Here is a 72,089-nt window from a genome sequence, read left to right as displayed (position 1 = left end):
TTTAGTAAAATCCACAAACAAAACATTCTCTAAATAAGATTTTTCAATTGGCAATTATTTTGAGATGTTACAAAAAATTTTCCGATAAGTTTTTTCATGTAAAAGAGCAAGAAAGTGAAGGTCATTTTTGATAATTAGTATGCCAAGGGAGGTCGGTGTCATTTATAAAATTAGAGAGAAGTTAGGTGAAATTCTCAAAATCATTACGGGAGGTTTCTAAAATTAACCCTTTTATTAACATCTGAATCCTTGACGATAATTATAGGGGTCCAACAGCACAGTGTTAACTAGCGTTCCAGATGGACTTTTATTTGAGTTCCCACGGGCCCTTCAATTTTCATATATTCGTAATTACCAAGTTCGTATTTTCTGTTATTTCAATTAAAATGTAAAATTTATATGACTAATAAAACAAATGTGTGTATGAAAAATATAATGAACTCCTTTCTGTATGTATAAATTCCCATTTAACATTTCTGGTTTTTTATGCCGTTTTAAGAATCCTCACGAACTTTTCATCTTCCCCAGTAGATGTATTCACCATTAAAAATTACTCTATAAATCCTCCAAGCATTAGTTTTTGTTTTTTGTTCTTGAAAATTTTTTTGTTAGTCATATTTTCTTTTCTCTAAAAATCCTTAAAAATTCAGGATTTATTTTTGGTGATTTTGAATATATTTTAGCATTCAGATTTGACTGATCGATTTTCAAGCCTTCATTTTCTATTTGTTAACCCTTTTTGTTTTTCTGGTAAATCATAAGGCTGGTTAGTTGGCTGGTCCAAGAAAAGTCACAAAGTTTTGCTGGATTGAATTCAACTGCATAGTATTTTGAAATTCAGACTATATGCATGAATCAATTCGGCCAAACTTATGAATTAAGAGCCAAAAGCATTGACCGGGTTAGATCAGTACTAAAAACTCGAGAATAAGAATGATGTCATTAATACACTATCATCATATATAAATTTATATACACAGGAAATTAAACTCATAAAATCATCACAGTCAACTGTGAACTAAAAAATAAAATTGATTTCATGGATGTTACTGGTTTCCAATTTAACTGGATTTTGGATCGATTTTGACGAATCATTTTGGTGGAGTTTTATTTTTAACCAGGATTGAAGGCCTGGGCCAGTTCCCGGTTGAATTCAGTGAGTACTATATCAAAGTATTTAAGTTTTATTATTTCTGGGTTCTCATATGCATTATTTCCACTGATGGAAATTAAACTAAACTATTTTATTCCCCAATTGTCTTAGTTTACTTTAAGTTTTAAAGTCGTTTGAAGTCTAGTACTATTTTTTTTTGGTCTAATGGCAACAATCTATATTATTTCTACACTATATGGGAGGAGAAGGCCAACTGAGCTTGTACGGGATTGGGGAATGAATTTCCAGACTCTATAAATGTGCTACTGCATTCTTCGAATTTTTCAAACAAACAAAGCACAATACTTCCTTCTAATGAACTAAGCAGGGTTTGAACCCCCGACCTAATATACAGAAAAGCTTTAAGAGGTTTAGTCGATGATTAGTATTAGTTTGAGTCCGAATCTAGTTTAATCGTTAGTTTCTATGTGTAATTGGTTTCCGTCCAAGTCAGTGGTATTGTTTCTTTTAGTCATTCAAGAGAGCATATATACTCAGAATGCCGCTATGTTATTACTTGAAGAGGGACAGCTGCGAGTTGAGAGTTGAGAGTTGTGAGTTGCTGTAAGTGAAAAATTACGACTTGTATTGTTATTATTAAATTTTTTGACTTAATAAAGATTTGAATATTTGTTGTGAGTTTATTTATTTCCCTCTTCCTATATATTTTTGTGTTCAAACAATTTCTGCCATGCGTATGTTTTTCATGCCAACAAGTGATATCAGAACTCTGGACTATAATCCTAGGACTTGTTCATGAAATCAGGACACAAGATTAGAAGATTTATTATTGAAAATTAGGACACAAAATTATTTCTAATTGAGTAGAGATTTTTAAAAAATTGAAATATTGGTACGTACTATTTACAAAATTGTGGTGTTTTTATCTTTGATGGTAAAAATGAATTTGAGGCTTGGACTATGATGAAATTTTTTTTTTAAAGCTATTGGAATTTGGGATATTATCCACATGTGGTTCATAGAAATTGCAGAAGGCACAGAATCATCAAGCAATGCAATTAAAGAATTTGAGAAAAATAAATAGTTAGATCGTAAGATAATTCATTATCTCTATTCCAAAGTCCAGTTGCATGCATTCAAAAAATTCATGTATGTAAAGACGGCAAGAGAGGCTAGGACAATTTTGGTGAATTCTAATCACTATTCACTTGAAGATGAAGAAACTTTTATTCAAAAAGAAATTTTGTAAGTGGATAAGAAAGAAAGCAAAATCGTTAATAAAATTAATGATGTGACTGAAGATTGTGGTGAGGTAGAAATTCTTGATTTTGTGAGAGCTGATGAATTATTTAAAGAGGAAAATCAATTACTAAAGTTGTTTGATATCAGCTGTGGGGTGGACAAATTACTTTGAATATCGTGACACTGCTAAAGTTGATGCAATCATCAATATGAAACAAGTAAAACTAAATTGCGGTGGTGTTGAATAATTTGATGGTGGAAACTATGACATGGAATCTAAAAAAAATCCACCAAAATTATAGGGGATAAATTTCATTAAAATCAATATATATTGGGAGACAATTTATACATAAAAAGGTATGCATGGGAGAAGCGGAATAGATTAATAATACAACATCAATAATACCATAAGAACATGCCTATCAAACTTTACTTGCCACTCTTCTCAACTAATAACAATAACACTCCCTACTTATGGACTAGATGACTTGGTAATTAAATCTTGATAACCACAATAAATTATCTAATACAATATCCACTTCTTAAACAATAGAATTACTATAATTTGACTCTAATAAAATTATTAAAAATTTGACTTGACTAAAATGATACTACTAAATAATAACATAGAAATTTTTATTTTTTAATCTTGATTTAATATACCAACATTGTCTCCCTAATCTTGATTCTACCAATATCATTTTGTACTAGTTCTTTATCTTCAAACATTTTTATTGTTGAATAATCCATGTACCTAGATAGACAATTTTTGTCGCACAATTTAATGTTAATTTATTGATAATTCACCACTTTGTAATTTTGATAATCATGATGGACAAGATTCTTCTCCAATATCATATGAACAATCAATCTAACAATTCTTCAAACTAATTTTATGGTCCAATCTTTATTGACTTGATACTCCAGGATCAAGTTTGTGGTCTACCTCGGTCAACTAATTTCTTCTACGCAAATCATGTGCCCCAACTCTCTGGTAGTAGAAATTTCCAAAACTAATTTTGTAGTTGTAAGGATTGAAGACAACCTAAGAGGGGGAGTGAATTAGGTGGTTTAAAAACTAGCCAAGATGTGAGTCACTTTTTCTAAAACTTGCCCTCTTTTTCTAAAGGACCTCACAATGGAACAATTAATGAATAAGCACAAGTGCTTGTGAGTAGAAGAAATAACCAGTTTATATTACAAGACGGTAAGTAAAAAGATAGAGTAGCAAACCAAGTTTCAAACTCGACTTGAGTTTGAATATCACTTTATATAGCAAGATTCTTCAAGTTGATCAACTTACAACGAATCTCTTGTGTACAAAGGAAGGATCACTTCCTCCTTGCCCCAAGCCTCACTTGATCAAGCAAGGAAGTTTTACAATCTCTCGGATAACCCTCACTAAACTACACTATTGAAGAAATTGAAACACACTTGAAAAGCTTATTGAAAATTACACAACTAAGAGTATAAATCTTCTTTTTGGAGTATTCTCACACTTCAATCACTCAAGATCTGATGTAGTCTCAATGTGCAAAAGTACTTTCGAAGTGGTTGACTTTTTCTATTTATAAGAGACCAAAAAGTACTCCAATTAATGTTGTCAACGGATAGAAGGCAACTGAAGAGTCAACTATCCGTTGGTGGTGTCGGACGTCCGATAGGCAGGTTTTCCCCGTCCGATCGCAGGTAGTGAGTTCAAAAAGTTTTCTTGAAATGTTTAGGACATCCGGTGCTTCAATACTTTGCTTCCGAAGTGTCGCAACGTTTGTCAGACGTCCGGTACTCAGGTATTGTTCGTCCGAACGAAGTCAGTGAATTTAGAGAACTTGGCTTATTATCTTCGAACGTCCGAGAGTGAGTTCCTTATGCGTCCGAAATTACTCGAAAGTTGTCGGACGGCCAATGCAGACTTTTTGTGCGTTCGACACATGTTTCAAATTTGTTAGCCTGTTTTGCTCCAAATCTGAAAACATCTATTTAGGGAATATTAGTGACATCCATTTGTTTTGTAATCATAAAAAATACGGACTGAGATGAATAATCTCCCCCTTTTTGATGATGACAAAACAATGGATGAAGCAAAAAATTTTAAGTATAGCTCCTCCTTACATAATGCATCTCCCTCTTAGCTTAAGAACAAAAGTTAAGTGCAACTTCCCTTCAGAAAAATGTTCGCCCATGTTTACTCAGAAAAGGATGACTCCCCCTCACATAGAGAGTTCATATCAACCATGGATGACTCCCCCTCACATAGAGAGTCCATTTCTCCCCCTTTTGTCATCATTAAATCAACCGTGGCCATATTACCAACAATATTGTTCAGCATTTATCCAACAAATTATGAGTTCAACAAATCATAGGAACAACAAATTCATTACAGACTAGCAGACATTCATCCAAAATATTGTCCAACAAATTCATATCTAGAATATTGTCTAACAAACAGTGTCAGACATTCATCCAAAAACATAGGAATAACAAATCACGAGTTCAAAGCACACAAAATATTCAAATATTCTTACAGACCAGTAGTGAAAGGGAAAGTAGAAGTCTTAATACAAAACACGTAAAGTTTGAAACGCAAAGGATGCCAAGAACCTATTATGGACTACCATGAGGTGCATGTGCCTAGGGGTGCCTAAAATGTGATCTTGGAGGATTCAGGCTTTATTCTAGTTAGATGAAACTGAGCAGGGTCTTCTTCCTCAGTGTCCTCATCCTCATCATCATCATCCTCTTCTTCAATTTCTTCTTCAATTGCCGGAGCTTTTCCCTTGCCCTGTGGTTGAGAACTGGAGGCACGGTACTTTGGGGTAGCCTCAGTGGTTGGCTCAGTTCTAGGCTCCTTTCGTTGTGCATTTTCATTTTCTGGAGGAATGGGAGGTACGAGCAGATTCCTTTTGGCAACGAAGATGGCTTGTTGATCAGAAGTCATGGTCATCATCAAGCCATCTTCAAGAAACAGGATATGTTGTTTGAGATCCTCAAGCAGAGTGATAGCCTCAAGGTTGGATGAAGGAAATTTAGAGGCTGATTTTCTAGGATGAATGGTGAAGGGTGTCACATACATGGACTGGTCACAAGGAGTTCTAGGAGTTTCATGAAGATTTTTCCTCCTAAACTCAGAGACAGTTTCTTTGTAGCACCAGTGACCCTAAAAAAATTTCAGATTTTTCCTCTCAAAGTAAGCCTTTGAAAACACAGTTAATGCACTTTCTTTTGGAGATTTGCCAGAAAAAGAAATTTCAAAATGATTGAAAATAGGAGTTAGAAATTTTTCATAGGACAGTTTCCTATGGCTGTCAGAACCTATCTTGAGTAGAAACATACACATGACAAAACCAAAATCAATTCGAATTTTTTTCAGAAAATAGTAGAACAAGTAAAGTTCCATTTTATTTGCATCAGTTCGGTGGCCATCAGTGGGCACCAACAAGTTTGAAATTATGGTGAAAATAATTAGATTCTGAGGGCTCAGATCCTCTAATCTAGTCTCAGCAGGAGTATTAAAGTGAGATTGAAAGTAGGTCATTAATTTTGCAACATGAAAGTGATGGTATGCAGAGAAAAATTCTTCGTATGAAAAGAAGTTTACAATTTTGCCTTTAAAACCACTTTCAATTTTGGTTTCCAAAACAGAGTTAACAATGTTAGAATTCAGTTCAATGTTAACAGAGTTGACACGAGAAATAAGATCAGTATGTGATCTGCCTTTCCTAAGATTAGCAAAAAACTGATAGACCATGTCAGGATAGTATGTGTTTGGAATGGTTAAAAGATGGGTTCATTTTTGGAATTCAAACAGGTTGAGAACAGATTCAAGATCAAGCTTACGGAATTCATAGGGGATAATGATTCTCTGGGTGATGAAACCCATCTGCGAGATCCATTCAAACCTGTCTCTGGCTTCATCATCGATGGATTTTGGTAGAGAAGTGGGTTCAGTAGCAGTTTAGGTCTCAGGCTGCTCAGGACGCTTTCTTTTTCCACTGCGTTGAGCAGATTTTGCCGCACTTTGGACACCAGACCTTGTCCTTGGTGATCTCCTGGTAGATGGCTCCTCAGTTTGCTATTCCTCAGCAGTTTTTTCTACATTCTGCTGATCCCCAGAAGGATCAACAGTTTGCTTTTCCTTGGGTTGAGCAATGCTCTTCCTTTTTGCAGTCCTTTTTCTCTTCTTGGGTGATTTAGTTATGTTATATCTGCATTGGTGGGCTGCACTGGTTCCTCTTCATTGTCACTCACTGGATGCTCTTCAGATTGCTATTCTTCTATCTGCTCAATAGATGGTTCAGCAGATGGCTCTCTAGTCTGCACATTCTGCTTTTTTCTTGCATATTATTTCGTTTTTCCACTCGATTTCCAGAGTTCTTCTTGGGTGATTTGCTAGAGGGTTCAATAACTTGAACATCTTCATCCTCTTCGTCACGCAATCTGTAAGAGCGTCCAGCACTTACGGATCCCTCTCTAATCCTTTTTGTGTTGTGTGATGTGGTGCAAATGAGTATCAAACGGTGAAAAATTCAGTATGAACTACAATGGATGCACAAATAGTCCATAGAGAGTGAGTTTTAGTGATTTAGGGTTTCGGGTAGAAATTGAGATTTATAGTGTAGTTGGCGGTTGGGGGAAGTTATAAAGTGTAATAAACTCGCAATAGGTGTGAGAAGTTGTCGGTCAGAGTGATTTCTTGGTACTTGTTCCAAGAAGAGACGAATTTGAATTTTGAACTTTGAGAGAATATGAAGAGTTGCGTCCGAGATGAATGGTAAGAATGAACTGAATGACGCAGAAAATTTCTTTATAAGACGCAATTTTTGGGTGTCGGACGTCCGAACCAAAATTTTTCTGAAAAAGGAATGAAGAACACTGTCCGACGTCCGTTCTAACCCATTGGACGTCCGATAGAGAATGACCAAAAAAAAAATTATTAGAATATTTTTTCTGAAACGCCCAGTTTTGTTCTCAGATACACAAATTGATCTAGTGGGAGGGATTTTGTGAGGATATCAGCAATTTGATCTTTAGAACAAACATATTGAACACAAATTGTACCCTTGTGGACAAGATCGCGAATGAAATGATGCTTATGGCTATGTGCTTAGTCCTAGAATGTTGAATGGGATTTTTTGTCAAATTGATGGCACTAGTGTTATCACAATACATAAGCACACAATCATACACCAAACCAAAATCATCAATATGTTTTTCATCCACAACAATTGAGCACAACAAGCACCAGCAGCAACATATTCAGCCTCTTGAAGAGTTCTATTTTTTCTTTCAACAATTCCATTTTGTTGGGGGACTCTTGCAATAGAAAATTCATGTGTAATACCATTGTTATCACAAAATTTTGAAAATCCACAGAAACGAAATTCTGAACCATTGTCACTCCTTATTTTGATGATTTTCAAACCAATCAGATTCTGAACTTTTGCAAATAGTGAAACAAAATTTTTGAAAGCATCATCTTTGTGTGCAAGAAACATCATCCAAGTGTATCTAGAATAATCATCAACAACAATAAGATAACATCTTTTACCACCTAGGCTTGTGGTTTGAGTAGGACCAAATAGATCAAGATGTAAAAGTTCTAGAGGCTTTAAAGTAGAAACACATTTCTTAGGTTTAAAAGATACCTTGACTTGTTTTCCAAATTGGTAAGCATCACAGATTCGGTCTTTTTCAAATTTGATTTTTGGAAGCCCTCTAACAAGTTCCTTTTTTGGAAATTTCTTTTAGCAAATCCATATTGAAATGACAGAACCTTCTATGCCATAGCCAGGGGTCCTCATTTGCTGCTTTGAGACAACTAATGTTAGAAGAATCAACTTTTTCAAGAATAACTACATAAATATCATTTACTCTTTTTTCTTTGAAAACAGTGTTGAATTTTGAGTCAAGAATAAGGCATTCATGCTTTTTAAATAACACAAACAGATTCCTATCACACAATTGACTAACACTCAGCAAATTGTAACTCAAATTGTCAACTAAAAGAATATTGTGAACAAAGGTTTGACCATTCTTACCAACATCACCAATTCCAACAGTTTTGGCTTTGTTGTCATCTCCAAAAGTTACTTTTTCGCTTACTTTTGGCTTGAGCTTGATGAACTGTGATGTATCATCAGTCATATGTCTTGAGCATCCACTATCTATGAACTACTTTGATTCCTTAACAGTGTTCACAAGGTTCACCTACACAGAGATCCATAAGATAATATTTGGTACCCTTTACTTTTTGGGTCCTTGAGAGTTGGCATTATGTCTAACCATCCACATACATCTCATGCCATTTCTCATATTTTTTCTTACATAATAATTGCTTTTTATGTGGCCAAATTGACAACAGAAGCTACATTTAGTTAAAGAACTATTCAAATGAACAGGTTTAATAAATCTGACTTGTCTTTTCCTATGGATAGCAAACTCATTTGCATTTTGATTCAGTCTTATCTGATGAGTACTAAAATGAAGTTTTGTGTCATTCCTTTGAAAATAGTTATGTTTCTTATGTTGAAGCATCTGACTAAGATCATCCATTCTTCTTTTCAAGTTACTTTGTTCATTTCTATGCATGTTACAGAAGTTTGTTTTTCTATCAAGTTCAGCATGCAAATCATTTTCAATCCTTTTCAGGTCCTCATTTTCATTTCTCAGACATTTGTTTTGTCGAAAAAGGCTTGCATTGTCTTGTATCAAAAAGCTAATTTTCTATTTTAGTTCCTTGTTTCTAACATAGGATTCTTTCAAACTGTTGTGCATTTTTTCCAAAAACGAATTAACATCATCATCAGATTTACTATCACTATCAGTTTGAGAGTTACCTGTGGTTACCTCTTCATCACCAATGGCCATGAAAGCCACTTAGGCAGATTCCTCTTTTTCTTCGACTTCACCTTTTGAATTGCAGTCATTCTAGGTGATCTGAAAGTTGTTGAACTTTGATTTTCGTTCAACCTTGCTCTCCTTCTTTTTCTTCATTGGACACTCATTTGCATAGTATCCAGGTTGGCCACATTTAAAGCACTTATCAGTTTACTTTTTGTTGAACTCTAGCTTCCCTTTGTTTCTCAGGTTGTTGAACTGATTCGGAAAGGAATTGCTAGGTCCACATTTTCTGAATCTTCTCTTGTTGAGTATTCTTTTGAAGTCTCGTGTGATAAGTGCAATATCACTGTCATCACCTTCCATGTCATCTCCATCCAGGGAGGCCGTATCATTTTCATCTTGTGAAACCTTCAGAGTAATATTCTTTCTCACTTTTGTGTCTTCTTCTTGCTGCACCTTGGACTTGAGTTTTAACTCATAAGAAGTCAGTGAATTAATAAAAGATTCAATAGATAAAGTATTTAGATCTTTGGCTTCCTCAATGGCAGTCACTTTACTCTCCCAATCCTTCGATAAGGCATTCAGAATTTTTTTGTTTTTCTCACCTAGAGAGTAATCCTTCTCAAACACTTCTAAATCCTTAATAAGGTTATTGAATCTGCAATACATCTTGTCAATATTTTCTTGAGGTTCCATCTTAAAATATTCATATTTAGTGACCAGAATGGACTTCTTCTGTTCTCTCATATTCTCATTTCCTTCATAAATTTCTCTAAGTTTATCCTAAATCTCTTTTACAGATTTGCAGCCCTTGACTCTAATAGACTCATTTGAATCTAAAGCATTATATAGTACATTCATCACCTTGGCATTTAGAGTGAGATGACTTCTATTTTCAGCAGTCACCTTACTTCTTATTTTTTATCTCGGCCTATTTATATCTTCATCAATAATAGAGGCATCATATGGACTTTCATTGACAATAAATCACAGCTCAATATCAATAGATTGTAAGAAAATAATCATCCTCTCCTTCCAACTCAGATAATTTGATCCATTGAACATTGGAGGTCTAGTGACTGATTGTCCCTCAAAGAACATGGCATTGTTGGTTGTCATTATTACTTCAAAGCCGATTGAGCTTAATCTCTAGGAAACCAAACTCTGATACCAATTGTAAGAATCGAAAATAACCTAAGAGGGGGGTGAATTAGGTAGTTTAAAAACTAGCTAAGATGTGAGTCACTTTTTTCTAAAACTTGCCCTCTTTTTCTAAAGGACCTCACAATGGAACAATTAATGAATAAGCACAAGTGCTTGTGAGTAGAAGAAATAACCAGTTTATATTGCAAGACGGTAAGTAAAAAGATAGAGTAGCAAACCAAGTTTCAAACTCGACTTGAGTTTGAATATCACTTTATATAGCAAGATTCTTCAAGTTGATCAACTTACAACCAATCTCTTGTGTACAAAGGAAGGATCACTTCTTCCTTACCCCAAGCCTCACTTGATCAAGCAAGGAAGTTTTACAATCTCTCAGATAACCCTCACTAAGCTACACTATTGAAAAAATTGAAACACACTTGAAAAGTTTATTGAAAATTACACAACTAAGAGTACAAATCTTCTTTTTGGAGTATTCTCACACTTGAATCACTCAAGATTTGATGTAGTCTCAATGTGTAAAAGTACTTCTGAAGTGGTTGACTTTTTCTATTTATAAGAGACCAAAAAGTACTCCAATTAATGTTGTCAACGGATAGAAGGCAACTGAAGAGTCAACTTGCCGTTGGTGGTGTCGAATGTCCGATAGGCAGGTTTTCCGCGTCCGATCGCAGGTAGTGAGTTCAAGAAATTTTTTTGAAATGTTTAGGACGTCCGGTGCTTCAATACTTTGAGTCCGAAGTGTCGCACCGTTTGTCGGACGTCCGGTACTCAGGTATTGTTCGTCCGAACGAAGTCAGTGAGTTTAGAGAACTTGGCTTATTATCTTCGGACGTTTGAGAGTGAGTTCCTTATGCGTCCGAAGTTACTCGAAGGCTGTCGGACGACCGATGCAGACTTTTTGTGCGTCCGACACATACTTCAACATTTGTTAGCCTGTTTTGCTCCAAATCTGAAAACATCTATTTAGGGAATATTAGTGACATCCATTTGTTTTGTAATCATCAAAAGATACGGACTGAGATGAACAGTAGTTGGGCTAATTCTTCAATGTTCATAAGCACTCTAGATCAATTTCTTGAATTTAAGGGGTTTGATACCAGATGTAGATGACGAGGTATAATCCTTCACTCAAAATTTATAAACCTAAATATCCCATTTTTTGCAAGTATACAGATCGTTTATTGAGTATAGGGGATATTAGGTGTTGATCCCACAAGAAAGATTGTCAACTACTAGTAGTTTTCAAACCCCTCTATTATTTAGACTACCACAAATAAAGCAAGTAAAACTAAACTACTATAATGCAATTAAAGTAGTAAAAATGACAACAAAGATATGCCTAGGGTTATGGAATTCCTATCTATTCATGCAAATGAAATAACTGGTTAAGTGAGTTCATTATCGTGACTAGTTATGACATAAATTTCAAATGTACAAGGTATACGCTTTTGCCAATATACCAACCATACCTATAACTATTCCACACCTACTAATGTCACATAAAACTAGCTATAGATTTATTAGATTCTATGAAATTATATGGAACAAACCACCAAAATCACAAAGGTAACCCTACATTAGTGAGTTAACTCCCAAGGTTTAACACTTCCATAAACTAGTATTGAATCACAATGATTATTGATGAAACAACTCCTTTAGATAATCCCAATTAATGAATCCAAATTAATCATGATTGTAGAAGCAAAAGTTGCAAGAGCCCGAAATTATTTGTGTAATTATTTATTTATTTATTTATTGAATGTGTAGAAATTTGCTTGTTAATTATCCAATGTACATATTTACTTGTTTCTTGTGATTAAACGATTCAGATGTACCCTAAATTAATGTAGGATCAAACCCTATAGGAATTAATGCAATCTAGAATAAGAAATTAGTAGGGGTATTAAACAATAACACAAAAGTGTGGGTTGTTGTTAGATTAAACTCTTGATCTATGCACGCTTGACAAACAGTGAAACGTTAGTGCCTAGCGTGAGATGTCTTGTTCAAGACGCAAAGACCCTTTTGGTCAAATTTTCTTTAGTCTTGCTTCTTGTCTCATTTTCAACTTGAGAGAGAGTTGAGAGCAATTCTCCTTGTCTTGTTCCATTTCTAACCGAGAGAAAGAGTTGAGAGATAGCTAGAGTGAAACCAGAGCTTCTTGTCTCCACTTCAGCTGAGAGAGACACCAGAGTTTCTTGCTCCATTTGCAGCCAAAAGAAACCAGAATTTCTTGCTCCATTTCTAGCTGAAGAGACAGTAGGAAGGTGAGCTGACTTCTAGCTTGAGTTTTGGTAGACAAATAAGGTAAAATGGCTAGAAACCACAACCTTTCTATATACTTTAGAGGGATTTTGATGCATGTATGGTTTGGGGTTGGATTGAAGTAGAACTAGGTAGTAGAAACTTGTTCCATTGCTGGAAATTTCCTGGCTTGAACCGATATAGAGTAAAGACTGTTTCTTTTCAGTTTTCTTGCTTAATCAAGGATAAATATACTTGAGCTCATGAAATATGTTTAGTATACTCATATTTGGTGTTGCATGTGAGTTTTATGGTGAAAATTTTGATTTTTATGGCTGGAATTTTGATTGGAAGTTGCATGACTGTTATACCATTTTCTAGCTTAGCCGATGGAAATTTCTTGGAGTTTGAATGGATATTTTGGTAGAAAATTGGCTAGAAAATGCTTGATTTGCACTTGGCTGTGTGTGTTGAATTGTTGGTGTGCGATTTGTGGCAGGAAATAAAATTTAAATTGGTTAAAATTGAAGGGAAAGGTTGCTGAAATTTTTGCAGAGAGAGAGAGAGCCGAGAGAGTGAGCCGTGAAAGTGCAGCTCTTATTTGCAAATTTTGGTTGAGGTATGTCTTATTTCTGCTTTTCATGATACATATTGTATGTTTACCTTTGAATCTAGTGGAAACTTGATAACTTGGTTGGAGAAAAACTTGAAGGATCTACTGGAAATCTACTTGACTGGCCAAGCGAGGAAGAAAGAAGAATTTTCCAGTTTTTCCACGAATTTTTGGCTGCAAAAATTTTAGATTGCAATTCAATATAACACATTAAACTTTGCATGCATGTTGAGTTTGAGTGATAAGTAAAGAGTTTTGCGAAGAGAAACTCGTTTGGCTTGCTGGAAATTTTTCAAGCCTTGAATCGTGGAGGAAATTTGAACTTCCAGCTTTTAGATACAAATTTTCTTGTTGAGTTTTACTAGAATTGCCATAATCACCTTCTTTTTTTTTTTTTTTTTCCAAAAAATAGCACTAAAATGTTGGCTACAAACTTGCACATATTGGTTTATTAAACTCCTAATGGTTTAATTAGGACATGCATGAATAAATTCATTGATTTTTTTTAGAAAATTTTGAAGTAATTTTGGTGACAAATTTCTAGCAAAAGAAGCCTCGAGTAAGGGTAAAGCTCCAACCTTATTTTTATGAATTTGGTTGCAAAACTTTATACTTTTAAGCTACATGTTTGATAACTTTTAAAACTAGAGTTTTATGTGTATTTCACTTGGTTTGACCAAGATAATTTAGAAGTTTGGAAAGAAAGTTGGTATTGTAGAAAAGTCTAGTAATTGTAGCTTAGGCTTGTTTCAGGAGTCGGTGGTGAACTAGAAGGAAACTTCGAAATCGAGACATGACTGTCCACTTGATTGGTAAGTGTTCCTTATATGTATTCATGATTAAATGTTAAAGTGTGATTATGATTTGTTACTTGGTGAACTGATAGATTGCTAAGTGTAATTGTTCAAGTTTTCAACTTAAGGCAAGTGTGTACTTTATCACACTCGACCTAATGACTATTGAAACTGTTACTTGTTCAACTATTTGTGACGCCCCCACTTCTCCCAAGGGCGAACCCAAGGGTATCCACGGGACGCTTGCCCAACTCTTGCCAGGACTCAAGACAAATCATTTCAAACTTATCGATACATAACAATTAATACGAGCCAAATAAAGAAAAGTCGCTTCCATAATCAACCATCGAAGGCTCACACCACGAGTTCAAAATACATCAGTTAACCAATCCTTACATCAAGTTCCCAAAACATACATCAGTTCCCCAAACTATACAACAATCACAAGTCCAGCCAAAACATTTGAAACCCTAATACCAAAATACATCAAAAGGGGTTCCTCCGAAGTTCACTTCCTCTATTCCTGTTAAGGAAAACAAACTAATGGGATGAGCCAATACTCAGTGAGACCAAGAAACACACATGCAAACACATAATCCAAGTAGTAACAACAATTACATTGTAAGTAAAGCTATCAAGTTCGAATAATTCACATTTTGAATAAAAAAATAAACAGAAACAATTCAAGGATACTGTAGCTCTCAGGAGCTAAATTCCATGTAGTCGAGTTAAAGTTTTGATCACAACTCATGTTGACACTCCGTCAACCACATAAGTATCAAATCTGTAGATACACCACTTTTCTTCGAATCCCATCACCGTTACACCCCCTTACTGGGCCCGCTCATCAAATTTTTGATAATACTCGAGTATATCATGGCAGTACTACGCGAGTATGCCGAGCAAGATCTCTCCAATAGATCATGCTTTACGAATATCTCATGATTTGCTAAGCTTATCGACCAAGCCCATGCTGACTCGATTCGCAAAGTTAACCAACGAGTTTGGGCGTCCCCCGAATACGAATACAAATACGAATATGAATATAAGTCGATGAACAACGCTCTAATCGACGATTCCAAAAAGGAATCACAAATACGAATCACATCCACATTACTATATACAAGTCGGATATGCATTCACATAACAAAATACGAATATAATTTCATTTGAAAGAGAACGAATGCGGTAAAGTACACACTCGTCATAAAATTTCAAATTCACATAACGGATAAGAAACAATTAACCACTTAGCAACAAATTCATGCACTTGACACTCACCAATCGAAACAAGGGAGTAAGTGCATAAACCAGCCTTTAGGTGTCCCCCTTGAGATCCTGTTGAAGGTCTCCTTGAGCACCTGAGTAAATAGTAATTGTCTATTACACACTATCGTTTAAAACCCCTAATTATCGAGGAAGATTGCACACTTGTACAATCTAAGAAAATTTCACGAAAATGAGCCTTAATTACTCGTAAATCGAGACTCAAAAATGGGGTTTTAAAACACAAGAGAAATTTGATTTTCATCTTTGAAATCAAGTGTAAAACGGTTTAGCAATATCGAAGGAAAATAGAGAGTTTGCAACCCTCAATTTCCTTTAAGTTCGGAAATTTCAGATTTGTCACCCATATTTTGAAAAATCGTATCTCATTCTCTATATGTCCAAAATTGGAAAATTTGGTGCCATTGGAAACTACTTCCAAAGTACTAAAAGTTCTTAGAAAATGCTTTTCCATGATTCCAATTGGAAAATATTCGAAATTTAGCCCAAAGTTGCTGTTTTAGAAAGTCAAGACAGATTTGGGTTGATTTTCAACAAAGTTTGAAAATTTGGCAAAATTCATAAAATTCGAACTAGCCTCTGAAATTTGGAACTCAATTAGAGTTACAATCAAAATTTTCAACACAAAAAGTAGAACGAGAATTGTAGTTTCGAGTACCAAGATATGGTGGCTGAAAATTGCTGAAAAATGAGACCGTTAGACCAAATTCCAGATTTAATTCACGAACGTTGGGACTTTGGTTAAACGTCGAAATGGAATCAGAATAGCACCAAGTTTGGTAGTATTATCCTACCATATAAGGGCTATTTCTATACCAAATTTTATAGGAAAATTCATTCGGAAAGTTGGTTAACAAAACCATCAAAATTTCTAAATTTTCAAGGCAAAGCTGTCATGCATCTCTACTTTTCTTTTTCTCAAACCTTTGGCCAATAAAATGCCTAAAACATGTCTCATTTATGATAACCAGGTCTAACAAGGATCCAAGATACATTTGGTAGGTGATTTACACCAAGAATTTTGAAAAGCAAGTCTCAAATCAAGATTGGTTACAAATCTGTCTAACATGAGGGTTTTCTCCCACAAAGTCAGTTTCAAAATCTTGTCATAAATCACTCAATTCAACTCAGAATTGAGCGTGGTTAGTGGCGTTGAAAACTAGATTCTTAAAATTACAATTTCTTAGAATAAACTTTTTCCAAAATCTATCCACGGCTAGCTCATATTTGGCCACTAATTCACTGCTCAAAACAGAGCTCCCAGTGTAAATGCGAAACAGGACAGTCATGTTCAAATGATTGGTATGGTCGACTCAAGTGGAACTAGGACGTACATTTTATACCGTTGGAAATTCGGGGATGTCTAGTTTCCATTTCTACAAACAGCACTCGATTTTGACATTGGAGCAAAAAGTAATAGCCAATATAAAAACACTGCCAGAGCAGTTAAGGGAAAAATTTCCAGTTTTACTGATTTCCGAAATCACAACATTTGGCCAACCAAATCACAAAGTTTTTTGATGAAACTTCATACACAACTTATATTACATATATACATCAGAAACAAGTTATTTGGACCACTGAAAAGTGCTCAAAAGCACACGAAAATGACAGGGGTAAATTCGGAATATTTTTGCTCTTCACCTCCTTTGAGTTTCCTTTTATCAATACAACTTATTTCCACTAATTTAAGTACTAAACCAACATTAATAACATCAAAACTCATGAAATCAGTCCTCAAGTCATTGTGGGAGTTCATAGAGCCCACACACCAAAATCCAACATAAATAAAGCTACCCACATGCATGCATGAGTTTATATGTGCACTACTACTTCCATAAATCAAGGTTTGAAGGTTTGATCGTCCATTACCTCCTTTGATGAACTAAGCAGAAATTTTCGGTCCTCCTTAGCACAAGAAAAACTGTGAAAGCAACCCTCTTTCCTAGCTTAAAGTGGTCTCCAAGTGATTAGCTAAGTGTGGTTAAATTTTGGTGTGATTTGGTGGAAAATTTGAGGTAGAAATAAAGAGTTTTCTTTCCTTTCTTTTCTTTCTTGTTTTGGCTGGCTCTTGAGGTGAGAAAATGAGAGTTTCAGCCGTGCACTTGAGGTGAGAAAAGAAGGGTTTTGATCTAGTGTGATGCTTCCATGACAAACTTAAGAATGTGTAGCCAAAATTGCTCCAAAAGTCAACTAAGGATAGTGCGCGTACGCGCGCGATTCGTGCTCGATTCCTCTCGAGTTTGTTTCACTTGTGCGCTAAACCTCTAATGCACTTGTATTCATATTAATATTATTCACTCTTAATTGTCCCAAAATAAGGGTCTAAAGTCCCTCAATTAATCGCGCGCGTAAAAACGCATACTTCCGATTTGTGCGCGATAAAGTGGAATTTTCAAGAATTTCTTATAACGATAGTATCACTAACTAATAATTGAATACTTAAATATAAAAATACCTATTTCAAGACTAATGTATAAGTCTCCAATTTTTCAAACTTATTGTATCCTCGAATCGATTATTATTTCCAATCGCGTATTCACTATTCTCATTTTACGAGCTTTCAAAAATTAAATTTTGAAACAAGTCACTTTAAAAATATAAAAATTTAATTAAGCTATAGACTCATGTAATTAGGTCTAAATAGGTTAGAAAATAATATTCGGAGTAAATGGGCAATTAAATATTTAAATAAGCTCGAAATAGAATTTAAAATAATAAATTTTTGCGAGTCCTCACATGAGTCGAGTTTTAACTCCTCAAATCTCAAATTAACTTTTCTTAATCTACTATTGATCATTATTACTTCTCCAAAATTAATACACTCTCGATTCAAATATAGTCTCGAAAAATGTGTACTCGTTGTTCCGAACTAAACGAGTTTTCGAAAAGTAAATTTTCTAACAAAACGCTTTAAAAACATAAGAGATGCGTTTTTCCATATAAATGGATTTTAGGTAGTCGAATTAAATAATTTGGAGAAAATGAGTGAATAACTATTTAAATAAACTAGTAATATATGACGAAAATAAGAAAATTTTTGGATCCTCACACTATTACTGTTAACTATGCATGACTCTTTTGGGCCCAAACCCCATCGACGGTCGGCCTATTCGAGCCAGTAATGGGCTCGGTCGAGTAGGTCGATAGTCCTTGAGTACCGTTTATTGGTATACTCGAGTATGATCCACTAAGGTGATCACCAAACACTAGAAGAAAGAAGAATGTTGGTTACTATTTAACTGGAGAAATGACACTAAATTACTGAATGGAACTAAGTGCTATGTCTGAAAACAGACAGGAGCCACCTCTAGAGTCCGTATTAGTACCATATCCTTTCATATTAAATGTGTTGCTTGTTTTAGAATATTAATTATTGTAACATGTTTATTGTTGGGTTGTAAACTTTGTGATCCTGTTGGACTACTAGATGTACTTGGAACCTCACTGAACTCTAACTCAACCCCTTAGTTTTGTTTTCCTTACAAGAGTTAAGGTTGGAAGAAATGTCAAGTAGAGATAGATGGTTTTGGGAGGTCCAATGTTGTATCTCGATGTTAAAAACTTGTATTTTGTTTCTTTTAATGGACAAATTTATGTTTCAATCTAGTTGGTGATGTACTTAAGAATGAATATTCAGATGTTTAATGGGAAATGTTATCTCTGAAGTTAATGTGAATGAGTGAGTCCTGATGAGAGTTAGGCAGGCGATCTGCTAAACCCTGGGATCCGCCCTAGGGGGAGGTGGGATCATCACAAAAGTGCTAAATAACATGCTCAAGAAATAAGTTCAAATGACCATAAAAACTTCACTTAATAATCATAGAAGTTCATCCATTTTCTAGGTATAAAAACTAGTAAGACATAAAGAAAATACAAACAAGAACCAAACTTGTATATTCACTAACCATGAGAATCAATAAAAGAAATAAAGTGATAGAAGAGATTTCACCCATGTCACTTGAGCTCCAATTTGTCCATCATTATCTTCAACTTCATCTCTCTCTAGTACATACAAGAATGGGATGAAAACTATACTAATCCTATACTAAATTAATGAACTAAGAAGTTCTAGTGAAATACTACATTTTGTATAATTTCTCTAGACTCCGAAGTTATGCAAATAACCCCTCTAGGACCTCTATTTATAGATAAATTTAAGCTCCAAATAAGTTGTTAAAATTGATACAAGTTGTGTCTTGAAATCACCAAAAGTTGATTCTACAAGTTTTCATGATTTTTTGGACAGTTCCCATTGAAATCCCATTGAAATTTGATAGTGAGATAATTGTGTGTTTTATTCGTTGATGTTTGATCTTGATTTTGGCCACTTATTGTCCAAGAGTAATGGGTTTCTGCTCATAACTGGTATATGCGTCTGTTGCAAGTGATTGGTGTCAAAAGTGGCAAAAAGAGGCAAATTTCCAGAAGACCAGTCATTCCAAAGCATGCCCATGCCAGAAACCGCAGAGTTGCATTAAAAAGACGGACCGCATGATCTATTCCTGGATGCTGCCTCTACTCTTGGGAGATGTATTTTGAAGCTGCGTGGAATTAGGCAATATCTTCAGAGTCCCTTTTGGCAACAACTAAAGAAGAGAAATAAAGAAAGGGAATCCTTATAGGAACAAGCACCTCGATTAGCGAATTTGGCAGCGGCGAAGACACTATAAATAGGACAAGCGATAGATGAGTATCTTATCTAGTAATTGGTGTCTTTATTTGGTTCTTTTCCTCCTTAACGCAAGTTAGGAAACTAGCAGCCGCGTCCTTTTTACTTCTTTGTTTTCAATCAACTAAACTCCATGAAAGCTTTCAATTGCATCATCGTTATAAGGCAAGGCTAGTCGCCTTTATCTAGTTGAGAAATAATCAAGACCCGGTGCACGGACAATTGTGAGATCATTTAATTGTTTTGCTCTATTCGAAATTCCGCGTTCGAGGGTATTTAATTATTCTTTGTTTTAACAGCCTATTATTGTTTGGATTTATTGGATCAATATGGCCAGTTGTTCAATTGTCTGAATAGTATACCGCCAATTTGGACAATGGTGCGTATCACTTGATTGTCTTAAATTAGTGGCAAACAGCACAATTTCATTGCCTCGCAAGCAGTCTAATCTGGGTCATTGGAATAGTTAATTTAGTTTAAATGAACCCGCATGTGTGTTTGTTAACTAGAATTGGGTCTCTCTAATTCCTAAATCTGTGAATAGATTAAATCTTTCAGGCGTATCTAGGGTTATATGTTTTACAAGGGAGTAATTTAAGAGCGTCTCTGGACTACCGTAAAATTAAGGAGAGATTGGTAGTTTGGCGGTTGCTAAATTGCTAGAACCAATTTATTTGCAAGCGTGTGAATTATTCTTGGTATCAATGATCAATTACGTGAACCAGTGCTGAAATTATTTTCTTGACTAGGTTGTGTCAATTAATTGTTTATTATATTCTTTAGTTACTGCATTTTCTAGCGATTGGAAATTCAGTACTCTTACATATTTAATTTGTTCTATTTGTCTTCCTTTCTAAAACCCCTCAAATTCTGTGTGTAATAAATCTACCAGTTTCTTAAGGAAACGACCCTGCTCACCACTATACTAGTTCAATTTCGGGAATAAGTCTTGATATAAATTTTATTTTTGGTAGTTTGACAGCCATCAAATTTTGGCGCCGTTGCCGGGGAGCTGGTGCTTGAAATGATTTATCGCACGGGCTTGTTTAGCCTTTGTTTTATGTCTCGATCTTCCCGCACAAAAAGACTCGAATATGATCGCGAGATCGAGAAAATCGCATGGAGGTTGACGAAGGAGACGAAGTTGCAAAAGCAACAAGCTTCAGCGGCACAACTATCTGGACTTGAACAAAATCCGGACTTAAGTGATTCGTTATTTGACCTGGAAGCAAACTTGCCTAGATCCAACGAGACAATGGCAACCCAAAGGACCTTGAGGGAGCTTGCAACTCCAAATGTTAACCAACAACCTCTGTGCATTACGTATCCTGACACTGAGGAGGCTTTTGAATTAAAATTTGGGCTAATTCACTTATTACCTACTTTTCGTGGGGTTGCAAGTGAGAACCCACACAAGTACTTGAAGGAATTCCATGTAGCGTGTTCAACCATGAGACCTCAGGGAGTTACTGGGGAACAAATCAAGTAGCGTGTGTTTCCGTTTTCCTTAGTAGACAAGGCTAAGGACTGGTTGTTCTACTTGCCATAGGGGTCCATCACCACGTGAGAAGGATTAAAACGACAAATTCCTTGAGAAGTTCTTCCCACTTCTAAGGCCGCCAACATTAGGAAGGAAATATGTGGGGTTAGGCAGGCAAATGGAGAAACTCTCTATGAATACTGGGAGCGGTTCAAACAAATGTGTGCCAGTTGCCCGCACTATCAAATTCCTGATCAACTGTTGATCCAATATTTTTACGAGGGACTACTACCCATGGATAGAAGCATGGTCGATGCAGCTAGTGGCGGAACTTTAGTTAATAAGACAACAGATGAAGGCAAACTACTGATCTCAAACATGACTGAGAATTCTCAACAATTTGGAGTCAGATCTGAGGGTGTGACTAGGAGGGTCAATGAGGTAAATCATTCTGATCTGGCGAATAAATTAACTGAACTAACGGCTCTGGTTCGTCAGATGGCAGTAGGGCAAGTACAGGCAGTTAAAGCCTTTGGGATATGTGCTGCCCCCGAACATGCGACCGACATGTGTCCGACCCTTCAAGAAGACCCTTACAAGCAAGGCAGCGCCATGGAAGGTCTGCCTGGACCACCACAAAGGCGAAATGACCCATATGCACTCACATACAATCCAGGATGGCCGAACCACCCCAATTTTAGCTATACTCAGAAACTTTTGGGTTTCCAACAACCATTCTAGCAAAGACAACCAGTACAGCAACCATCCACGTCTAATTCAGGTATGTCCCTAGAAGACATGGTTAAATCACTAGCTGACAGCACTTGTCAAATGCTGCAGGACCAGCAGAGATTTTAACAAGAGACACGCTCAAGCATTAGGAATTTAGAGGCGCAAATGACACAACTGGCGTCTTCAATGAGCAACTTTGAGAATAGTAAAGGGAAGCTACCATTTCAAGTAATCCCCAATCCAAAGAAGAATACAAGTACAATGCTTCTATGAAATGGAAAGGAGGTGCAGTCCTCAAAATCGGAGGCAACAGGAGTGGAAGATGAACGAATGTGTGGGGAGCTTGAGAAGAAAAAGGTAAGCACCCCGCCAAATATTCCTAAGACCCTTGATATTAACCCACCTTTTCCTAGCAGGTTGACTAAAGCAAAAAAAGAGGAATCAGAGAAGGAGATTTTGGATACCTTTCAGAAAGTGGAAATCAACATTCCTTTACTTGAGGCGATTAGGCAGTTGCCAAAATATGCAAGATTTTTGAAGGGGTTGTGCACTAACCGGAACAAACTTAATCTCCAAGACAAAGTAAGGGTAGGTGAGAATGTGTCAGCAGTCCTTCAAATAAAGTTACCACAGAAATGCAAGGATCCAAGTATGTTTACGATACCATGCATCATAGGCCAGAAAAGGATAAAAAAAGGTATGCTTGATTTAGGAGCATCTATTAACGTTATGCCTCTATCAATATTCAAGGCCTTAAACCTAGGACCTCTAAAAGATACAAATGTAGTAATTCAACTAGCTGATAGGTCAAATGTTTATCCTGAGGGTGTAGTTGAAGATGTTCTAGTGAAAGTTAATGAGTTTATCTTTCCTGCTGATTTTTACATTGTTGACATGAATGACGATAACTCAGTTAACTCAGTTGTACTCCTTCTGGGTAGACCGTTCATGAGTACAGCCAGGACCAAGATAGATGTGCATGAAGGTACCTTGTCTGTAGAGTTTGACGGGGAGACAATTACTTTTAACATTTTTTATGAGATGAAATACCCGAAGGATACTGAGTCTGTTAACTATGTTGCAGTCTCTAATTCCATTGTCCAAGAGCACCTTGAGCAGAATCTTATGGAGGACAAGCTAGAATTTGTGCTACAACAGAGTAAGATGAATGCAGACGTGGAAAGCGAGGACGAAGAGGATACTATAGAAGCAATTATGTCACTACACTCACTTCCTGCACTTTCCGACAGGTCAGTAGACTCATTTTTACCATTGCCTACTTCTAATGAGAGAATTTTATCTTCTGTGGAACAGGCACCCGATTTGGAATTGAAAGAATTGCCAAAGCACTTGAAGTATGTTTACCTTGGAGATCGTAACACTCTGCCGGTTATCATTGCAAATGATTTGACCGTGGTACAAGAAAAAAAAAACTCCTACGAGTTTTGCTGGAGTATAAACCAGCAATTGGATGGATGTTCAAAGGTATAAATCCATCCATTTGCATGCACCATATTCTACTTGAGTCAGAAGTAAACCCGTGAGGAAACGTCAGAGGAAACTCAACTCAGCCATAAAAGAGGTGGTAATGAAGGAGATTCTCAAACTATTGGAGTTAGGAATTATTTTTCCTATCTCCGATAGTGAGTGGGTGAATCCAGTGCATGTCATCCCTAAAAAGACCGGCATTACCCTTGTGTGGAATGAGAAGAATGAGTTGGTGCAATGAGATTCCAAAATGGATGGAAAATGTGTATCGACTTCAGGAAATTGAATGCGACCACAAGGAAAGATCATTTCCCATTACCATTCATCGATGAGATGCTCGAGCAATTAGCAGGTAAGTGTTTCTTTTGCTTTCTTGATAGCTACTCTGGGTATTATCAAATCACTGTTATCCAAGAGGACCAGCACAAAAACCACTTTCACTTGCTCGTTTGGCACTTTTGCTTACCGCTGTATGCCTTTTGGGTTATGTAATGCTCGAGGAACATTTCAAAAAATGCATGATGAGTATTTTTTCTGATATGATTGAAAACTGCATTGAAATATTCATGGATGATTTCACAATTTATGGTGGTTCATTTGATCAATGCCTGCATCACTTAACAAAAGTTATACAACGGTGCATTGAAATAAATTTGATCCTTAACTATGAAAAATGTCATTTTATGGTGAAAGAGGGTATTGTTTTGGGCCATGTTATTTCAACTTGGGGTATCGAAGTCGATAAAGCAAAGGTTGATTTGACTACTAGCTCGCCTTACCCCACTAATGTCAAGGAGATTCATAGTTTTCTTGGTCATGCAAGCTTTTATAGGCGATTCATTAAGGACTTCTCACGAATTGCACAACCATTGTCCCAACTATTTCAAAAGGAAGCAACATTTGATTTTGAGAAGGCGTGTAAAGTGTCCTTCGATACATTGAAGAGCATGTTGACCATAGCACCAATCATTCAACCTCCAGATTGGAGCCTGCCGTTCGAACTTATGTGTGATGCCAGTCAGTATGCAGTGGGGGTTGTACTTGGTCAGAGAAGTGGGAAGTGTAGCCATGTCATTTATTATGCTTCAAAAACGTTGTCACCGGCTCAATATAACTACACCACCACCGATAAGGAGCTTTTAGCGATCATTTTTGCTTTTGAGAAATTTCGATCGTATTTATTAGGATCGAAAGTAATAGTTTTCTCTGATTATGCAACCCTAAAATACCTGTTCGCAAAGAAGGAGTCCAAACCAAGACTCATTCGTTGGATACTCCTGCTGCAAGAATATGACTGGGAGATCAAAGATTGAAAAGGGGGCACAATTCCGTGGTAGACCATCTAAGCCGACTGATTCGAGAGGAAGAGGGAGTGCCTATATCTGAGGTATTTTCAGATGAACACTTGTTCCAGCTTAGAGGTGAGGAACCCTGGTATGCTGATATTATTAACTTTTTGGTTAGTCACGAATTTTCAAGTGGTATGAGTAAGAATAAGAAGCATAAAATAATTCTGGACTCTCGATTTTACATTTGGGATGAGCCCTATTTGTGAAAAATAAGTTCTGACCAGATCATCCGTCGATGTGTTTAAAATGAAGAAAATCCCTTCTATACTTACTCATTATCATAGTTATGCTTGTGGTGGTCACTTTGGTCCTAAAAGAACTGCTCAAAAAATACTTGACTGTGGCTTTTATTGGCAAACTTTGTTTCGTGATGCTTATTTGTTCTGTAAAAGATGTGACAAATGCCAAAACTTTGGGAGTTTATCTCACCGGGATGAAATGCCCCAGGTTCCTATGCTATTTTGTGAAATCTTTAATGTCTAGGGTATGGATTTCATGGGACCGTTTTCTAGTTCTTTTTGCTGTCTTTATATTCTTTTAGCTGTAGATTATGTGTCGAAATAGATAGAAGCCAAGGCTACCCGGACTAACGATTCACGAGTTGTTGCAGGATTTCTTAAGTCCCACATTTTTAGTAGGTTTGGTGTGCCAAGAGCAATCATCAGTGACCAAGGTACTCATTTCTGTAATCACACCATTGAAGCACTGATGCATAAGTATGGAGTTCACCATAGAGTGGGTATTACCTACCACCCGCAGACTAACAAGCAAGCTGAGGTCTCTAATCACGAGATCAAGAGTATTGTGGAGAAAACGGTCAACCCAAATCACAAGAATTGGAGCACTTGATTGGATGATGCACTATGGGCATATCGCACGGCGTACAAAACACCAATCGGAATGTCTCCATACAGGTTGGTTTATGGTAAGATGTGTAATTTACCTGTAGTGATTGAGTATCGTGCGTTTTGGGCAGTTAAGCAGTGCAATTTGAACGCGGATAGAGATGGCAAGAAAAGGAAGATCCAACTTCAAAAATTGGAAGAAATTCGCTTGGAGGCTTACGACAATGCCCAACTTTACAAATAATGCACAAAGTCCATCCATGATAGACTATTGCGTAATAAGCAATTTTCTAAAGGGTAAAAGGTATTTCTGTTCAACTCACGGTTCAAATTCATGCCAGGTAAGTTGCGATCCCGATAGATTGGACCATATATTGTTATCAACATTTTTTCCAATGGTGCGATTGAAATTAGAAGTTTAGAGACTGACAAAAGTTTTAAGCTCAATGGTCATCGTCTCAAGCCGTTTATAGATGTTTCAAAAATTGGCACAGTGGAGGAGGTCCATTTGCTCGACCCCATTTCCAATTAACTTATTAAACTACTTATGGTCTGGCCACAGACGTTAAATAGAGGCGCTTCTTAGAAGGCAATTCAAGAATTTTAATTTTTTGTTATTTTTGTGTTTTATTTCATAATTGTGCGTTCTAAATCAGGTTGTTTGGGTTTCTATTGACAGACAATCTTTATTGTAGGTCATGGGTGTGTTCGGTGCAGTTTTATTTTGGGTTGGGAGCACAAATTCGTGGGCAGGAGACTTTACGTTACAAGGCATGCCCATACCTTGTATTACCCGCCAATGGACGCTTTTAAAAATTATTGGACAGAGAACTTACGCTTCCAAGGCGTACCCACACTCTACAGGGATGCGTCAGATGACCATGTCCAAGAAATTGGCGACCGCATGACTTTCGGCTCCAAGGCGTGCCCACGCTGCACAACAAATCAAGGTGGTCCTGGTACAAGGTGTTGGACAGACGACTCTTGCTTACAGGGCGTGCCCACGCCGTCCTATGCATACCAAACAAATACTAACTCTGGTCCCAACTTCTTTTTACTTTTTTCCTTTTTCACTTTTTATATTATTTTCTTTCCTTTTCCTTTTCCCATGTCGTCTTTCCTGGTCTTCGCCCCTTTGTCACTATTATCGTAGACAGACACGGCGCCGCCCCTGGACTTCGCCCCCTTGCATCCCTCTCCCCCCCGCGACCTGTGGCTGTTCGCCGTTCCCCACCATCGCGGCTACTGCTCCGCTTCTTCCTCGACGAGCGCCGCCACCCAAGGCGCCATCGACGCAACCCATACCCAGATCGTCAACGCCCGCACGCCAGCTGCCACACACAGTCGACAGTCCACCGCGACCTTCGACAGCTCGCCACGAGTCACCACTGCCTCCGCCCGCACGGCCTCCGCTCGCCGCGGCCGTCCACCACGACATTGCACTATGATACCCCTAATTCCCTTCTTTCTGCCACCTAGTGCTTCGAATTTGGAATTTTGTTGACGCTTGTAATTCTAAGTGGGCTCGAAATATTGTGGGTACCTTGGTTGTAGTGGATCTGAAATTTGACACCTGTGGCTGGGTGACTCATTCGTTGGTTGGGTATAGTTGACTGTTGATTCCATTTTGGGGTATCTTATTTGCCTTTCTTCACTTTTATTTGCTAAAGTTACGCCAGTGGGCATCCTTGTGTCTGCCCTGTACATTGTTGTTGACTGTTGACTATGGGTAGTGTATTTGTGGTCCCTTGTCTCCAATTGGTGTTTTCTTGTCAACTCTGTGCTTTTGTAATTGACATTTTTGCCCCTATATTGCTCCAAAAAAGGCCACTACGTCTGAGGCATCGGATTTCAACTCTCGCAAGAGGCGGGCCCCAATCCAACCCCCTACTAGGTCCCGGTTGAATTTGTCTAGGAGTACTTTGTCTCATGGGGTGTGGGGGGAATCTCTTAAGGACCTCACACCTGAGCAGAAGGAGCGGTTGAGCTCCTTGGTGGTGCGGCCGTTCGCTCCATGCAAATGCTTCCATCCCCCAACTCTCGATCAGTTAAACATTGTTAGGGAGGTCGAGCAATTGTTGTCTGACATTGGGTGAGGCCGGTTTCTGGTTATTGACTACCCTGCATACGAGGAGCTCTGTTATGAATTCTACGCCACCTTCTAGTTTGACAAATCTGACACCATGGCTTTAGACATACTGGGGGTGATCAAGTATAGGTTGCGGGGTACCCCACAAAAGCACTCCATTAATAAGTTTAATGTGATCTTGGGGTTTGTGAGCGAGAACACTCTCTCCTCCGGCACGCATATCAATAGTGCTTGCGACTACACCCAACCCTTCGGAAGCAACTATATCGAGATATGGAGGGAGGTGTCCACGGATACTTAACTCTACGACCCGAGTCAGTCTAAGGTCTCATTTATTAAGGATCCAGTGTTGAAGGTCATTCATCGGTTTCTGCCCTATAACTTCTCGGGCCAGAAGGATTCCTCCAACACTCTTGCCAAGGCTGAATTCTATTTCCTCTGGTGTATGCGTAATAAGGTTCCGGTCAACTTTGGCTGTTGGGTAGCCTCTCAGTTGTAGTCCGTCCTCACCAAGCGCCACAAACCCTTGATTATGGGGTCCCTCATCACTCATTTGGCCGTCGGCCTGGAGGTTCTTGACCTTCATAAGAAGCATAAGCTGACCCTGGCTCGCGAGCTTGAGCTTTTGGACTTGCGCAGTTTAGAGCGGATAGGCGTCATTCGCAAGGTGGGGGAGGCCTATCAGTTCACCCCTCCTGGAGAGAGTGTGCCCCAGCCTCGGGTTCCTCCCACGGTGCCCATCTCGGAGGCTGGTCAGGCGGGCCCTTCCTCTTACACTGCTCCATCTTCTTGGGACACCCAGTTCCGTACTCTGCAAGACTCAATTCAGGAGTTGGCGCGGCCGGGTTGAGCGTCTGGATGATCGCCTCGCAGCTTTGCAAGTCCATGCTACTATTCAGACTGAGAATCTGGCGGCCTTCTTTGCCTACATCGACTTTCAGCTACCTCATCCTCCTTCATAATAATGCTATCGTGCCCTTGTCGGTCCTCAGGGAAACTCCTGCTCCTTTCTTTTTACCTTTTATTTTTCTTTGCTCCATTGATGACAATATAGATTTCTGGTGTGGGGGGGCAGTAGTTCTAGCTCTTTAGGTTTGATAGGTTTGATAGATAGTTTTAGCTCTTTCGGTCTGTTAATAAAAAAAACAAAAAAATAAAAAAAATTGAAAAACTAGGAAAAGGGAATCTATATATATAGGTGATGAGATTGGTTGGGTTCAATTGAAAATATCTGGAACTTGATGCTATGATGATGATTGCAATTACTTTACAAGCATGAGCAGTGTTATTATGTGGTTAAATGTCTTGTCTTCTTGATAATGGAATTGAATGATGAATTTTGCAAGACTTGGCAATTAATATCCATTTTGTGAGCTATCGAGCCAATGAGCGTTGCATTGATAACTGCTCCATTTTCCTTCATTGAGTGATATCACACACGACTTGATTGTTCTAGAACTTGATTTGTTATGCATGTCAAGATCACATTCCTGAGTTTGATGCATTAAAATGACAAGGGCACTTAGGTTAACCTTTTTTGGCTTGCTAAAGACCAACCCTAATCAGAGCTCCCCTAGTTAACCATGGTTGAGCCTAGACCTTTTCTTTGTTTAATAACTTATTTTGTCACCCCCCAAACCTCTTGTGTTCGACCCTCTTTGTTTCTACCCCGTGTCAAAGGAATGCCTTGATTTCAGTGCATAATGACTTCAAATTGAGTTAAAAGGGGATAAGTGAAGTTAGCAAGTGTGTCTATATCCCCTGGTAGTTGGGCGTATTTGAAACAAAACAAAAGGAGAGAAAAAGAAAACAAAAAGACCAAAAAGAAAGAAAGGGGAGAAAGAGAAAAAGGAGCACACCAAGAAAAAAAGAAACACAGCAAAAAAAAAAGAAAGAAGAAAAGAAAGAGCTCTGAAGTACTGATGTCAATATGTGTTCTTTTGAGATAGTTGGGTGAAATCGTTGGTTGTGCTGGCACTTGCTAAATCTTTTTGGGGAATTTATGGGTATGTTTGAAAAGATCATTGGAATGAAAAAGAAAATTGGAAATCATGCAGAGGGTCAACAGTATTTTCTTTGACATAATGAGCCTAAATTATTTATTTGATCCTACCCGTGCCTAAACCCCATTACAACCCGCATCAAGACCCTTTGATTTTTACATTAAATTTGATTTCAATGATGACAATGTGAAATATTAGCAAGCATATGGTAATATTATTTTATTGTGTGGTGAGAGGGACCTCTTGTGTTTCATATCAGTATGGTGAGTAGTCATATACCATCCTATAAGAGAGTGTTAAGTTTTGTAATTTCTGAATTTAATGACTTTGTTAGGAGGATAGGGCACTTGCGCTTGCATGTTGGACTGCTACATGTGTGTAGCTGTAATTCTATCGCTGAGCTTTGAGATGTTTGAGGACAAGCATTGTCTTGGTGTGGGGGGATTTGATGGTGAGATAATTGTGCGTTTTATTCGTTGATGTTTGATTTTGATTTTGGCCATTTATTGTCCAAGAGTAATGGGTTTCTGTTCATAATTGGTATATGCGTCTGTTGCAGGCAATTGGTGTCAAAAGTGGCAAAAAGAGGGAAATTTCCAGAAGACTAGTCATTCCAGAGCGTGCCTACGACAAAGACCGCAGAATTGTGTAAAAAAGACGGACCGCGTGACCTATTCCTGGATGCTGCCGCTACTCTTGGGAGATGTATTTTGAAGCTGCGTGGAATTAGGAAATATCTTCAGAGTCCCTTTCGGCAACAACTAAAGAAGAGAAATAAAGAAAGGGAATCCTTATAGGAACAAGCACCTCGATTAGCGAATTTGGCAACGGCGAAGACATTATAAATAGGACAAGCGATAGATTAGTATCTTATATGGTAACTGGTGTCTTTATTTGGTTCTTTTCCTCCTTAACGCAAGTTAGAAAACTAGTGGCCGCGTCCTTTTTACTTCTTTGTTTTCAATCAACTAAACTCCATGAAAGCTTTCAATTACATCATCGTTATAAGGCAAGGCTAGCTGCCTTTATCTAGTTGAGGAATAATCAAGACCCGGTGCAGGGACAATTGGAAGGTCGTTTAATTGTTTTGCTCTATTCTAAATTCCGCGTTCAAGGGTATTTAATTATTCTTTGTTTTAACAGCCTATTATTGTTTGGATTTATTGGATAAATATGGCTAGTTGTTCAATTGTTTGAATAGTATACCATCAATTAGGACAAGGGTGCGTATCACTTGATTGTCTTAAATTAGTGGCAAACGGCACAATTTCATTGCCTCGCAAGCAGTCTAATCTGGATCGTAAGAATAGTTAATCTAGTTTAAATGAATCCGCATGTATGTTTGTTAACTAGAATTGGGTCTTTCTAATTCCTAAAGATGTGAATAAATTAAATCTTTCGAGCGTCTCTCGGGTTATCTATTTTACAAGGGAGTAGTTTAAGAGCGTCTGTGGACTACCGTAAAATTAAGGAGAGATTGGTAGTTTGGCGGTTGCTAAATTGTTAGAACCAATTTATTTGCGAGCGTGTGAATTATTCTTGGTATCTATGATCAATTGCGTGAATCGGTGCCGAAATTATTTCCTTGACTAGGTTGTGTCAATTAATTGTTATTATATTCTTTAGCTACTGCACTTTCTTGCGATTGGAAATTCAGTACTCTTACATATTTAATTTTTTCTATTTGTCTTCCTTTCTAAAACCCCCCAAATTCTCTGTGTGTGATAAATCTACCAGTTCTCTGAGGAGACGACCCTACTCACCACTATACTCGTTCAGTTTCGAGAGTAGGTCTTGATATAAATTTTATTTTTGGTAGTTTGACAGCCACCAAAATTCGATCAGAGAAATGGTCCAAAAGTTGGTGTGAACATGCTACAAGTTGTAGAGTAAGTTGCAAAGTCAAAATCAGAGATCCATGAGGCAATCCGCGAGCTTTACATCGCGGATCTATTTGCAGTTCTCCTCCTTTTGCAGGTTTGCAGTTTTTGCTCATTCTTCAATATTGCTCTGTTTTTTCATCAAATTAAACTGCAATTTTCTCAATCATGAAAGTCGAATTAGCTCTTGTACAAAACATAAAATTGTAACCACTACACTTAGCTTTCCAATGCATCAAGGATCATCTCATTAGAATGTCTGTAAATTGAGAAATAATCAAAATATTCTTGGCTGGTCAATCCTCTATTTTAGCTTTTGACAGCAAAATTGCACGACTGTATTTAGACTTTTTGATTAGGAAAATGCATGAACTGAATTTTAATATCTTCACAAGAATTGTAGATCTATGTTTTAGATTCAACTTGGTTCAAGAATTACCTTAATTCAATGCTTTAACTCAAGATATAATCAAAATACCAAAATATGTCAAAGTTATCAAACTTTCTTTCTTTAGAACTTGATTGCATTTCATCTTTTGAATATTTTGCACTTCATATTCACTTCGAATCATCCATAATCATCAAAATATATTCTCAATTCATTCTATTTGATGATTAAATCATTAAATCATACAAAAATGGAAGTTTTCACCGCTTTAATCCATAGAAATTCAATTTTTCACACTTAATCCACAACATATATAATTCACTAGAAACCTAGTTAAGTAGCTATAAAAATAACTAAATATCACTACTAATCATAAATTTTAGAGATTTGGGATCAGGACACCACAATCTATACCCTTTCACCCCACAAGTATACCCAAGAAAAATCCATTTTTTAGCTCGAGAATCCAATTTTTAATCATTTACATGCATTTATATTGGACATCCAAAAACTTTTAAATCAAAGTAATCAGCAATAGTACCTAACAAAATTTTCTTAGGAGTTTTAAAATTAAGAGCTACAGTAAGAGAACGGTTGACAATGTTACAAGCCATAGAGATCACCTCTACCCAAAAGTCCTTTGTCAACCCTGCATTAAAAATCATACACCTTACTCTCTCCAAAAGTACTCTATTCTTATGTTTGACTACACCATTTTATTGAGATGTCATCTTGACAGTGTGATGCCAAACAATTCCTTCATTCTTGTAAAATTTATCAAATTTGCCTTCATAAAATTCCATGCCATTATCTATTCTAAGCTATTCAATCTATTTACTTGTCTGTCTCTCAATCAAAACTTTCCATTGTTTGAAAATTAGGTAAATATCATTCTTATGTTTAAGAAAATAAGTCCAAACTTTTCTTGAATAACCATCAATGAAAGTCAACATATACCTAGCACCACCCATAGACGGAACATAAGTTGGACCCTATATATTTGAATAAATATAATTAAGAGTACTTTTCATCTAATGAATTGTTGGTGAACTAAAGTTGACTCTTTTCTACTTCCCAAAAATATAGTGTTCATAGAATTTCAATGGCTCAGTACTCTGCCTACAAAGAAGTCCCCTCTTGCTTTGTATACCTAAACCTTCTCGCTTAAGTGCCCCAAACAAATATGCCATAATTTGGTGATATTAGAATCAAATGAAGATGATGACGAGACTACAATTGAACCTGTAATAGTAGCTCCCTACAAAACATACAAATTACCATACTTGCAAGCTTTCATAATAACAAGAGCACTTTTAGAAACCTTCATAATGTTATTTTCAACTGTGTATTTGCACCCAAGTGCTTTCAGGGTGTCCAAACAAATGAGATTCTTTTCCAAATTAGGAACATGTTTAATATTAGTGAGCGTCCTCACAATACTATCCTACATTTTAATTCGGACTGTACCCTTATCAACAATATCACAAATAGCATTATTGTCCATTAAAATAATTTCACAATTACAAGGTTCATAAGTGGAAAATAAATCCCAATTGGGACATACGTGATAAGAACACTCTGAATCTAAAATTCATTCATTTTTAGATCTTGTCCTATCATCAATCACAAACAAAATATTTCCATCGCTCTCACCGGCTGCAACATGAGATTCAACAGTCTTAGTATTTGTCTCACTAGATTTCACTTTTTGCTTTAATTTATTTTTTAATTTGAAGGAATTAGCCTTAATGTATCTCATTTTGTGACAATAATTGTACCCCAAATTTCGATATCTAGATTTTAGATCTAGATTTATACTTACTATTGTTAGATTCTCTTTTATGAGTTCTACCCCTAGCTGTTGATCTTAGTCCCTACCTTTTGATGTTTACAAAACAAATGGATGATACTAATATCTGTTCAAGATATACTTTCAGTTATGAAGCAAATCATATTCAAAGATCAAGTGCAATTGAAAGAAACAAAAGTTGCTGAAAGCTGCCGGACGCTTGTGAAGACAGGATCGGACGTCCGATAATCAATGCGCAACTTCGAACGCATGAAGAACTCCATCACCGGACGTCCGAAGGAAATAAGTCATTCCCCCTAGTTCACTGATCTCGATCGGACGCAAACATCGGACGTCTCATAGAATCCTTCAAACTCGACGAAAGCTATCGGACGCTCACAAAAATAATACCGGATATCCGATAGAATTGAAAAAAATTTCTCGAACTCACTGCTTGCTGTCGGACGCAAAAAACAGAAGTACCGGACGTCCGACACTCCCAACGGCTAGTTAACTCTTCATCTACTTTCTATCTGTTGGAAGCATTAATGAAACACTTTCTTGGTTTCCTATAAATAGAGCATGGTCAGAAACTCCAAATAACTTTTGCACACTCAAGATACAAAAAATTTAGAGTAGTTTTAGTGAGAAAACACTCACCAAAGAAGATTTGTAGTCTTGGTGGTGTGAAGTTCATTGATTGATTCATTGTGTGATCACTTAAGAAAAGAGGGTAAATTTCATATTGAGCAATAAGTATCCATAACTTGATTAGTTTTATAATCAACCTAATTCACCCTTCTCTTAGGTTGTCTTCGATCCTTACAATTGGTATCAGAGCTTGGTCTCTTAGAGATTAAACTCAAGCGGCTTAGCAGTAAAGATGACAACCAACAATGCCATGTTTTTGGAAGGACAACCTGTGATTAGACCACCTATGTTTAATGGGTCGAATTATGTGAGTTGGAAAGAAAGAATGATTATCTTCTTGCAATCGATTAATATTGAATTGTGATTTATTGTTAATGAAGGTCCATATGATACCTCTATAGGAGATGATATTACTCATAGATCAAAACCAAAAATTAGAAATGAATTGACTGCAGTTGATAGAGCTCATTTCACCTTAAATGCAAAAGTCATGAATGTGTTATATAGTATTTTAAATTCAAATGAATCTATTAGAGTCAAAAGTTGTAAGTCAGCTAAAGAAATTTGGGACAAATTAAAAGAAATTCATGAAGGTAGTGAGAATGTTAGAGAACAAAAGAAATCCATCTTAGTTATTAAATATGAGTCGTTTAAGATGGAACCTCATGAAAATATTGATGAAATGTATTGTAAATTCAATGATCTTATTAAGGATTTAGAGATTTTGGAAAAGGAATATACCTTAGGAGAGAAAAGCAGAAAAATCTTGAATGCTTTGTCTAATGATTAGGAAAGTAAAGTGATTGCTGTTGAAGAGGCAAAAGATTTGAATTCTATACCTATTGAATCTATTATTAATTTTCTAATCTCTTATGAGCTGAAATTTAAGTCTAAGGTACAAGACGAAGAAGATGCAAAGGTAAGAAGGACCATTGTTCTAAAAGCATCTCAAGATGTAGATGATTCGGTTTCATTGGATGGAGAAGATTTGAATGTTGATGACAATGATCTTGCTCTCATCACACAAAGTTTCAAGAAAATTCTCAACAAAAGGAGATTCACAAGAGAAGGATCTAGCAATTCAAATTCTAATCAATTCAACATTGTAAGAAACAAAGGAAAGCATAAGGCCAACAAAAAATAAGGTGACAAATGCTATGAATGCGGCCAACTTGGACACTACATGAGTGAGTGTCCAATGAAGAAGAAGAAAGAAGGAAGAAAATCAAGATTCAACAACTTCCAATTAACATGGAATGAGTGCAACTCCGATGGTGAAATTGAAGAGAAAGAAGATCTGCTCAATCGACTTTTATGACTATTGAAGATAATGAGGTAACAACTTCCAACCCTCAATTTGAAAGTGATGATGAAACTGATGATGGTTTTGAATTTTTCATTAAAAAGTTGCATGATAATTTGAAAGAATCTTATGCTAAAAACAAGAAATCAAAACACAAAATCAGTTTTTTTCTTCAGGATAATACACGCATTTTTCAAGAAAACAAAAATCTGAAAACTGAAAATGATTTCTTGAAAAAGAATGAGATTGATTTACAAAATAAACTTGATAGAAAAATAAAACTTTGTCAAATGTTCAAAAAGGAACAACGTGATTTGAAAAGAAGAATGAATAATTTAAATAAATTGCTCCAAAATAAAAAATAAGACTGTTTTCAAAGGAATGAATCAAAGACTGATCTTGGCACTTATGAGAAGAAGATAAATTCTGGTGCAAATGATTTTGCTGTTTATAAGAAAAGACAAGTAAGATTTGTTAAACCTGTTTATGCAAATAATTCGTTGGTTATGTGTAATTTTTATTGTCAAAAAGATCATATGAAAAGTAATTGCTATGTGAGGAAGAACATGAGAAGACGCATGAAATGCATTTGGAAAATTAGACATGATACTAACTCTCAAGAATCTAAAAATTTTTGGATACCAAATATTAGTTCTTGAACTTTTGAGTAGGTGAATTTGGTGAACATTATTAAGGAATCAAAGTGGTTCATAGACAGTGAATGTTCAAGACACATGACCGGTGATCCATCACAATGTATCAAAACTCCAGTCAAAATCTTGTGGCAAGTGACATTAGGAGATGATATGAAAACTAAAACAATTGGAATAGGAGATATTGGTAAGATTGGTGAGATTCTTGTTCATAATGTTCTTTTGTAATTTTCTTTTGATGTTTCTGATGTTTTGAACTGAGTTTTCCTTGATATTTTTGGATATTATTGAATTTTTACGATGAAAAAAAGGGAAAGAAAAGAATAATGCTGATCTAATGATGATTTGTTTTTATAATTATTTTGATTGTTATTTCTCAGTTTGGTATCAATTTTCTAATTTTTGGCTGATAATTGCTGAATGTTAGTTTGTTGATAATTACTGAATTCTGGTATCGTTTTTCTGTTTTTGTTTGGAATATTGGATTCTCTGTTTTTGTTGCTGGATTATGATTTCTATTTTTTACTCTCATCTTATGAAGATAAAAAGGGGGAGAAATGGATACAATGAGTAAGGGGGAGCTTATGCTCAATCTTTTTTCTTTCTTCCATCCATTGTTTTGTCATCATCAAAAAGGGGTAGAATGTTGATCTTAGTCCTTAACTTTTGATGTTTACAAAACAAATGGATGATACTAATATCTCTTCAAGATATATTTTCAGTTATGAAGCAAATCAGATTCAAAAATCAAGTGCAATTGAAAGAAACAAAAGTTGCTGAAAGCTGTCGGATGCTTGTGAAGACAGGATCGGATATCCGATAATCATTGCGCAATTTCGGACGCATGAAGAACTCCATCACCGGACGTCCGAAGGAAATAAGACATTTCCCCTAGCTTACTGACCTCGATCGGATGCAAGCATCGGATGTCTGATAGAATCCTTCAAACTCTTTGTCTGCTATTGGACGGAAGTACCTGACGTCCAATAGGATCCTTCAAACTCGACGAAAGTTGTCGGACGCTCACAAAGACAATGCCGGACGTCCAATAGAATTGAATTTTTTTTTTCAAACTCACTGCCTGCTGTCGGACGCAAAAAACAAGAGTACAGACGTCTGACACTCCCAACGGCTAGTTGACTCTTCAGCTACTTTCTATCCGTTAGAAGCATTAATGAAGCACTTTCTTGGTTTCCTATAAATAGAGTATGGTCAGAAACTCCAAATAACTTTTGCACACTGAAGATACAAAAGATCTATAGTAGTTTTAGTGAGAAAACACTCACCAAAGAAGATTTGCAATCTTAGTGGTGTGAAATTCATTGTAAACTTTTCATTTGTGAGTGAATACTTCAATAGTGTAGCTCTGAGAGGGTTGTCCTGAGGGATAGTAAAACTTTCTAACTTGACCGAGTGAGATTTGGGGCAAAGAGGAAGTGAGCCTTCCTTTGTACACAAGATTGGTTGTATTTCATCAATTTGAAAAAACTTATTTGAATTGACCTACAAGCTCAAGAGGAGCTTGGTAGTCAATTTGTTTGTAATTCTTCCCTTCTTAGTTACTTATTGTTATCGTGTGATCTTTAAATTGCTTATATCTTCTACTTCTCTCAAGTGATATTGTTCCTTCATTGATTGATTCATTGTGTGATCACTTAAGAAAAGAGGGTAAATTTTATATTGAGCAAAAATTGCCTATAACTTGATTAGTTTTGTAATCAACCTAATTCATTCTCTTCTTAAGTTGTCTTCGATCCTTACACTAGCAACCAGGCCTTCGACCTGACCTCTATTAATTTCTTTGGTGATATCTTTATCTATCTGCTCTTTAAATTTTAATGCAGATTAATTTTTCAATACAAAATTATTATTTTTTTCATAAATTATAGTATCGTGAAAATATTTAAAGGAATTGGAAAGGGAACACAAAAGTAATAGGATCTAATCCTTACCATCAATTTTCGAATCTATATTTTCCAAATTCATTATAATGGAAACAAATTTTTCAAGATCTGAGAGTATAGATGTACTTTCAGTCATCTGAAACATATATGGACGTTACTTTAAATAAAACCGATTCTTAGCTGTCCTCTTCATATACAAATCCTTAAAATTGTCTCACATGGCCTTAGATGAAATTTCAATGGCTACCTCTCACAAAATCTCGTTAGAGAGATTTAAGATAATACTGGATCTAGCCTTCTTATCCATTTCAGCAAAGTTCGCATCTATCACATTTTTTGGACCTTTTCTCAACTCCCTATATTGCTGAATCATACTCCACCTTGAACCAAAATAGCCTCCATCTTGAGCTACCACATCTCGATCAAATTTATATAGTTCGATCAAATTGGCCTACGTTTGCTGGCAAAGGAGGACCAGAATTTCACTATGAAGAAAAGTGTACAAAAACCTTAGGAAAGAGTTCTAAATCCAAAAGCACCTAATTTTAAAACACAAGAGAGTCCGAAATAATTTTATTACCAAAAGGTTTAATAATCCAAATGCCCAAATAACTCATTAAAACTCTCTGGATTTGGTGATTTTTTTTAAATATAAATGTTTTTATTTATTTAATGCATCAAATAAAAGAGCCACAACTACAAAGTTTCCCCACCACGCCTTACTGGCACACTTGCCCCTCTTATCCTCCTAATCGATGACATGCCCAACCTGTCTAGACGAACCTCTCCCCTTGCCAACTTTGGGAACGTGTGAATATGTTCATAGATAACACAAGGCTGGTGCTGATGAGAGACACCCACATTGGCAAGAATATCTGCCACTCGGTTCGCTGCTCTGAAGCAATGAGAAATTCGAGCTACGTCTGCTACCAGTTCCCAGATTTGATCCACCTCGTTCCGGATCCGCCACGGGCATCTGAACCGACGCTGAAGTATTCCCACCAATACCTGGGAATCTGATTGAATCTCCACCCTGGTGAACCCCTTCTCCACACACAACTAAAGTCCAGTTAGCAAAGCAAGGGCCTCCGCGTGCAAACTCAACCTCTTACCAAAGAACGCAGAGAAAGCCACTATAGGCCTTCCTAAAGAATCTCGCAAGACCCCGCCGCTGCCACTCCATCCTGGGTTGCCCTTGGAACAGCCATCCGTGTTCAGCGTTAGGCAACCCGTCTCTTTTGCCCTCCACCTCACGATCTCCACTCTAATGCCGCCGCCTTGTTGCCCAGACCAGTCATATAGCTGAGGAAAAGAGACCCACCCCAACTTGATATTAAAGTGATTCTCCAAACCTAACGTGATATCTGAGATAACAGCTTGACAGATATTAGCCGGTTGCATCCCGGTACCTTCGAAAAATGCTCCGTTCCTCGCCCTCCAGATGTGCCAGCAAATGAAACTAGGCATTATTGTGAATAAAAGTCGCCTTTTCTCTGCCCTCGGTGGTGACAACCACCAAGCCACTACCCTAGTCCTCAGAGATGACCCTACTTGCGTAAGCCCACACATGCCAGCAAAGTAGTTCCATACCGCTGTAGCACACTGTCCCTCGGAAAAGACATGCTCCACCGTCTCTATTGCTCCATTGGGACAACACAAACATTTTGAAGGCATCTGAAACCCCATCCTGCCCAAGACGTCGGGGAATGGCAACCTCCGACATAGCAATCGCAGCATGAAGATGGATATTTTCGACGGGATTCTGTGGTGCCAAATTTGGGAATGTACGAACAAAGAGTTGTGGGCTTGGCGTACCTCCTCGAAAGCCGATGCAAGAGTGAATTTGCCAGACGACGTTAAAATCCATATGAACTCATTTGCACGCCCTCCTCGGGGGACCGAGTGGAGCAATACAGAAGGAAGTAAATCCAGGGGAGGACTTGTGATAACAGATGGATACTCCATTTCCCATTCTCAATGAAATCTTTGAACGAGAGGGCAGGGATCACCGTAGCTTTGAGGAACAGCGCACCATTCCCCAACCAATTATCGTACTAGAAATGACATGAGCCGCCATCCTGGACCTGCCAGATTAGAGAAAACTCCACTTGCCTGCTAATGTTTAGCATTCTCCTCCAAGTACCGGAGGCGCATCTACTCAGTTGAACCTGGCACGGGTGAAGGTCTCTACAATACTTAGCCTGCATAAATCTCGCCCAGAGTGATGACCCAGCCCGAAACTGCCACCATAGCTTGTAAGAGAAGGCCTCATAAATATCACGTAACCGTCTAAGGCCCACTCCGCCCTCCTCAACCGGATAGCATAACTGAGACCAGCCAATCCAATGATACTTCATTCCATCGTCTGAAGCACCGCATAGGAAGTTGGCACAAACCTTTTCCAGCAGTTTGAACACCGAGGCTGGTAATACCGCAGCCGATAGCAAGTGCACTGGAATCGACATCAACACATGGTGCACTGGAATCGACATCAACACATGCCATAGGATTTGGTGTATTTAATTTCATTTCAGACCTATTCTATTTATAGCCAACTAAGAGAAAGACTCGCTTGTACAAAAAATGACATGGGACAAAACCACACATAAACAAAAGAGGCCTTGGTCAAGAAGATCCCATTTTTTCATATTTATTCTTTGATTGTTGTGAAGGTGTTATCTATGGTTTTTAGACAATAGATTGAGCTTATGGGTTTTGATTTTCATATTAATTGTGCATCGGTGGGTATATTTGATCTTAATTTCATGCATGGTGATTTTACAGTTTTTATTTGAATTAAGTTGGTTGTCAGGCTTAATTCCCAATTTTTAGAAATGCATTGTTCTTTTCCTCGGGTAGATGAAGGGCATGCTAAACAATTAAGTGAGCTTATGGTATGGCAGTGGAGTTCTTCCTGTACGATATTTGGGGATTCCATTGATTACCACTAGATTGACTAAAGTGCTTATTAGCAAATTGCAAAGCAAAATTCTGGCATGGGCTGCTAATAGCTTACAAATGTTTGGAGTTAGCAGCATACATGTATTTTGGTCAAGTTTCTTTGTTCTACCTAGAGGCAATGTTTTTAAAATCGGACCAGATTGGGTGGGTCAACCGGTTGAATCGTGAATCGATCATGACACCGGTCTGATTCTATACTAAAGCCAAAAGTGACAAATAAACCGGTCAAAATCGGTCAAACTTGTCAAAACTAGTAAACCCGATCGAGCCAGTAATTCCGAATTTTCAATTTTCCCCTCAATTTTTTTTTAAGTTTTGCAAAATACTAAATTCTATGAGGTTGCCAAGAATCGAACTTGGGGCCTTTGTTATAGAAGTCCACATAGTAACCACTGCACCGTCACATCCGGTGAGTATCGTGTGATAACACATTTATATAAAACTTACTAACTAAGGCGAAAAAAGAAGAAGAAGCCTCTATACCCTAAAAACCATTAGCAGCTGCCCCTTCAAACCTCTAACTTTCTTTCCTCCGTTTTCCCTACAAAATCTCATCCTCTTATGACTTTTTTTCTTATCTTCAACTCTCTCTGTTCTCTTTTCTTTTGTCATCTCCTTTTTAATCCAACCTCTTTAATTTTAATTTATTGATGTTTTCTTCCATCTATTTCGTTTAATCTTTTGAAGTTTTCTTTTCTGCTTGTGTGTGTATGTTAAGCTTTTTTATTTTTTCTTTGGATGGATTGTAGTTTCTTTCTTGATTTGCAATTTTTTTTTGTTTGTTCGAGGGCTTCTTCTCATTTTGTCTTGTTTGAAGAGATTACATTCTGCTTCTCATTTTTTTTTGGTTTGTTCAAGGGCTTCTTCTCATTTTGTTAACTCTATCAAATCTAATCATTAATAGTATGTCTCGTAAATCATGCAGTCTGAAGATTTTTTTTGTCTATTAAATTGAAAAAAATTAAAAAAAGAATAGGTTATCTTTAACCCTAAAGACTAACTATTAGATGCCACAACCATTCACTTTCTTCTCATTTTTGCCTCTTATCAAGTTTGCATCTCTATTTTCGATTTTTCTGACATTCTCCAAACTCCAAACTTCTTTTTTTTTTTAAGCTGCCATCTCTAAATCCCAAAAACATGAATTAAAATTTAAGCTCACAATGGCTAATTCCCATAGACGTAAATTTTGTATAATTTCAAAATATTGTGGTATTTTTGGGTTGGATTTAAGATTATGTTTTTGGTAGATACAATTGAGATTGAGATAAAATTTATTTTTTTCAACTTATAATTTAAAATTTTTATTTTTGAAAATCAAAATTCTTTGAAAATGTTAAACTTTTCATCATATAAAGTCTTAAATTAGTCCATTGGATGTCTTATTTTGTGCATATATATTTATATAAATTATTTTTAAAAAAATTCATTGAACCAGGGTTGAACCGATTTGACTGGTTGAACTCTGACTCGAATGCCTCGCCGGTTTAATTAATAGTCCGATTCAATCAACGGTCTTTGGGCAGGAACGGACAAGGTACATTATGGTGCAAACGTGGCTTGGAAGGAAATTTGCAAGCCTATTATTAAGAAGTTTGACTGGGGTTACATATTGACTTGAAATTAGAAACACGTGCCTTATTTTGAAACATTTGTGGAATATATGCACTAAATGGATGCCCTTTAGGTTAAATGGGTACACGCAGTTCTGATCAAGGGCAGATACTTTTGGGATTTGAAAGTTCAAAATGCTTTCAGCTGAGTTTGGAGGAAGATAATGTACAAAAGATTTGTTGTTAGAATGTGCATTTAGGTTCAGGGTGGTAGGGGCACTTTATAATGGCCTCCCAGTTGTCCGTAATTGATGAAATATTCAGACGGATTGGATTGATACAAGCTTCTGGGAGTAGACCTGCTAAGGTGGAAACTTCATTGGGGATGGGGTTTGGAAGTGGCCTGTAGGCAGAAGATTTACAAATGAGGCTCAAAGACTTCATCAATGCACCTCTGTGACTTTTGTACCAAATGTTAAGATAGCAAGATAGAGTTGTATGGAAATTGAATCCATTTGGGCAGTAATAGTCAAATCTGCAATTAAAGAGTTGAAAAAGCATTTGCTTAGTGTGGTAGAAGAATGGCATGCCTTGTTTTGCATTTGATATGTGGTTACTATGCAAAGGGAAGCTGACAACTATAGATCGTTTGCGACAATGGGGAGTTCGTAGTCACTTGGTACTCCTGTTGAATCTGCGTTGTGCAATCATGCTGAAAAGTCAGCAAATCATATATCCTTCACTTGTCCCGTTTCATCATTGGTGTGACAAAAGGTTCAGAGCTTATGTCTCAATTTTATGAGTTGTTATACCTGCAATCAACAGCTAGAGTGGCATCTTACCCACGGGGTGCAGCAAACTTTTGCAGGACAGGTTACAAGATTGGCTCTAGCTGCTCTGTGTACCATGTTGGGCGAGATAGGAACAGTACAATTTATCAGCACATGTCAACGGCTCAGCTGCAATTTGTAAAGCTATTGTAATTTGTGAAGGATGTGAGATGGATTTCTGCTTCTTAGAAAGGCATCCGAAGTACTTATGAGAACTGGTCATTGACTTATAGAGTGGACCTTGCCATTTGATATCTTTGAGTAACTAGCAGTAGCAGTACATGTTTAGTTGGCAGTTGTTTCTATTTTTTTTCCGCTTTTTGGCTGGCTTAATGAAAAAAAGACATAGTTTTGAGTTGAAAAAAAAAACAAAGAGAAGTAATCACAAGCAAACGTTCTGCTCAAAATTCTCATCTACTTGAACTATCAACTATCTACTATACATCAGCCTATCTAATGATTTCAGAAAACAGAGGACTAGATTGCCTTGCAACTGATTATTCCATGTTGATAAAGGTGTTTGGGAGTCGCCTTCATCATTTTCTAGTTTCTCAACCAGGGATGTCTGGATGAATAATTGCAATTAACATCACGCACTAAGACTCTCTTGAAAACACTTTGTTGCGAAGTTACATGACAACAAAATTTGAGATGAGAGAACAATTTGGAACCCTTTCCATAAACAAGTTGGATAAATGGACTTTGAGAAGTAGAAAAAGGGATTCACCATATCAAGAATGGATCATTGCATATACAATGTAGCAGAAATTCGTAAGAAAACAATGTATTTAAGCTGTTAAGATTACATACATATTGACGGAGAAACCCTACAGCCGTTTTGATATGCTATCGAGCACTTCCTTAAATTTTTCGACATCACACAAAATTCTGAGCAATCCTTGTTGATTATAACCAAGTTCTTTTGCAGATTCATCAAGTAAACGAGCTAAAGAAGGATGATTGATGAGCTGTATTGGGACGATCAATCTCTCCAAGCCTTCATTATTTGTTCCCACCAGTACAGGAACTTGACCTTTACGAACAGAACCTTCTACCTCTGCCTCATTGGTGCTTCTCAATCTTCTATAAATAGGAGATGAGCTCTTATCTCTTCTTTTCATTTTGCTTCTTCTAATCTAAAGAGATGTACTGCAAAAATGTTCTTACTTACAGCATATACAAAGGTACGAGCCTATAGAACAGATCCTGTTCAAGTAAGGTGTGCTTATAGCATATATAAATCTCTTGATGTCTCAAATAACAGTACCAATTAACTAGACAAGTTAGGACATGTAGAATAGTTGGTCTAAATGACTTTTGGAAAAAAAATGTCATTAGAAATAGACTGGATGTGGGATATTTGTCAAATGTCGCTGTATTGAAGAGTCTTATTGCTTACTAAATTACTATTCCACAATCAGGGATATGGCAAAGGAGAATAAACTTCTTGATTATGGTTTGAAGTTATTGCCATCTCGATATGACAGCAAGGTTAAGCCAAGATGCAGATGCAAGTTCAATTTTTTCTCTCTTTGGATACCAAGAATATATACTTCAGTATCGTTCACACTTCAGTATCTTTCAATTCACCTTCAACGCCCACAATGTAGTTTTCTTTCACCTGCCACTTGTTGGCACTGCTTTTAAAGTTTTCACAAGTTTTTGTAACCTAATCCGTTCATTGACCAAGAAAAATTATTTGAATAGAGTATGTTTGGATAATCATTAGTCCTTTTTGTTTCTATCTTTTGAAGTTTAATGCAATTTTTAGCCATCTAGTCCTTTCTCCTTTTTTTTTTGTCACAGCGATAATATTTGTATACACTACTCTAGTCTAACCTAGTCATCCAGTCCTTTCGAATGTTGTCATTTCTGAATGCTAATGGGATTGCATGAGTACTTGGAAATTTCTAAAGGATAATGACATTCACATATCCGTTCAACTTCTTGTACACCCCTATTATTCTTTCTATGCACGCATATCATTTTGTCAAAACCATTTAAGTTCTGTTTGAACAGAAAGAAAGTCATATGGGAAAGTGAAGTGCAAGAAGTGAGATAAAGGAAAAGGAAAATTTTAGTGATTGTTACTACTGTTATTAAAGTTTTTGTGTCTAGCAACCATTTTTTTTTCCTCAAAATCCTGCAAGATACAAAATACAGAAAAGTAAAGGAAAGTGCAGGAAAGTTGTTTAATTTTCCTGTTAAACAAACCTGCACATTGGAAAACATAACTATTCCTCACTTTTCCATTATCTCAAGAAACGTGTAGAAAACAGATATGCATGTGCTTGACTTGGGCAGTCCCCTCCAGGTCTATCGGCCCAAATTTGACTATCTTGTCATCATTTTAGTTGATATTCCTTTAAAATAAAATCTACTAAAGTTCTAAAGTCTGAATTTTTCTCCTATAAAATATGTTATTACTTCACCATTAAAAGAAAAAAACAAGGACAAAACTTTATGGTTGAGTATTCAATTATTCATCTCACTGTTGGTGCAACACAGGAACAAATTTTAACTTTTTCCATAATGTAAATGTATGAGTTTTTAATAGTAATATTCCTCCAAAAAAAAAAAAAAAAAAAAAAAAATAGTACTTGCACAGGTTTAGATCATGTTTTCATGTTCTGATGCTAGAGACTAGCAAAAAATCGCGTGTTTTGAGAAATATTGAACGTTCTTCTTATCTATTTTTTCTTTTGGGAACATATGATCTTTATAAGTGATATCCCAAAAGTAAAGTCCTGCGTTCAATCTAATTTTGGACTACTTTGGTTTCTTTTAATTTGTATTTGTTTTCTTGATTTGATTTGGGAAAGTTACCTCCCATCATTTGACCAAAAAGCTTAATTCTGAGCTGCCATAGAACAGGGGTTAACTACAAAGTATGCAAGTTGTACGAATCACTTATTGGTTATTGCCAAGTAGTTACTTGATTATTAGCCCTCATTTTCTTGGAGTCAAAAGGGGGTCCACTTTCACAAGTTAAGTGTGCATCAAAACTATTTCTGAACACATCAACAACATTTGAGTCAACATCAACAACATAGACCATTCTGTTCCAGTGAGAAGATAAGGTATAATAGGAACTACGCTTGAGTAAATTACACCTGGAATGAAAATGATAGCATGTATACTGTTATTTTTTCATTGAAAGAATTATAAAGAAAACACTTTGCACACTTTGATTTTTCTTTCTCCACTAGTACACTTTGATTTTTCTTTTGATGCTTAAATGTATACTATTATTTTCTTATAAAAAATTTTAATCATCATAAGAGAGTAAATAATATATTTATTTGTATTAAAAATGATTTATGTAATACCTATTTTTAACAATTTATTCATTGTTAACATTTTTATTGGGAGTTTCTTTATAATAGGAAATTGTTAGTAAAAATAAGAGAATTACTTAATTATTTTTACAAAATACATACCTTTTAATTTGTTGTATTAATTTATGATAAGCAATACCTTTTTATAATAACTAAAATTTTGATTACGAGTGTGAAAGAAATTCTCTATCATTGTTGTCAAAATTCTTTAATTGGTAATTTACTAATTAGAAAATAATTTTTCTTTATAATTAGTAAATTATGAATCATTTATATTCCAATTTATTTCATCCAGTTTTCAATCTAAGAAATTAGTGGAAAATGTTTATTCTATATCCGAGTAATTAGACAATTCAAAATAAAATTATTCACTTTTATAATGACATTGACATGCTGATTATTTGGACATCTTTTTGTTCCTTTTTCTCTAATGGATTTTAAATTATTAGATAATTTTTGTAGCCATTTTTTAGAAAGTAATCAAATATTAATATGTTTTCTATTAAATCTACTTCTCTTCTTTGGTACTTTACTACTGTGAATTAAAGTGATCAAAATTTAATGTTGATTAAAGATTAATTGAGAAAAGAAAGAAGAATAAAGCAAAATAAAAACTTATCATAATAGAGGAGTAGTCATGTCTCTTAGAGTTAGGTGAGAATAAAAACACAATTTAGGGGACGAACCAATTTTAGCTGTACTTGAGATGTAGAAATATTAAACCAAGCAGCATTAATTAGTGTCCACGTGTGTTTCTTTAATTGGTTGACTAGATAGGTGCATGATTGTGTTTTGTAGTATGAAACGTAGGATTAATTCTTTTTTTTTTTTTGTTGGTGAAAGTAGGATTAATTTCTATGTTAGTAGCAGTTGGAGTCTCAAGTAGTTTGTCTTGGGTCTCTTGGATATAAAAGTAAGTAGCCTCCGTGGTTTTTTTTTTTTTTTTTTTTTAACATTGTAAGAAATGTAGCTGCAGCCTTGTTTGATTAATAGAAGAAAATTTCTTTTGTCTCATATATCAAATTCTTGTGATTGTTCCTGTAGGTTTATATTTGATTATTGTTTTGGATCTATCAGAGTGGTATTAGAGTTATGGTAGATTGAAGTATGGCAAATTCTAACCTCAATATTGTTTGTTACAAAAATTCAAAACAAAGACTGAGTTCAATTTTTAGTTATGGTAGATTGAAGTATGGCAAATTCTAACCTCAATATTGTTTGTTACAAAAATTCAAAACAAAGATGAAGTTCAATTTTTAGTAGGAACAGATGATAACCCATCTCAAGGCATGTAAATTATATCAATAAATTGAAACTCCACTTGCTCAGACACTAGTAAAAATGATAAAGCAAAAAATAGTTTGGCTTTGTTACAGATTCATCAGATAATTGACATGTTAGTTTTTTTTAAAAAAACAATGCTATGGATAATATGGCAAAAAAGGCTTGAAACATATTGGAAAAAACATACAAAGAGATTGATAGGGTCCAACAAAATAATTTGATAATGTTGAAGAGAAATCTAAACTTGTGACGATAGAGAAGTCGGAACCTATTGAATCATATTTTTTTTTCATTTGTTAGATATTAAAAACGAGATAGCATTTAATCAGTATGACCTTCTTATCAGAACATTTATTGAGAAAGTTCTCAACACCCTACCTTGAAGTTTAACCATGTCGTAGTTGTGATCCAAGAGACAAAAGATTTGAAAATTTTGAGCATTGAAGATTTTGAGGGGTCATTAATTCTGCATGAACAAAGAATTAATGAAAAGTTGGAGGATACCTCAAAGGATACAATAGAGAAAGAGTTACAAACACAGTTGAATTTGAGAGGCAATAATGAAGTCAAGAAGCAAGGTAAATCCAATTGGAAGAACACTAACTACAATAATAGAGGTGGCTATAATAACAGAGGTGACCATGGCAACAATAATAGAGGCAGAGGTAGTACATCAAATCCTGGACGTCGTAGAGGTAATACTTTTAATTTAAGAGGTGGTCCTGGTAGAGGCAGAGAAAATAATTCTAATCAAAATAATTTTGGACAAAGAGTTCAACATTATAATTGTAAAAAATTTGGCCATAGAATGTTTGAATGCAGATCCAGAGAAATTATAGATAGAAATTTTCAGGTTAATGTTGCTAACAATTAGGTTCAGGATAATATTAAAAAAAATGAAACATTATTGTTAGCTTGTAATGCTGTTGATGTGGTTGATAAAAATAAGTAGTACTTAGATATGGATTATAGTAATCACATGTCTGGTAAGAAAGAATTATTTGCTAAATTTGATAAATCTATCCGTGGTGAAGTTAAATTTGGGAATAACACTGTTTTACTAGTATTTGGAAAGGAAAAAATCGCTATCAACTTGAGAAATGGGTCTACTGATATTATTTTTGATGTTTTCTATGCTTCTAGGGCAGCATCATAATTTGTTGAGTATGGGTCAGTTGTCTGAGAAAAAAATATGATATTCGTATCAAGAATGGTACTTGTACCATTTTTGATAAAAATAGTTGAATGATTTTCAATGTGTCAATGATTTCAAATAGCTTATTTTCACTAAATTTGAGTACCAATTTTTCTTGTTTGAGTACAGCAATAAATGACAATAATTGGTTGTGGCATATGCGATTTGGTTGTTTAAATTTTGACAGTTGAGATTTTTGGCCAATAGAAGAATGGGTTGGGGGACTGTCTAGTATTAGAAATTTTGATAGAGTCTGTGATATACGTGTTTTGGGAAAGCAACATAGGGATATTTTTTAAACTGATAAATCATGAAGAGTTAGAAGACCATTAGAGATTATTCATTTGAATTTGTGCACTATGGAGGTTCTTTCAAATGGAGGTTGTATGTATTTCGTTACCTTTATTGATGATTTTAGTAGAAAAAGTTTGGGTGTATTTTTTGAAATAGAAATCTGATGTCTATGATACTTTTAAAATTTTTAAGACTTTTATTGAGAGGCAAAGTGGTTGACGGATTAAAATTTTAAGAATAGATGAGAGACAAAAATATTTGGTTTACAATGATTTTTTTGAGAAAAATGGAATATAGTATCAGTTGACTACGAGGTATACTCACAACAAAATGGAGTGGCAGAGAGGTAGAATAGGACAATAATGGATATTATGATAAGATGTATGTTAAAGTTAAAAAATATGCTAAAGTCTTTTTGGGCAGAGGCAGTTTCTTGTACAATTTATTTGTTGAATAAGTGTCCCACAAAAAATGTTATCAGAAAAACTCCTAAAGAAGTTTGCAGTAGTAGAAGACCATTTGTTAGCTATTTCAAAACTTTTGGATGTATTGCCTATTCCTATGTTCCTGATCAGTTGAGAAAGAAACTTGATGATATGGAGGAGAAGTGTGTATTTATTGGATACAATGAAATTTCTTGGGTTTACAAGCTGTATAATCCTGTGACAATGAAGATGATAGTGAGTTGTGAACTTTGATGAAAGAGATATTTGGGACTAGTGTGAGAACCCGAGAAAATTTTGAGTAAGCTTTGTATGTATTACTTTTATTTTTCTATTAAAAATAACAATTGGTCAATTAAATGTCTAAATTTAAACTTTACAACAAAATCAATAATTATAAATACTTTGGAATGGTGTAACAAAAAATTTTAAAATATATATATATATATATATATATATATATATATATATATATATATATATATATAACAAAAGTTAGGAGTTCATGCATGAGATCATGAAAATTTTAGGCTTTGGAGAGCAATTAAACTACAATTAAAAGACCAAATTAACCTCTTACCTTAGCTAATCTACTATGTGGCCAGCTAGTATCAGATTTGGAGACAAGAGTGAATGGAGAAGCTTGGATTGTATCAACTACCGACTGAAGATAGAGGAGTGATCAGTCCTCTTTGGAGTTATCGACCGAGAGAGAAAAGTGAGTGTCAAACCATTTCCTCCTCCTAAACACTAAAGCCGTGAGTGTTGTGTGAACCTTAGAAGTAGAAGTGGAGTGGAGAGCTTCGGTATTGACACCACCGACTGATGAGGAGCTGGAGTGATTAGTTACTTAGGTAATATCGACCGAGAGGAATAGAAAGAAAGAAAACAGAGAGCGAGGCTTCCTTTCTGCTGCATACTCGAAACTGTGAGAAAGAGTGAGAGTGGAGGAGCATTTCTGGTTCCTTCCAGCCACAACCAAGAGAGAGAGAGAGAGAGAGCTCTGCAATTTCTGAGCAGTAGTTAGACAGCAAGGAACCTTAACTCGGTAGATTGAGCACCAGGTAGAAACGGAAGATTTGTTTCTGCCGAGAAACTGTGAGGAACTAAAGGTGAGCATTACTAAGTTTTCTACTGATATCTTTCTATTTCATATGAATGAAACTTTGGCTTAAATAAGAGTAAGAAAACCAGAATTTAGTGTAGGAAAGAATCTTTAAAGCTAGAAACGTTTAAGTTCAGCAGTTGCATAAAAAAAAAATCTGAGATGAAAGCTACAAATTACGGCTGTTTCTTCCTTAAATCGTGGCTAACTGTGTTTGCATGCACTCCATTCTGACTTTAACTCCCTTACCTCTATATGCATGTAGAGTTTTACTAGAAAATGGGTGAATCAAGTGTTGATTTTGAAAGGAGATTGCACTGAAAATTCTGTTAAGTGTTGTTGCTGCTGGTGTAATTAAAGTTGCAGGTTTCAGTTGTTTCCTTTTCAAACTTGTATAATGATGGTTGTTGCACTACATAGGCTTCTTGCTTTTCTAATCTCAGCATGCATATAGCCTCTGAGTTGAATCAAGCATAATAGGAGCAAGTTGCAGAATACCGTAGCTAGAAAAGAAAGAAAAAAATCTGGTTTAAAACTGCAAGCTGGCTGATGGCTTACGACTGGAAATTTTCAATCTTCTTTCTAAACGTTATGCTGAAGTAGTAGTTAAAATTTATTCTCCATATCCTTCCTTACCATAATCTGGACATGCATGTGAGTTTGGGTATAAAATGAAGAGATTATTGGAGAAGTTCTTGTTTAAAAGTTGATTGCTGTCCAGATCAGTCACAGCTTGACCGAGAGAGAGAAGTAGACTTCAGAATGCTTGTGCGTAGCTTTTGGGTTGAATAATTGTTGAAAATAGATGCTATTTGCCTTGGTATATGCTGGACTGAATGTACCTTAAGTATTTAGAGCTTTAAGCAAGTGAAAGAATAGAGTTTTTGACAAAAGTTGAAGTAACGTTACTGGATTAATTTTGTGGTTGCTGTCCGAGAGAGTGAAGCAGGATGTGTTTCTGTCCGGCCATTTTTTACCCTGAAAATGTGAGAAATGGGTGTTGATGTCTCATAAGAAATGTAGGTCTATATCTTAGCTTCGAAATGCTATAAAGTTCGCCTCAATCCGAGAAGCGTAGCACTAGTTATGATTGAAATACCAGAGGATGGCAAAGCTGCCTTCCTCGTTGCCTTTCCTTTTGTTTCGCATGCATGCAGCTTTGATAATGGCCGTGAGGAAACCAACTTTTAACTAACATTTCTTCTAACTTCCAATCTTGTAAGCTTTCATAAATGATAGCTACAATTGTTCTGAGATTTAATGGCTATACCTAGTTCTACGAGTAGAGTTAAACTAAGGCGATTGAGTGAAAAGTCACGGTAGTTATATACGCAAAGTGGCTTCTAATTATTTAATATTGTTTTCACGAATATTTTAAAGACTATTAATCTGAGGGGCTGGTACAGTGGAATAAAACTTAGTTTCCAAATAGCTTAGAGTCTAATTAATTAAAAGGGAACCAATGGAATACTTCTAAGCCTTAATTTTGGAATCTTGAGCGGAAAATGATTTAATCCTAAAATAAATATCTTATAAATTATTAACTTGGGAAAACAGGTATAATTCTTGATTAAAACAATAAAGTCAATAAGTTTCAAAATAAAATGATAAATGAATATTGAATATATTATATTTGTACTTTAAAGTCAAACTTGATTTTAATAGTTCAAGTGATAAAGTAAGAACAATAAGTGAACATCTACAAACTATGTATTTGATTTGGAATTATTAACTTGTCCAAGAAGTAGCAGTGAACCAGAAAACTGACTCAAGACTCGAGAGTAATTTATTTGGATATTTGGTGAGTGTTTTCCGAATCTATGTGTTAAACTGCTTATGTGTACCTAAGTGCAATTACATGGCAAATGTGCTTATTATGAAATTTTGCTAAGTGATTCATTGTGAAGTGTTTTCAATTGTCCCTCGTCTTCTAAGTCGAGGGTGTACTTTGGAGGTTATAAGGAGGAGTTCAACGGAGTGTGTAGTGCATTAAAGTGACTCTAATGCGAGTACCGTATCCTTTTAAAAGTGATTGTTTAGTGAAGTGTTTTCTCAATTTCTTAATGAAAGTGATTGTACAGTGACATATGCACTACTTGCTCAATTGTACTGATTTACGTGTTTATTAAATGTTACTTGCTCGGCAAACCTCACTGAGTTTTAGCTCAGCCCTTTTAGCTTTATTTTCCTTACAGGAGTTGGAGATTGAAAAGTGATTGGATGGAATTGGAAAGTTGTTTTGGGAAGATCCATCACTATGTGTATATATTGGAGTCACGTTTTCTTTTTTATTTTAAGATGGTTGAATCTTCTATTTTGAGTTGATGTAATATTAAGAATGGATGTTTAGAACGTGTATTTTGTTTCTTTTAGTGGATAAATCTATGTTTTAAGCTGATTGGAGTGGTACTTAAGAGTGAATGTTCAGTTGTTCAATGATAATGTTATCTCTGAAGTTAATGTTAGTAAGTGAGTCCTGACGAGAGCCAGACAGGCGGGCCGCTAACTTCTAGGGTATGCCATAGGGAAGGTAGGGCCGTCACAGGTGGTATCAGAGCTCTTAATGAGCTCATGCTAGGAGAGGGTTCTTGGATTGTGGGGAGTGGCTTGTTAAGTGTGAAATAAACTATTATTAAGGAGGAAAAAAAATTATTAGATATGTACGTCGGGTAGGAATCTCAAATATGGATGATTTACTCTTGGGACCGGCCGGCTTGAGTTGTGAATTATCCTATTTTCGAGTTCTTGTATCCGAGTACGAAATATTTTTCATTCATTGGTATATTTGCAAATTTAATAGGATTTAGTATATTGCATTATGATGTGAATAGGAATCATGATCAAACTTAGAGAAGTAGAATCGAAGAGACCAAGGATAACCTTTGAGAGTTAGAAGTGACGAGGCAGCGACCACAGGAAGTAAAAGGATGCTTCACCCAAGTGCTAAGATAGATTAGGGATCGACTGGGACTGTCTTAAATTAGACTAATGGAGTTCTAGGTGTTGGCTTGTCAAACCAGCAAAAATAAAAGTTCCTACTCTAATAATATGGACTTCTGTGTAGCGGTGAGTATGGTCGTATCCACAGGGATTGGGTGATTTATTTCTTTATGAAAAATGGTGGATTAGGAGAAATGAACTAAATAGATTACTTGAATAAAAATAAAGACAGTATCACAAAATTAAATAATACTAAACCAAGAATAGACAACACTCTAGTTGAAGGTCTAATTTCCACTTTGATTCATTTAACTGATCATCGATGCAAAGGTGAAATCACTTGTTCATAAATAAACTGGTTATGGTTGTCAACACGCTCTGACAACCTGCCTCTCCTTGCTGTTTCGATAACCACAACACGCTCTGTGGCTATTTCTCTTGCCAATTAAGCAACCCTAAACAAGCTCTTAGGATTTAACCTATTGACAGCATTAAAAATTAGAGAAGCTACCAATTCTAACCAACAGACACACAAGCTCGGTTCATTTAAGTTAGATTATCTATTCCCGTGACATAAATTCAAAAGTCTCTTTTACAATCAAATTATATCATGCGCCATAGATACTAAAACCATCAAACAATTACGGATTTGATATTTTATATGACAATAGACTATTTCGACAATTAAATATTGATCAGGTATTTAATTGTAGAAAATAATCATAATCATGAATGAGCAGAGAATATATAAATACTCATGAATAAATGAAACAAACAAATCAAATTAGATCTCACAGTATTGTAGAACCAAAGCTTCAATTATCCTTCAACTAGAAAAGAAACTAGCCGCTCCTCCTGGTAGATTCGCGGCCACAAGGAATACTAGGGTTTATTGTAGAGGAAAAGAGGAAAAAGAATGAGAGCCCCCGCCCATGTCCGTTTTCTCCCCTATTAATAAGAATGGGATCCCCTTTTCCTACTAGGACTCCTACTTAAACTAAACTAACCAACCAAGACCTATGAATTGGTTTCCAAAATAAATTACATTGAGTCATAGCCCCTCAAAATCTCCAATCCCGTGACATATGTGTAAAACCATGGGATGCAGCCGGCTTCTTGATGAATTGACAGATTGATCTCATGTCCTGGAAACTCTTGACTGCCTTGTCAAATAAGGCGTGGGCACGCTTAACAGACTGGAGTCTACTGGACATAGATCTTTAGAAGCACCACTTCGCGTTCGACAAAGTGTGGGCAATCTTAACAAGATGTCTTCTAGAAAGTTGACTTTTAATGCGCTTTTTACTTCATTCTCACCAACAATTCCTAAAAACAATACCAAAATTCAAATATAAGTGAAATATATCGATTAACGCCATATTTTAACAAAATAAAAGGGAAAATATTCACTAATTATATGCACAATTAGCCACTTAACAAATCCCCCACACCTAAACGATGCTTGCCCTCAAGCATTCACTCCTCAAGAATCACAGTCAAGATGGCAAATGTTTCATAGCACAGTGCATACTAACACAAGTATCATGTCTTCTCAACAATTTTCATCAAAATCAGGATGCACAAGATTCAACAGCTCTCACACGGATAATAGTGTATACACTCTGCACTCAAATGTTTAACAGATATTTAACACTCATATCAAACTCCACGAAATGACATTACCATAAACTTGCTAATATATCACATTTCCATCACTTAAAATGAATTAAATGCAAAAATCAAAGGGTCTTTATAAGGGTTGTAACGGGGCTCGGGTTAAGGGTTGGATAAAAGGGAATTATTTAGGTGTACATATATCAAAGGAAATACCAATAATACTCTGCATGAAGTCAAACTCCTTTGTCATTCACCTATATAGCTGGCTTCCAGGTGTGTCCATAACTTCACTAAACTTGGCAAGTGCAAACGCAATTTAGGGAATTAGCCCAACTACCACAAAGCAACACAAGTGCATTTCACAACAAAATTTTTTTGTTTTTTTTGTTTTTTTTCAATTTTTTCATTTTTTTCAATATATTTTTTTGGTATATTTTTTTTTTCATTTCTCTCATTTCTCTTTTTTTTTGCACAACATAAATACCACACTTGCCAACCATAAACGTACTTTTGGAACACACTTGAAATTTTCATACAAGAATATTAAGGTATTCTTTTGACACACGATTCAAATGAGAAGGTTCGAACAACAAAGGGTTAAGGTAACAAATTTGGCTATTAAACAAAGAAAAGGATTGAGGCTCAAATAGGGTTAACTATGGGTAAATATAATTAGGGAAGGTATTTAGATAGTCAAAAGGGTTAAACCTAGTTGCCCTTGTCATTTTAATGCATCAAATTCAAGCGTGGTCTCAACATGCATAACAAAGTAAGTTCTAGAATATTAGATCCTGTGTGATATCACTCAACAAAAGAAGATAGAGCATATTTAATTATAAGTGCTCATCAAGATCAAAAAGCTCAAAAATAGGTCAAAAATATGTCAAATCTTGCACATCTATCATTCAAATCAATTGAAGGAAAATAACATACTCATGCTAATAACATTACACTATTCATGTTTGCATCTTGACTGCTTTTGTAAAACACAAAAGATTTTAGTGACAAATTTTCATTAATTTTGCACTTGAAAGATCCCCTCCCGCACACCTAAACCAGACATTGTCCTCAATGGATGAAACTTAAGTGCAAAAAGAAGAAAAGAGGACTTCCTTGATTGTTGAACTGAACATTCGGGAGGGAATAAGTTGCTTAAAAATCAATATAGGCGAAGCACGTAGTGAGGTTCAACTTGGGATCGCAATATTGGAGGTTTTGTTGTAAGGCGTGGGCACGCTGTACAAGAAATAGTCTTCTGTCCATCCAATCGTAAAACAAACAATGCCTTCTAGACATAGAGTGTGGGCATGTCTTATAACAGGAAGTCTTCTACCCAAGGAATTTTCACCCAATCAAAGCGAAACTTTCATGAGTGTGTCCACGGCCTACAACAAAAAGCCTTTTGTCAAAAAAAAAAAGTGAAATAAACTTAACTTCCACATAAAAAAGAATGCAAAAATGACTAAAAATTGAAACTCTTGGGTTGCCTCCCAAGTAGTGCCTTTCTTTAACGTCTTTGGCTAGACGATACCATGTTCGATCAAGGGGGATAAAATCTTTTAGCTCGTTTCATTACTTCATCCTCGTGCCAGTAATTCTTAAGCAAACGAGCTGCTTTCTTTCTCAGTTCAAGATGTTTGATCATTGCAACTCCTACTATCCAAGTCATCCACCTCAAAAACTTTTAAATCCTCACACTTAGGAGGTAATTTCTGTTGCAGTACGGCTGAAGCATTTTCCTCCATACAAATTTTCTCATTGCAATTCAACTTCTCAACTTTGTTAAACATTTTCAGAATTTCTCGCTCCTCCTCCTCTTCATTGGATCTTGTAAATTGATTAGGGACTGAAGGATGTATCACCATAGTTGGGGGTTGTTCATTAGACTCTTTCGTTGAAGAAGTTTGAGGTTGGGATCTCATTCCTTCTTTCTCAACTTCCTCTTCAACTGCATGCTTGAATCCTACTTTTTGAAACTCTTGCAGTTCTTCATCACTTCTCAGGGTAATTGCACTCATATTTTGTTTGGAGCTGTCAATGGTCTGCGAGTGCAATTCTTCTGAAATTTGAGACTCCACTAGGCTCATTGCAGATGCTAGTTGACTCAATTGATTCTCCAGGTTCGAATACTCATTCTTGTCTCCTGTTGAAATTGTTGTATATTAGTAGCTAGTGATTTAACAATTTCTTCAAGAGATATACCTGACTCAAAAGTTGGTTGTTGTTGTTGAAAATTTGGCGACCTCGCTGCATAGCTGAAGCTAAGGTTATCCCTCCATTCTTGAGTGTACATGTTAGAATACGAATCATACCTCATTTGAGACGGATTTGGAAATCCTCCGACAGCATAAACTTGGGCATTCAAACCATCTTGTAATTTGGGACACATGTTACTTGGATGACTCGAGGTATAACATATTCCACAAGTTTTTCTTTGTTGTACTTGCCCTTCAACCAACTTTTCTACAAGAAATGTTAGAAAATGAAAACGTTGATCAATAGAAGAGATACCCACATTATTAACCCTCCTGTGAATGAAATCCTGTCTATCACCAACTTGTTGAGTATAGTTAGCCATAAAGTAACTCCAGAATGAGAGGAAAAATAAAAATAAAAATAATTCAAAGAAAATAAATCAATAAGGCACCAGTCCCCGGCAATGGCGCCAAAATTTGTTAGCTTGTCAAACCAGCAAAAATAAAAGTTCCTACTCTAATAGTATGGATTTGAGTGTAGCGGTGAGTAGGGTCGTATCCACAGGGATTGGGTGATTTATTTCTTTATGAAAAATGGGGGATTAGGAGAAATGAACTAAATAGATTATTTGAATAAAAATAAAGACAGTATCACAAAATTAAATAAAACTAAACCAAGAGTAGACAACACTCTAGTCGAAGGTCTAATTTCCACTTTGGTTCATTTGACTGATCATCGATGCAAAGGTGAAATCACTTGTTCATAAATAAACTGGTTATGGTTGTCAACATGCTCTGACAACCTGCCTCTCCTTACTATTTCGATAATCACATCACGCTCTGTGGCTATTTCTCTTGCCAATTAAGTAACCCTAAACAAGTTCTTAGGATTTAACCTACTGACAGCATTAAAAATTAGAGAAGCTACCAATTCTAACCAACAAACACACAAGCTCAGTTCATTTAAGTTAGATTATATATTTCCGTGGCATAAATTCGAAAGTCTCTTTTACAATCAAATTATATCACGCGCTACAAATACTAAAACCATCAAACAATTACGGATTTGATATTTTAGATGACAATAGACTATTTCGACAATTAAATATTGATCAGGTATTTAATTGTAGAAAATAATCATAATCATGAATGAGCAGAGAATATATAAATACTCATGAATAAATGAAACAAACAAATCAAATTAGATCTCACAATATTGTAGAACCAAAGCATCAATTATCCTTCAACTAGAAAAGAAACTAGCCGCTCCTCCTTGTAGATTTGCGGCCACAAGGAATACTAGGGTTTATTGTAGAGGAAAAGAGGAAAAAGAATGAGAGCCCCCGCCCATGTCCGTTTTCTCCCCTATTAATAAGGATGAGATCCTCTTTTCCTACTAGGACTCCTACTTAAACTAAACTAACCAACCAAGACCTGTCAATTGGTTTCCAAAATAAATTACATTGAGTCATAGCCCCTCAAGATCTCCAATCCCGTGACATATGTGTAAAACCATGGGATGCAACCGGCTTCTTGATGAATTGACAGATTGATCTCATGTCCTGCGAACTCTTGACTGCCTTGTCAAATAAGGCGTGGGCACGCTTAATAGACTGGTGTCTACTGGACATAGATCTTTAGAAGCACCACTTCGCGTTCGACAAAGCGTGGGCACGTACACGCTTAACAAGACGCCTTCTAGAAAGTTGACTTTTAATGCGTTTTTTACTTCATTCTCACCAACAATTCCTAAAAACAACACCAAAATTCAAATATGAGTGAAATATATCATTAACGCCATATTTTAACAAAATAAAGGGAAAAATATTCACTAATTATATGCACAATTAGCCACTTAACACTAGGTTGACTTAGGAACTAAGGGTTGAGCTACCCATAGTTGATATGCTAAATGCACAATATTGTTGCACTGTTTACCTTTATGTATATTTGAATTACTTGTAGTGTTCTTGACTTTAACTGTTGTTTTAAAATGATTGACCTATAACCTAAGTGTGAATCTATGTGCTGAATGCATTTTGATTTCTAAAAGTTAATACTAATAAATATATATATGTATGTATAGGGATAAACCCAATTTATTTATGATTCTAAGTAAATTGGCATACTTAGGTGTAGAATGGAGAGCGAGGGACGACGACGTGGGCAATCTCGTAAGGTTAGACAAACTGAAAATCTAGATGGAGACCGCGAATCAGCGGCGGATCAGAGCCAAGAACAAGAAGTCAATAGAGATGATCAAATGGCTATTGCCCTGAATAAGATGACCGATTTATTAGAAAGAGTAGTTAATCAATCTGGTTCCGGAGTTGGACCTACACATCAACCTAGGGATTTAGAAGTGGGGGAGGATAAAGCCTTAGAAAGGTTCCAGAAGTTTGCTCCACCTAAATTCACGGGAGGACCTAACCCTGAGATAACAGAAAATTGATTAGAAGCTATGGTTAACATATTTGAGGCATTAAAATACCCTGAGGATAGACAAGTTACCTTTTCCGTATTCCAATTGAGGGGCCGGCACGTTCATGGTGGAACATGGTTAAAACTAAATGGGAAAGAGAGCAAATCCCATGGAGTTGGACTAACTTTGCCTACGAGTTTAAAGAAAAATATATCCCTCCTTTGGTTCGAGAGAAAAGGGAGGATGAATTCATTAGATTTCGGCAAGGGACCTCTAGTGTTGCTGAATACAAAACCCAGTTCACAAAATTGTCTAAATTTTTCCCTGAATTAGTACCTACTGAACAAAAGAGAGTGAGGCGTTTTGTTCAAGGATTAAATTTGGAGATTCAGGAACCATTAGCACCAGTCACCCTGGATACCTTCACTGGGGCTCTTGATAAAGCCCAGAGAATTGAGAATGCTAAATCCCAACTTAAGACTTTCCAAGCTAAGAAAAGAAATGCCCCCAGCCTTACTTCTAGACAATCTCGAGGAAATGTCGTGCAGCCCAAAGCAGGAAGGGGAAATGGTGGAGTGAGACTTTCGCGTGGAACTCAAAACCAATTAATTGGAACTTTGGTCAGTAAAGCTCAAGCCAAAAGAGGACAACAAGAAAGGCCTCCCAGAGGAGGGCAAGTGCCGGGCTCCCAAAGAGCATGTGGATACTGTGGAAAAGGAAATCATTCTGAGGAAAACTGTTGGGTGAAGGGACGAAAATGTTTATTTTGCGGGAGTTCGGAGCACCTAATTGGTAGTTGCCCAACTAAGTTACCACAAAATACTAACACCTTACCCCTTGCAATTCGACTGACTAATGATGGAGGAAATTGACAAAGAGTGCCAGCTAGAATATATGCTTTAGATTAGCAGCAAGTACGAGAGACAACTGAGGTGGTAGAAGGTACCATCCCTGTCTTCAATCCCTTAGCTATGATTTTGATTGACCCTAGTGCGATGCAATCATTTGTAATTGTTGATTTTATAAATAAAAATGGCATAAGGTCTAACAAACTCCCTTATGAATTAGAAATTAAAACTCCCACTAGTGATCAAAATTTGATAACCAAAGTGGTGTATAGAAACTATGAGATTAAGATTGGAAGAAAAAAAAAAAATTTTTTAGCAAGTGTGAATTTCGAATGGAGAAAATATCGTTTCTGGGGCATGTTATTTCAAAGACAGGAATTGAAGAATAAATAAATTTCTTGGTCATAGTTCTATGAGAGCATCATGGAATGGAAGAAATGACATAGAAACTGGAAGATAAAATGCGGAAAGAATACCCGGAACTTTTTACAATAAAAGATACGAATTTCGAGGATGAAATTTCTGTAAGGGAGGGAGTATGTGAGAACCCGAGAAAATTTTGAGTAAGCTTTGTATGTATTACTTTTATTTTGCTATTAGAAATAACAATTGGTCAATTAAATGTCTAAATTTAAACTTTACAACAAAATCAATAATTATAAATACTTTGGAATGGTGTAAAAAAAAATATATATATATATATATATATATATATATATATATATATAACAAAAGTTCGGAGTTCATGCATGAGATCATGAAAATGGCCTTGGAGAGCAATTAAACTACAATTAAAAGACCAAATTAACCTCTTACCTTAGCTAATCTACTATGTGGCCAGCTAGTATCAGATTTGGAGACAAGAGTGAATAGAGAAGCTTGGATTGTATCAACTACCGACTGAAGATAGAAGAGTGATCAGTCCTTTTTGGAGTTATCGACCGAGAGAGAAAAGTGAGTGTCCAACCATTTCCTCCTCCTAAACACTAAAGCCGAGAGTGTTGTGTGAACCTTAGAAGTAGAAGTGGAGTGGAGAGCTTCGGTATTGACACCACCGACTGATGAGGAGCTGAAGTGATTAGTTACTTAGGTAATATCGACCGAGAGGAATAGAAAGAAAGAAAACAGAGAGCGAGGCTTCCTTTCTGCTGCATACTCGAAACTGTGAGAAAGAGTGAGAGTGGAGGAGCATTTCTGGTTCCTTCCAGCCACAACCAAGAGAGAGAGAGAGAGAGAGCTCTGCAATTTCTGAGCAGTAGTTAGACAGCAAGGAACCTTAACTCGGTAGATTGAGCACCAGGTAGAAACGGAAGATTTGTTTCAGCCGAGAAACTATGAGGAACTAGAGGTGAGCATTACTAAGTTTTCTACTGATATCTTTCTATTTCATATGAATGAAACTTTGGCTTGAAATAACAGTAAGAAAACCAGAATTTAGTAGAGGAAAGAATCTTTAAAGCTAGAAACGTTTAAGTTCAGCAGTTGCATAAAAAAAAAAATCTGAGATGAAAGCTACAAATTACGGCTGTTTCTTCCTTAAATCGTGGCTAACTGTGTTTGCATGCACTCCATTCTGACTTTAACTCCCTTACCTCTATATGCATGTAGAGTTTTACTAGAAAATGGGTGAATCAAGTGTTGATTTTGAAAGGAGATTGCACTGAAAATTCTGTTAAGTGTTGTTGCTGCTGGTGTAATTAAAGTTGCAGGTTTCAGTTGTTTCCTTTTCAAACTTGTATAATGATGGTTGTTGCACTACATAGGCTTCTTGCTTTTCTAATCTCAGCATGCATATAGCCTCTGAGTTGAATCAAGCATAATAGGAGCAAGTTGCAGAATACCGTAGCTAGAAAAGAAAGAAAAAAATCTGGTTTAAAACTGCAAGCTGGCTGATGGCTTACGACTGGAAATTTTCAATCTTCTATCTAAACGTTATGCTGAAGTAGTAGTTAAAATTTATTCTCCATATCCTTCCTTACCATAATCTGGACATGCATGTGAGTTTGGGTATAAAATGAAGTGATTATTGGAGAAGTTCTTGTTTAAAAGTTGATTGCTGTCCAGATCAGTCACAGCTTGACCGAGAGAGAGAAGTAGACTTCAGAATGCTTGTGCGTGGCTTTTGGGTTGAATAATTGTTGAAACTAGATGCTACTTGCCTTGGTATATGCTGGACTGAATGTACCTTAAGTATTTAGAGCTTTAAGCAAGTGAAAGAATAGAGTTTTTGACAAAAGTTGAAGTAACGTTACTGGATTAATTTTGTGGTTTCTGTCCGAGAGAGTGAAGCAGGATGTGTTTCTGTCCGGCCATTTTTTACCCTGAAAATTTGAGAAATGGGTGTTGGTGTCTTCATAAGAAATGTAGGTATATATCTTAGTTTCGAAACGCTATAAAGTTCGCCTCAATCTGAGAAGCGTAGCACTAGTTATGATTGAAATACCAGAGGATGGCAAAGCTGCCTTCCTCGTTGCCTTTCCTTTTGTTTCGCATGCATGCAGCTTTGATAATGGCCGTGAGGAAACCAACTTTTAACTAACATTTCTTCTAACTTCCAATCTTGTAAGCTTTCATAAATGATAGCTACGACTGTTCTGAGATTTAATGGCTATTCCTAGTTCTACGAGTAGAGTTAAACTAAGGCGATTGAGTGAAAAGTCACGATAGTTATATACGCAAAGTGGCTTCTAATTATTTAATATTGTTTTCACGAATATTTTAAAGACTATTAATCTGAGGGCCTGGTATAGTGGAATGAAACTTAATTTCCAAATAACTTAGAGTTTAATTAATTAAAAGGGAACCAATGGAATACTTCTAAGCCTTAATTTTGGAATCTTGAGTGGAAAATGATTTAATCCTAAAATAAATATCTTATAAATTATTAACTTGGGAAAATAGGTATAATTCTTGATTAAAACAATAAAGTCAATAAGTTTCAAAATAAAATGATAAATGAATATTGAATATATTATATTTGTACTTTAAAGTCAAACTTGATTTTAATAGTTCAAGTGATAAAGTAAGAACAATAAGTGAACATCTACAAACTATGTATTTGATTTGGAATTATTAACTTGTCCAGGAAGTAGCTATGAACTAGAAAACCAACTCGAGACTCGAGAGTAATTTATTTGGATATTTGGTGAGTGTTTTCCGAATTTATGTGTTAAACTGCTTATGTGTACCTAAGTGCAATTACATGGCAAATGTGCTTATTATGAAATATTGCTAAATGATTCATTGTGAAGTGTTTTCAATTGTCCCTCGCCTTCTACGTCAAGGGTGTATTTTATCGCACTCGACTTAGTTGAGTTTGAAGGTTGATAATTGATCAAATGATATTGTAAGTGTACATGACTGTAAGCCAGGTGTGTGCTTTATCACACTGGCTAAACTAGGCCCCAAAATCCTCTGTTCAACGGACTATGCGAGCCAGCAAAAGGCTTGGTCGGATAGGACGGTAGTTTTGGGTAAGTGTTTCGGTATACTCGAGTATTATCACGGAGTAGCAGATTACTGATATTGGTATGACCATCTAAGTGAGGGAAGTGTTTACTGTTTTGGAGGTTATAAGGAGGAGTTCAGCGGAGTGTGTAGTGCATTGAAGTGGCTCTAATGCGAGCACCGTATCCTTTTAAAAGTGATTGTTTAGTGAAGTGTTTTCTCAATTTCTTAATGAAAGTGATTGTACAGTGAAATATGCCCTACTTGCTCAATTGTACTGATTTAAGTGTTTATTACATTTTACTTGCTCGGCAAACCTCACTGAGTTTTAGCTCAGCCCTTTTAGCTTTGTTTTCCTTACAGGAGTTGGAGATTGAAAAGTGATTCGATGGAATTGGAAAGTTGTTTTGGGAAGATCCATCACTATGTGTATATATTGCAGTCACGTTTTCTTTTGTATTTTAAGATGGTTGAATCTTCTGTTTTGAGTTGATGTAATATTAAGAATGGATGTTTAGAACGTGTATTTTGTTTTTTTTAGTGGACAAATCTATGTTTCAAGCTTATTGGAGTGGTACTTAAGAGTGAATGTTCAGTTGTTCAATGATAATGTTATTTCTGAAGTTAATGTTAGTTAGTGAGCCCTGACGAGAGCCAGGCAGGTGGGCCGCTAACTTCTAGGGTATGCCCTAGAAGAAGGTGGGGCCGTCACAACTAGTCTATTAACAATCCTAAGACAATAGATGTGGCTCTAAATTGTCAGCAAGAGAAGGCTATTAATGATGTTCAATTATCACCAGCTGTTCAAGGTCCACAAACTGAGTTAATTGGACATCCATAGTGTCAGGGATAGATGTCAGCTTGTTTGCAAGATTATATTTGTATATTTTGCTTTGTTTGCATATTGTGATCCAGTTGTGTATGAGGAGGTAGCCAATGATGATCGTTAGGTGAAAGCAATAGAAGAAGAAATTCATGCAATTGCGAAGAATGATACCTTAGAACTTACTTCTCTTCCAACTGATAAAACAGTCATTGGAGTGAAATGGATATACAAAATGAAATTTAAACCCAATGGAAAACTTGGTAATACAAAGCAAGACTAGTAGTGAAATGATACATGCAAAAGCTTGGTATTGACTATTTTGAGGTGTTTGCACTCATTACCAGGTTTGATACAGTCCATGTGATAATTTTTCTTACTACTCCAAATAATTGAAGAATTTATCAAATGGATGTCAAATCAATTTTCGTGAATGGAGTTCTCAATCTGGAAATGTATGTGGAGAAGCTTTAAGGATTTGCCAGAAGAGGTCAATAAAATAGGACGTATAGGTTGAAGAGAGCTTTATATGGATTTAAACAATCCCCGAGGGCATGGTATATCAGAATTGATTTCTATTTTCTATCTCATGATTTTTAGAGGTGTCCATATGAGCACACTTTATATATTAAATCTTCCGTCTGTTGTGATATTCTTATTTTGTGCTTGTATGTAGATAATATGATTTTATAGGAAATAATTTGGAGATGATTGCAGAATTTAGAGAGGCCATGATTAAGCAAATTGAGATGACAAATATAGGACTTATGTTATATTTCTTGGGAATTGAAGTTTTTCAATCTGACGGTGGGATTTTTATATCTCAAAAGAAATATGCAGGTAATATGCTAAAGAGGAAAAAAAAAAGAGTTTGAGAACCCGGAAATTTTCTAATTTTCTAGGGTTTATTTTGTTTAAAACAAAACCCGCCTTTTCTACATTTTCTTGATTAGAAAAATTCCCCAGATTAAGTGTATGAGCAAATATAGTTTTCAAATGATTTTTCTAGTATCGGTTAGTTTTTGAGAAATTAAAAGCGTATTTTGGACGTGGGACCCGCTAGTGCGGTAAATGCATTATATTTTTAACAACTTGTTGGATTTTTGTATTAAGTGATATTATTTTACAAGTTGTTAAGATATTTGTATTGGAGAGACAAAAAGATAAGATTTCATTTAAGAGGTGACAAGTGTCACCCTCTTAGTGGTTCCAAGTTAAGATTTACTATTCCAATTTTTGACTTTTTTGACCAAAAGGTAAATATCTTAAAAATTGCTCAAAAATTCACCATTTCTTCTCCTTGATGGCCGGCCCTTCCTTGAGCAAAGAAGAAAGAGATTCTTCACCATTTTAGCTTCCATTTGGCTCAATCTTCCAAGAATAATTGCTTGAACTAGATTTTACTCCATAAAATTCCTCCCTTGGGTGCTAGTAAGTAGTTTAGTGAAGTTTGTTTGAAGACTTAAGGTGTCCAACATCTTCCTCTCTCTTGGTTACTTGGTAAGTGGTATATGAACACCCTCCTATATCTAATGATGTTGAATTTATGCCTAATGGTGGCTTAAGTGAGGGATTATGTGTTTTATTTCTTGATTTGAAGTGATTTGGTTGAGTTTTTTTATTTTATGAGGAATTTTCTGGTTTCATATGATCTTGATGGTGTGGTTGTTTTTGATGGTTGGTAATAAGGGGCTTTTACACTAGTAGGTGTGACTAGTTGATTATTGCAATCAATTTTGAATTTGGAAGAATTTCTGGAAAATTAGGGTTCTTGGTTGAACATTCTGTCCGAAATTTTAGGTCATAGATAGAGGCCGAATTGGACTTTTCTCAAAACATGAAAGTTGTAGGTATTGATGATTTTGAAGTGCCTGAAAAATTTCAGGGCATTTGGAGTAGTGTAGAGTGAGGTATGCCGTTTTTACTGTTGCTGTTCTGGGAGATCAGAATGTGCGAACTGCGATAGTAATTGCCTGTTTTGACTGGAATTGGTTTGGATTTTGTTGTTTGTGTCTTCTGATGAAATGTATCTTGATGTCTTAGCTTTCATATGCCTTTGGAATCAATGCATTTGGACCTGTATAGACTGACTTGGACTGATTACAGTTTTGTGTGATATGGGAACCTGCAATTTCGATTCTGGTGTGGTATTTGGCATATATGACTTAGTTGTGCTGGGATTTGGACTGAGTGGCCTTCTACATTGTTGTAGCCCTGGTTCTTAGCTTCGAAACGGTGGGTCTTGCACCTTCATCCGACCATCGTAGTGCTTTTGATACCATTACCGCAAAAGGACGTCAAAACTGTTTTCTGGTTTTGAGCAATTGTGGTTAATTGCTATGTGATTGGGTTTGATTGTAGGATGGAAAGGATGAATTTATGGGGAAATGCTGTCCGATTTTTAATAGCGCTGGTTACCTTAAGTTTCATGTGAAAGGCTTGGACTTGAATGATGGAATTGGCTATATTGGACGAGGATTGTGAGCCGTGGAGGTGAGTGACCTTAAACTATTTCCAAAGTACTTGTGAAATGTTTCTTGCATTATTTATTCGATTGCATCTCATGCGTGCTTGCATGTGAATTCATGATATGATTTTGGCTTCAATGAGTTCTGGGAAAGTCTTGTGCTGGACACCAACGTCTCCATTCTGTTTGTGGTTCATGTTCATGGTTATCTGGAGCACCGATGTTGCTCCCACTTTCGTGAGTTCGTGAGTTAATGTTAAATGAAATATTTGAGCGTTGGGTGTTCAAGTGCAATGATTTCACCGGCTCACGAGAGCACTAAACGGACATTTGATCTCTGAATCATGACATCATCGAAATCATCGAAATGCTACATTGTGAAATATATTTGCTTAATGATTTTGCTGGTTACTCGCTGAGCTTCTAGCTCACCCCAAAAATATTTTATTCCCCTCCACAGGGCTCAAGGCGAAGGAAGGACTTGTAGTACTTGTGCACGTGATTGGATGGCCTATGTTTTGTACTCTTTTGGATTTGGACTCATTTTTGTGTATAGTTGGGAATTGTTTGGAATTGTTTCCGCTGCATTTTTGATATGTAATTATTGGAGACGTGGATGTATATTTGTGGACCATGTGATGTATATTTGAGGTTTATTCTTGTAATTCATTTGAGGATGGTAGTGAACGACTGAGTCCCGGCGAGAGCCGGGCAGGCGACCCGCCGAACCCTCTGGTTCGCCTTAGGGGGAGGTGGGGCCGTCACAGTTGGTATCAGAGCTTAGGCTTCAGATCTCTGTAGTGTATCCTAGGCTTGAAGTTTAGGATGCCGGACTGTGGGTTTGATTTGACTCTTGAGAGATTTTTGCGGGATGTCTTGACTTGATTAGTACAAGAGGGAATGTCGAGGACGGCATTCTTTTAAGGAGGGGAGATTGTGACGCCCCGAAAAAAAAAAGAGTTTGAGAACCCGGAAATTTTCTAATTTTCTAGGGTTTATTTTGTTTAAAACAAAACCCGCCTTTTCTACATTTTCTTGATTAGAAAAATTCCCCAGATCAAGTGTATGAGCAAATATAGTTTTCAAATGATTTTTCTAGTATCGGTTAGTTTTTGAGAAATTAAAAGCGTATTTTGGACGTGGGACCCGCTAGTGCGGTAAATGCATTATATTTTTAACAACTTGTTGGATTTTTGTATTAAGTGATATTATTTTACAAGTTGTTAAGATATTTGTATTGGAGAGACAAAAAGATAAGATTTCATTTAAGAGGTGACAAGTGTCACCCTCTTAGTGGTTCCAAGTTAAGATTTACTATTCCAATTTTTGACTTTTTTGACCAAAAGGTAAATATCTTAAAAATTGCTCAAAAATTCACCATTTCTTCTCCTTGATGGCCGGCCCTTCCTTGAGCAAAGAAGAAAGAGATTCTTCACCATTTCAGCTTCCATTTGGCTCAATCTTCCAAGAATAATTGCTTGAACTAGATTTTACTCCATAAAATTCCTCCCTTGGGTGCTAGTAAGTAGTTTAGTGAAGTTTGTTTGAAGACTTAAGGTGTCCAACATCTTCCTCTCTCTTGGTTACTTGGTAAGTGGTATATGAACACCCTCCTATATCTAATGATGTTGAATTTATGCCTAATGGTGGCTTAAGTGAGGGATTATGTGTTTTATTTCTTGATTTGAAGTGATTTGGTTGAGTTTTTTTATTTTATGAGGAATTTTCTGGTTTCATATGATCTTGATGGTGTGGTTGTTTTTGATGGTTGGTAATAAGGGGCTTTTACACTAGTAGGTGTGACTAGTTGATTATTGCAATCAATTTTGAATTTGGAAGAATTTCTGGAAAATTAGGGTTCTTGGTTGAACATTCTGTCCGAAATTTTAGGTCATAGATAGAGGCCGAATTGGACTTTTCTCAAAACATGAAAGTTGTAGGTATTGATGATTTTGAAGTGCCTGAAAAATTTCAGGGCATTTGGAGTAGTGTAGAGTGAGTTATGCCGTTTTTACTGTTGCTGTTCTGGGAGATCAGAATGTGCGAACTGCGATAGTAATTGCCTGTTTTGACTGGAATTGGTTTGGATTTTGTTGTTTGTGTCTTCTGATGAAATGTATCTTGATGTCTTAGCTTTCATATGCCTTTGGAATCAATGCATTTGGACCTGTATAGACTGACTTGGACTGATTACAGTTTTGTGTGATATGGGAACCTGCAATTTCGATTCTGGTGTGGTATTTGGCATATATGACTTAGTTGTGCTGGGATTTGGACTGAGTGGCCTTCTACATTGTTGTAGCCCTGGTTCTTAGCTTCGAAACGGTGGGTCTTGCACCTTCATCCGACCATCGTAGTGCTTTTGATACCATTACCGCAAAAGGACGTCAAAACTATTTTCTGGTTTTGAGCAATTGTGGTTAATTGCTATGTGATTGGGTTTGATTGTAGGATGGAAAGGATGAATTTATGGGGAAATGCTGTCCGATTTTTAATAGCGCTGGTTACCTTAAGTTTCATGTGAAAGGCTTGGACTTGAATGATGGAATTGGCTATATTGGACGAGGATTGTGAGCCGTGGAGGTGAGTGACCTTAAACTATTTCCAAAGTACTTGTGAAATGTTTCTTGCATTATTTATTCGATTGCATCTCATGCGTGCTTGCATGTGAATTCATGATATGATTTTGGCTTCAATGAGTTCTGGGAAAGTCTTGTGCTGGACACCAACGTCTCCATTCTGTTTGTGGTTCATGTTCATGGTTATCTGGAGCACCGATGTTGCTCCCACTTTCGTGAGTTCGTGAGTTAATGTTAAATGAAATATTTGAGCGTTGGGTGTTCAAGTGCAATGATTTCACCGGCTCACGAGAGCACTAAACGGACATTTGATCTCTGAATCATGACATCATCGAAATCATCGAAATGCTACATTGTGAAATATATTTGCTTAATGATTTTGCTGGTTACTCGCTGAGCTTCTAGCTCACCCCAAAAATATTTTATTCCCCTCCACAGGGCTCAAGGCGAAGGAAGGACTTGTAGTACTTGTGCACGTGATTGGATGGCCTATGTTTTGTACTCTTTTGGATTTGGACTCATTTTTGTGTATAGTTGGGAATTGTTTGGAATTGTTTCCGCTGCATTTTTGATATGTAATTATTGGAGACGTGGATGTATATTTGTGGACCATGTGATGTATATTTGAGGTTTATTCTTGTAATTCATTTGAGGATGGTAGTGAACGACTGAGTCCCGGCGAGAGCCGGGCAGGCGACCCGCCGAACCCTCTGGTTCGCCTTAGGGGGAGGTGGGGCCGTCACAGTTGGTATCAGAGCTTAGGCTTCAGATCTCTGTAGTGTATCCTAGGCTTGAAGTTTAGGATGCCGGACTGTGGGTTTGATTTGACTCTTGAGAGATTTTTGCGGGATGTCTTGACTTGATTAGTACAAGAGGGAATGTCGAGGACGGCATTCTTTTAAGGAGGGGAGATTGTGACGCCCCGAAAAAAAAAAGAGTTTGAGAACCCGGAAATTTTCTAATTTTCTAGGGTTTATTTTGTTTAAAACAAAACCCGCCTTTTCTACATTTTCTTGATTAGAAAAATTCCCCAGATCAAGTGTATGAGCAAATATAGTTTTCAAATGATTTTTCTAGTATCGGTTAGTTTTTGAGAAATTAAAAGCGTATTTTGGACGTGGGACCCGCTAGTGCGGTAAATGCATTATATTTTTAACAACTTGTTGGATTTTTGTATTAAGTGATATTATTTTACAAGTTGTTAAGATATTTGTATTGGAG

General features: G+C 36.2%; 2 protein-coding genes and 1 non-coding gene across 3 annotated transcripts; 1 reads left to right on the top strand and 2 right to left on the bottom strand.

The window, feature by feature from the left end:
• Positions 1–21,594: 21,594 nt before the first annotated feature.
• Positions 21,595–21,701, bottom strand: LOC113688657 (small nucleolar RNA R71). The gene has a single exon (XR_003448023.1). It is a non-coding gene; the product is annotated as a small nucleolar RNA R71 (small nucleolar RNA).
• Positions 21,702–22,515: 814 nt separating this feature from the next.
• On the top strand, positions 22,516–26,111 carry LOC113688449 (uncharacterized). Its single transcript, XM_027206263.2, has 5 exons — positions 22,516–23,601; positions 24,054–24,847; positions 25,415–25,469; positions 25,587–25,821; positions 25,972–26,111. Exons 1-5 carry the CDS (start codon positions 22,516–22,518, stop codon positions 26,109–26,111), a joined length of 2,310 nt encoding a protein of 769 aa, XP_027062064.1.
• An 18,587-nt stretch (positions 26,112–44,698) lies between these two features.
• On the bottom strand, positions 44,699–46,929 carry LOC140006869 (auxin-responsive protein SAUR72-like). Its single transcript, XM_072049539.1, has 2 exons — positions 46,807–46,929; positions 44,699–45,007 (listed from the first exon to the last, which is right to left on the bottom strand). The coding sequence occupies exons 1-2, from the start codon at positions 46,927–46,929 to the stop codon at positions 44,699–44,701; spliced, it is 432 nt and encodes a 143-aa protein (XP_071905640.1).
• Positions 46,930–72,089: the final 25,160 nt, after the last annotated feature.

The sequence above is a fragment of the Coffea arabica genome, chromosome 5e (assembly GCF_036785885.1).
Source record: "Coffea arabica cultivar ET-39 chromosome 5e, Coffea Arabica ET-39 HiFi, whole genome shotgun sequence".
Taxonomy (NCBI): Eukaryota; Viridiplantae; Streptophyta; class Magnoliopsida; order Gentianales; family Rubiaceae; genus Coffea; species Coffea arabica.
Note: the sequence above shows the minus strand (reverse complement) of the source record. Positions and strands in the feature narration are given on the sequence as shown.

Bases quoted from the DNA above. Each gene is read 5' to 3' on its own strand.
- LOC113688449 (XM_027206263.2), top strand. From the start codon at position 22,516: ATGTGTGGGGAGCTTGAGAAGAAAAAGGTAAGCACCCCGCCAAATATT. The intron at 23,602-24,053 runs GTACAAGAAAAA...CTTTCTTGATAG, and splicing joins TTGCAAATGATTTGACCGTG to CTACTCTGGGTATTATCAAA. The intron at 25,470-25,586 runs GTTCCTATGCTA...GTGTCGAAATAG, and splicing joins ACCGGGATGAAATGCCCCAG to ATAGAAGCCAAGGCTACCCG.
- LOC140006869 (XM_072049539.1), bottom strand. From the start codon at position 46,929: ATGGTCTATGTTGTTGATGTTGACTCAAATGTTGTTGATGTGTTCAGA. The intron at 45,008-46,806 runs GTAACTACTTGG...ACATCTCTTTAG, and splicing joins AAATGAGGGCTAATAATCAA to ATTAGAAGAAGCAAAATGAA.